This window comes from Xyrauchen texanus, chromosome 25, assembly GCF_025860055.1.
Source record: "Xyrauchen texanus isolate HMW12.3.18 chromosome 25, RBS_HiC_50CHRs, whole genome shotgun sequence".
Classification (NCBI taxonomy): domain Eukaryota; kingdom Metazoa; phylum Chordata; class Actinopteri; order Cypriniformes; family Catostomidae; genus Xyrauchen; species Xyrauchen texanus.
In genome coordinates, this window is record NC_068300.1 from 21,392,635 (window position 1) to 21,464,723 (window position 72,089).

The 72,089-nt window shown below is 36.9% G+C and overlaps 1 protein-coding gene across 1 annotated transcript; it reads right to left on the reverse strand.

Annotated features, from left to right (window-relative positions):
* Window positions 1-470: 470 nt before the first annotated feature.
* Window positions 471-35,538, reverse strand: ttll10 (tubulin tyrosine ligase-like family, member 10). Its single transcript, XM_052091864.1, has 12 exons — window positions 35,366-35,538; window positions 18,368-18,665; window positions 16,566-16,665; window positions 15,447-15,565; window positions 15,247-15,367; window positions 10,848-10,930; window positions 8,918-9,104; window positions 8,179-8,350; window positions 7,938-8,078; window positions 3,046-3,162; window positions 2,179-2,272; window positions 471-1,524 (listed from the first exon to the last, which is right to left on the reverse strand). The coding sequence occupies exons 2-12, from the start codon at window positions 18,639-18,641 to the stop codon at window positions 728-730; spliced, it is 2,205 nt and encodes a 734-aa protein (XP_051947824.1). The 5' UTR covers window positions 18,642-18,665; window positions 35,366-35,538; the 3' UTR covers window positions 471-727.
* Between the last annotated feature and the right edge of the window lie 36,551 nt (window positions 35,539-72,089).

The window sequence follows — 72,089 nt, forward strand, 5'->3', positions numbered from 1 at the left end:
AAGAGAAAAAATTTGAAGCAATTAAAGCGCCAAATAAATACATGCTAATTTGGATTCATATGTTGTTTTTTTCTGACTTTGTGAAAGAAAAGACACAAATTTTCCTGTTTTCTCATTGGAAATTGGTACATTTAAAAATATTACTGTCCTGGACACAAAAGCAAAGTTTGTGGGGGATAATAGCCATTTTCTTTTCAGGCATAAGCAATTAGGAAATAACACTTACTACCCAGGAACAAAAATTGTGTTACATAGTGAAGTTAATGAAATCAAGAATGTTATAATGTAATCAATAAAAGTACCTCATCTAAATACACACATTATAAAATGTACTTTAATCCAAGTAAAACAACAGCCTAGTGTTTGGATGGCATTTGTGTTTTGTTCCCTCTTTTTGCTTTCTGTCCACCTTAACTTGCTTTTACTGTTTTTGTAAAAGATTGTATTTAATCTTAACTATTGTATAGGATTGTTTTTTTTTGTTTGTTTTTTTTTTTGCAGATGGCACTTGGTTTGGTATTTTGTGATATTCTGACATTTTAAAGTGTGAATTAAGTGTCCAAATACACTTTGGGGGCACTATATTTTTTATTTTGAATCACTGCAAAATGTCATGGCAAGTTATGGCAATTTATTGAAATAATGATGAGGAACAGCATTAGTCATAAGCAGTAGCTCAGTCAGATTCAGGTTATTCTGAGCATAATCCCTCATAATAACTTTGAGTTCAGCATTGTGATCTAGAACTATTGCTTAGTTCTTTCTTGATGTCATCTGTCATCTTTTTCATTTTCTCAGGTTCTTTCTTTTCTGTCCACCCAGTCTGGAGGGAGTATAGCTTAGCCAGATGAATCTTGGACATCTTGAGGTGGCAGCTCATGTGCTCCCCTTTGTTTATCTGGTGGCCTTGAGTGCCAAGCCTTTGTGTGGATTTTGAGCCTTTGCTTACTGCTGGTGTAGACAAAGACCCGATAGCACTCATTACCGGTACTGATTGTGGAGGTGCGTTGAGTTTGGAGACCATTGCAGGTGGCTGCCAGGTGCAGTTTCTGAGCCGCAACACTACACGAGCCTGGACAGGCTTGGGGTGGTGTGGTCGAGGTTGATTTGTTTCATTTGATTTGGACGTCAGGTTCTTCTTGGTTATGGCTGCTGCTCCTAAATTATGCTTAGTTGGTGGGCCCGTATTGGCCAAAGTAACATCTGAGAAAACAAGTGTGGCTTGAGTTTCTGTGTTAGCACAAATTTGAGATTTGCTGCCACTATTAGGTAATTTCCCTGTTGAGGATGTTGTTGTTGTTGTTGTTGTTGCTGCTGCTGCTATGGCTTTGTCGGTTTTGTTGGTGTTATTGTGGGTGGAGTTACTCTTTAGTTGGAAGGTCGAGAGGGACCCTGCAGTTTTGTGCTTTTGGATGGTTATGGCCGTAGTCTCACCACTGTACAGCAAAACAAAGTCTCTTTGACTGTTCAGGGGCAGCAGCTTCAGTCCACAGCAAGACTTGTTAAAGATTTCCAAAGTTAGGTCTGAAAAAGCAAGGGTGCCACTTTTTTAAATCTACAGCTTAGTGTTGTCACACCTTATTTTATCATGTACCATGATCACAAACAATTAATTTCCATAGTGCTTACACATATACATGTTTCCTATAAACTAGGAAAAGGGTGTTTTACTTAAAGGTGCTTGAAACAATTTTTTTTTCATGGAAAGGTATGTCACAGTCAACTCTTTCTGCCTGCCAATAATGTTTTTGCATTTTCAAAGTATTGTTGTTGCAGAGAATTATTTAGGCTTAATGCAATTTCTATGCCATGTTGCTCATAGCAGTTGTCAGTTGAGGGCGCTGTTTTGCTGCTGTTTTTGAAAACCACTCCTGCTAGATATCGGTCTCAATAAAGCTCAATAAAATAAATGTATCTTTGGAATGCAGGGTTTTGGAAAGAATGGCATAGCTAATCTAACAGCTCAAATTAAGAATTCTAGAATGGCCAAAATTGCTTACAGCACCTTTAATTTAGAATTAAGTGAAATTTCAAAGTATAAAACACAAACCAAAATGCATTTGTTTGCACAGAAATTACATTAATGTGATTTTAAACTGACAGTACAGTATGTAAAGTATGTATTAGTTAAACATATTTAATGTATTCAGAGATATCTTTTTATTGAATAAATCTAACCAAGGGTCTCAGAGACTGTCCTAGGCACCACATCTTTCAGTACTTCACAGTTAGTATGCAGCGCTGGGTTACAGTTCATCTCTAGCAACCAGACCTGACCAAAACAAGTATATATCACATCACAATCAATCTACATCACAAGTTACAAAGAAACAATAAGTTTTATCAAGTGTTCTTTCCTCTATGACAAGTACAGAACAAACAGAATGCAATGAATTTACAAACTGTAGCAAACATTATCCAGTAGAGGGAACCCTTATCATACCATAAGTGCTCTATTCATTTTTGCCGAAAGGTAGTGTGTAAACATGCCAGAAATTCACATTGATTGTGAAATGCGTGAACATACCTGTGCAAAGCAATGAATTTAAGTGCTAATAGAAGACTTTAAAGGTGCTGATACTGCTGTATGTGATACATGCTATTCAATCCATGCTGTGCGATATTGTCACTGGTTGTTACGTGTGAATCTATAGTGATCCGGTAACCTGGAGACCAATATCTCTCTGGCCTGGGGAAAGTGTGTTTACGCTGACAAATGGGTTGCCAGGCAACTGCTTGGCAAGGATTTAATTTAGGATGCTCCATAGAGAGACAAATGGCCTCTGAACATCAGGTTTACAGAGAACCATTCCAGCATAAGAAAACTGTATCACAATTGTCTTGAAAAAACTAAGGAGATTACAGAGCAGATAAATTCTTTGATTGTAATACACATTTAATTCAGTGTATAGTTCTAATACTAATCTCCTGTGTCTGGCTCTGTAAACCCTGCCAGGTTATCACACACACACACACACACACACACACACACATGCACATATCAATAAAGGAGTAATCAATTATTTTTGTGTGCATGTGTCTCACCTTGAAATCCTCATCAATCAAGAAGTCACAGCCGATTAGGTCAAAGTAACCAAGTTTGCAGTCCAGCTTAGATTTGACAGACTGAAAGCACTGCATAATAATGTGCTGCATTCTTTTCTGCAACAGCACAATTTTAGGGCATAGTTTAATTTCTGAAAACCACAATCAAATATTAATTTACTGTTTAACATGTATTATTAGTCTGTCAAAATTACTATTTTGTGTCTAACAAACACACAACTGTACTCAAAATAAAGCAAGTTTGTAAGACTTTGCTATTCAGTCTTCATCTTTCTCCATTAATGTATGGGAAGAGCTTCCCTTTTACATTCCATACATATGAGACTATTGTTACTATGACAACAGTGCATCCTTTGCAAGTAATTTAAATAAATCTACATGCAGAAACTGCTAAATGACATGTAGATCCCACTAAGTCCTTTAGACAGATTAAGGTCACAGTTACTGTCGTAACCTCCATTCCCTGAGGGAGGGAACGAGACGTTGTGTCGAATGAAGTGACACAAGGGGTCTTCCTTGGGAGCTTCGCATACCTCTGAACTTGAGAAATGGCCAACGAGAAATTGGCAGACAGAATTTGCATGTCCTGCCCCCGGACATACGGGTATAAAGAGAAGCGGGTGTGCGTCTGTCAGTCAGATTTTTGCACTGAGTAGCCGAGAATAAGATATGGCCGTTTACAGTGGTAGGACTAGTGTAGTGGCAGAAGGGACACAACGTCTCTTTCCCTTGTTCCCATTCCAACGTTGTGTCGAATGAAGTGACACAAGGGGTCCCATTCAAAAGCGGCATGCACTAGACCGTGTTACGTGAACTGCTGACACAGGTGCAAGCAGGCTGCTGCGTGCTAGAAGCAACTGTATTGGCTGCATGTAACCCTCCCCATCGCCCCCAAAAAAGATGTCACCCCTGAGGGAGCAAGCATGGGGGCAAGCCCGGCAGCCGCAGCCTTTTCTCTCTCTATGTTTCTCGCATAGAGTGTGAAGTGGCTGGGGCTATCTTAGCACTATGAAATGCGTCGGGGAAGGTGGTCTTTCCCGATCCTATTCTTTCAGGGGGAAAAGACCCTGAGGAGGCCACATCCTGCCCAGACTAGGGGGCGGTAACATGTGGCAAATACACCACGTGAGTTGTGAAGCCGTACGTGGGAGCGGCACGGTGGTAAGTCCTGCCTGATGAGGGAGGAGCTCTACAAGCATGGCGACCGGGGGCAGTGGGACTATGAAAAAACACAGGATGAAACCGACTCAATCCTGAGATTGTAGAATCTCGCAAAGGTATTGGGTATTGCCCAGCCCGCTGCTCTGCAGATGTCTGCTAGGGAGGTGCCGTTGGCCAGTGCCCACGAGGATGCTACACTTCTCGTAGAGTGTGCTTAACCCACAAGGGGGCTGGCACGACCTGTGTCTGGTAAGCCAGCGAGATGGTGTCAGTGACCCAGTGAGCTAACCTCTGTTTGGAGACGGCATTCCCTTTCCGCCATCCACAAAGCAGACAAAGAGCTGCTCAGAATATCTAAAGCTCTATGTACGGTCCAAATAGATATGCAAAGCACGTATCGGACAAAGCAAAGAAAGAAGGTCCTTCCTCAGGGGGATTTTCCAGTGAGGTGCTGTCACAAGGAGCGTGAGATCCAAGAACCAGGTCCGGATGGGCCAATAAGGAGCCACCAAGGGGACCTGTTCCTCGTCCTCCCTGATCTTGCACAGCCCCAGTGAAGGCTCACTGGGGGAAATGTGTACTTGTGCAGCCCCCAGGGCCAGCTGTGTGCCAACACGTCTGTCCCGAGAGGGGATTCTGTCAGGGAGTACCAGAGCGGGCAGTGAGTGTTGTCCTGGGAGGCAAAGAGATCTACCTGTGCCATGCCGAATCAGCCCCAAATCAGCTGGACCACCTGGGGGTGGAGCCTCCACTCTCCACTGGGCAAAACCTGTCACGACAGTGCGTCCGCCATTGTGTTGCTGTTGCCAGGGATATGAGTGGCGTGCAGCGACCTGAGTCGCCGCTGACTCCAAAGCAGGAGATGTTGGGCGAGTTGTGACATATGACGAGAGCGCACACCGCCTCTGTGATTTATGTACGCTACAGTCGCGGTGTTGTCTGAACAGATCAAGACGTGCTTTACCTGAATCAGTGGAAGAAACCTCCGCAGGGCAAGGAATACATCCAGCAACTCTAGGCAGTTCCTGTCCAGGAGCCAGCGGCAGCGTGCCCGTTGCACACGGTGCCCCAACCCTGTTGAGAGATATCTGTGGTGACCATGACACATCTGGACACCTGTGGATACCGCAATCTGTGGGTACCAAGAAAGGTAATTGAGTATGTGAATGCCCCCTTCCCATAGCGGGGCAAGGGCTGCCTCTGTGACCTTGGTGACCACGCAAGGGGACAGGGACAGGCCGAAGGGGAGGACCTTGTACTGGTATGCCTGGCAGTTAAACGCAAACTGTAGAAAGGTTCGGTGTCGAGGCAAGATGGAGACATGGAAGTACGTGTCCTTCAGGTCTACTGCCGCGAACCAATCTAGCTGTCGAACACAGGTTAGAATCCATCTCTGCATGAGCATTTTGAATGGGAGTTTGTGTAAGGCCCTGTTAAACTTGCAAGTCCAAGATTGGTCACAACCCACAGCCTTTTTCTGGTACGATGAAGTAAGGGTTTTGAAACCCTTCTTCATCTTGGCTGGAGGGACGGGCTCTATTGTGTCCATGAGAAGCAGATTTGTGATATCTGCCCATAAAGTGCTGGCTTTTTCAGCACGTACGGAGGTGGCGCGAATACCGCTGAAACGAGGCAGGAACTGGGTGAACTGAATCACGTAGCCGAGTCGGATGGTCCTGGCCAATCAGCGCAATGGGTTGGACAGCGAAAGCCACGCGTCCAAACTCCATGCAAGGGGCACTAGAGGGATGTTCGGTTTTGATGTACCGGGTGGGGCTTTGCGGCGGGGGGGAGCAGGTAATAGCGCTTCGGGAGGCAGAAGAGCGCCCCGAGGCTTGAGTGCTGAGAAAAGACTCAAAGCACTTACCTTGCTCCACGCACCCGGCAGGGGGAGGGTTAGAGACTGAGGAAGAGGTCCTGGAAAGGCGTCTTCGGAACTCATCAGCGCTGGCCTGCCGGGGCTGAGCAGTCGTGGGTCTGGAGACAAGGTGACTGTGTCCGGGGAGCCGGGACTGTAGGATTTTGGAGCCAGGGTGCTGTGAGAACAGCCGCTGCTAGATGACCCAGGGAGTGAGGAAATTGCTCTTTTATTGAGAATGTGGGTACTGCAGCCCGAAGGCGGTGCGGCAAATGAAAATAACGAGGATTCTCCTCCCAGCCCTCCACCGGGGGGGTGGAGTGGTCTTGGTATCAGCCCGGAGCAAACGTCTGACTGCCTGGATCACCCGTCTCAGGAGCGCCTAGGAGCTTTCCTGTTCCTGGAAGGGGTCCTGGAGAAGGGGGGCGTGGAGAGCTGGGCCCGCTGGGGCTGAGAGCTGGGCCCACTTTGAGACAGAGCTGCCTATTGGTTGACCACAGGTGGACACCCGGCGGGCATGATTTGAGAGATCTGAAGTGGCATTCACCTTCAGGAAGGAGAGCCGCGACCGCAATGCTACCATGGTCATGTTCTCGCAGTGAGTGCATAAACCATCCACAAACACCGCCTCAGTGTGATCACTGCCCAGGCACACGAGGCAACGTCTGTGGCTGTCGGTTTTGGAGAGATATCGACCGCATCCAGGAACCACAGAGGTAGAAGGGCATCTTGAAAAAGACGCATCCTGAAAAGGCGTTCAATGTCTGTTTATTGCTCTTTTATGAGTGAAACTCAAAATCGTTTAGGAGGGGAAAACACTCTTTTAGGCAGTGAAAGCACCGTCGAAGTGCCCAGGGGTGTGGACTGCACAGCGTGCAGAGAGAGTGAACGCCAGCTGTAAATGCGCCATAGGATCCAATAGCAGTGCTTCTTGCCAGTAGAGGTGAGTGGAACAGTGGTGAACTGAGCTTGCTGTTGCACAACTGCTTGGCTCCGAAGAAATCTGACTGACAGACACACGCCCGCTTCCCTTTATACCCGTATGTGGGACATGCAAATTCTGTCTGCCAAATTCTCATTGGCCTTTTCTCAAGTTCAGAGGTACGTGAGGCTCCCAAGGAAGACCCCTTGTGTCACTTCATTCGACACAAGGTCGAGTGAGTGACAGAAGGCGGACAGATAAATTTAGTAATACATTTTATAATTTCCACTGAGTACACTGACTGAGCACTTTATTGGGAACTCTATGGTCCTAATAAAGTGGCCGGCATGGTCTTCTACTGTTATAGCCCATCTACCTCAAGGTTCGATATGTTGTGCATTCTGAGATACTATTCTGCTCACCACAATTGCTCAAAGCGGTTATCCGAATACTGGAGCCGGTACTCGAATCAGTGTGGCCATTCTCCACTGACTTCTCTCATCAATAAGGTGTTTCCATCTGCAGAATTGCCCGCTCACTGAATATTTTTTGTTTTTGGCACCATTTGGAGTAAACTCGAGAGACTGTTGTGCTTGAAAATCAGCTTGAGATCAGCAGTAACAGAAATACTCAAACCAGTCCATCTGGCACCAACAATCATGCCATGGTCGAAATCACTGAGATAAATTTTTCCCCACTCTGATGGTATATTTGAACTTTAACTGAAGCTCCTGACTCGTTTCTGCATGATTTTATGCATTGCACAGGTTTGGCTGGTTAAATAATTGCATGAAGAAGTAGGTGTACAGGTGTTCCTAATAAAGTGCTCAGTGAATGTATATCATATTAAAACTGCCCTAGGCCACCAACCTCCCTGGATTATGGAAATTCGCTATTCCTCTTTGAAGTTTGAAAAATTACACAACTCACTGCAAAAGGACCCAGAGCCCAGTCTTTGGGTAGACCCTTTGGCACCATATACATTTCATTAATATACGTATTGAGTTGCTCCATGGACCAAACTGTCTCCTCTTTTAGTAGACTGTAGAGAGGGTTCTTCTTCTGCATGTACTGAAACATACAAAGTAGAAGTCATACTATGTGATAGTATTTTACAGCCTATAAATAAACAATATAAACAATAAAGATATTAAAATGCATATTATCTTACTTGATTGGTCAAGTGGCCCGTGAGATTGTCGGAGTTGGGGTCATAAAGGTTACATGTCAATCGGACGTAACCATGGCGAAAAAACACCATGTATGGCGAGGTGCAAGCAATTAGAAAGTATGACCGCACATCAAATTTCCTGCCGGTTAGTAGCAATGGGTTCTCGATGTACCTTTAAATGATAAAAAAAAGAAAATAAAAAGTTAAGCATTCCAGTATTGGTTTTTACTTGCAATTAACCTGAATATTTACCCAAATGAGTGTTTAGGCTTGCTATACAGTATTTACATTTATGCATTTTGGCAGACGCTTTTATCCAAAGCAACTTACAGTGCACTTATTACAGGGACAGTGATAAGCAACCTGGAGTTAAGTGCCTTGCTCAAGGGCCCAACAGTGGCATCTTGGTGGTGCTGAGGCTTGAACCCCCAACCTTCTGGTCAGTAACCCTGAGCCTCAACCACTGAGCCACCACTGCCCCATGCTGTTTAAAAAACTAAAAAACTAATAGTATAAAAAATAATTATTAAATAAGTGTTCCCTGATTTGACATCACTGTCTGTCTGCAGAGAAGATGTACTGTAACTTTATCCATGGCACAGCATTTTGGAATTGTGACTGATTTTTGAATGACATATTTGTGGAAACTGGCCATGAATTGTGGCATAATTATACAAGACTGAATCACAAAATGATTACAGGCATGTTGCCTTCTGAAATTGTTGATTTTTTTACCCACTGTTGAACAACCCGGGCCTGTGGCATGCTGAAAGTTGACTTTCTGTCAGACTGCTGCTCTATTGTGTTTTGCAGTCTTTCTCTGAATCCTGTAATGTCTTCTGGTGTCCGTAGCAGGAAAATGCCACGACCCTGGTTAAGTCCTGTTGGCTTGCAGATCCACAAGCTGGTTTTATCATTGCATACTCCTAAAACCCACATTCACAAGTTCACATTTTCATATAATCCTTTAGTAAGATAAAGGTAGGCTAAAAGTTTTTGCAACCTAGTCTCACAGAATGAACAACATTTTTGCAAACTGACTTTTACATGCCAAATTCTTCATTTCGCTGCAGTTTCCAGGTGAAATAAACACAAGAGCAGGGTTGGGAGGATTACTTTTAAAATGTACTGTTTTCCACTACAGGTTACAGAATACATGCTGTAAAATGTAATTTGTAACACATTCAGTTAGATTACTCAAGGTTAGTAATGTAATCTAAATATTTTGGATTACTCCTGCACTGGTATATTTTTTCATTTGTATTGACTATAAAAATCTGCCAGTACAGTAATTTACAAAATACACATGTTAAAATATATTCTTAAATATCTTCAATATCCTAAATATCTTATGCAGTGTTGCTTCTAAAACAAAATAAATCATATTTAATGATGTTTAAATATTTTTACAGAAAAACAATACAAAAATTCTCATAAACATTAAGAATTTTGCCCTAATATCAAAGGTCTTACTAGAGAGAAAAAAACATTATGATCTAACGTGGATTTTCTTGATAAAACAATATGATCGTTCCTGCTTTTAGCATAAAACTATATGTTCACATGACAATTTACACAAGGTTTATTTCTATTTCTGCAGTACCAAACGTCTCTATATTCTTGTATGAATGTAACGCATCTTAAGAAAGTATTCACCGCTGTTTAAAAGCTTTTTGAATTGTATCATTTATATGGATAAAATTAAACAAAAGACAATAAAATGCAGTCATCTCTTCATCAATCAAAATACTTTTTAAATGTAACTGTATTCTGATTACCAACAATTTAAGTTGTAACTGTAGTGGAATACAGTTACAAATATTTTGTATTTTAAATATGTAATCCTGTTGTATGTATTCTGTTACTCCCCAACCCTGCACAAGAGGCGATACAGCCAGTACTTGAAGTGGGGCAGTATGCAATACCTGCACTTCTAAAATTTTGTACCGGCAGTTTTTCTTTCATACCACTACTCATCAGAATCTCTCGGTATGATGTAATGTCTTTATTTAATGTAAGTCAGTGATATAATGCAGCCCGCCACTTTTAACTGACCTTTTATCTGACCAAATGATAAAATTGTAGTAAACATCCGAACGCTAAACTCAGTGGTGAGTTTAACAACACTCAACATGTGCAACAGCATCGGTGCGCGTTAAGCGATCCTTGGTCCAGTGCCGGAGGAGCGCACGTGCTTAAGCTTGTCTGGACATAATTCATTTTCATTCTTCTCTAAAACATGTTTATGTGGCTGTTTATGACTTTATAAAACATATTAATTTTACTATTTTACTATTAAAACATATACTATTACTCACACATTACTATGATATGATATCGAAACACTTTTACTGTAACGTGTCATTTGAAAAACGATACATTTTAATGCTTGTATTTCAAAACCGCCTACACACTTATTCCAATGTAATTATCTTTTGTGTGGTAGCTCACCTAATAGAGTGCTAGACTTTGGACTTGGAGTAGGCCTACTGTGGCTCAAGCCCTTACAAATATTCACCTGAAAAACCTTGTCTAATTACTGTACTATTTATCACGCGTTTTTAGCTGCGATTATTTTCAATGTATGGAACTTTTAATTAAACATGATAAAACATAAAATGCACCACATTAATGTTTTTCATAGCCAGTCTGCTCACTTTTCCTCTTACCGTTAAAAAATGCCTCTCTCTCGTCTTTCATATCCATGCGGAAGGTGACAGGAAAATATTCCTCCATTTTCATCCTCCTGCAACTTGTAAACAAATTCCGGTAACACTTTATAATAACAGTACATAATTAATCATGAATAAACATCTGAATTAAGAGCTAATTCTGCATAAACTAATGATGAGTTAAGGAATGGACTAATTGGGAACTAATGAAGAGCTAACATTAACTACAACATGACTCATATGAATTCATGAATTCATCACTCAATTCACTCGTCATCCAGACCCTAGAAATAGGAAGGTTGTCTTTATGTTTATGGATTTTTGTTACATATATTTCTCAATATCTTTCATTTTTCAATACTAAACCATAATAATGAGCCTTTAAAGTATTAATTTTACAAGCGCGAAGTGAGCCGCAGTGACACCGGCAAAAGCGGTAATGATCCTGAATGTGTTGGAAAACCAACAAGGAGACCGTCTGAACATTTTGTTATTTTATAGAGAGAAATGCACATTATGCCGAGTTTACACAACACGATTTTAAGCCCGATTTTTGCTCGCCTGCAGTTTTGAGGAGATTGCCAACAAAAGCCCGAAATCGTAGGCAAATCAGAGCTTGCTCCCGTGAGAGACAAATTCAACGTATGAATTATCAAAAACGCAATTTGAGAGAAGAGCCGACACCTCACCGATGTCAGCGAGATATCTAGGATGTTAAATATCTTGACCTGTCTGCAATTCCAAATTGTGCAGTGTGCAATATGTTTTGACTGAATACAACTGCAGAGTTGACCCACAGCCAATGAGAGAGCAAGAAACAAAGCACAGGAAGTTTCAGTGGGAGGAATCCTGATTTACCTGCAACAAAACATCAACTAGCATGGCTGCGATATCAATAAAGTCTCATTGGACTGAAGAAATGGAGGAAAAATTTGTGGAACATTGGCAGTTTCATCTGAACTGTACCACAACTGGTGGAGAAAGAGAAGTGTTGGAGAGAAACTGCCAAATCTCTTGGACTGTCAGGTACGCAAATAGGATGATTTTTCAGTAGGAGGTACTTTTTCATATTGTTACCAATAAAATATATGAAAACATACACATCATATTCTGAAATGCATAACATATGATCATGCATTTGTTTTCGTATCACTTTTCGCGTATACTCTGTTGTGAAATGTAATTTGGAGTCCAGGCAGAGTCGTCTAGGATTCGTCAATAGTGAAATGTCTTGTAGTGTGTTCACCCCTGTCGCCGATTCGTCATGCAATTTGAAAACGCTACGACTTCCACGAGAAGACAGACAGTTGTGTAATATGAAAGGTACCACAATCCGATGTCTTTGAAAGTCGTGTAGCGTGTAGGAGGCATTAGGGTTGTGCTGACATATGATGATCTAGGGGATTGACGATTGCCAGAGTGATCGCCAATAGCTGATGCCTTTGACGATGTCAAGACGACATTTGGCTCGTTTTCCCATGTATTCAATTATTATTATTATTATTATTATTATTATTATCAGTCTATTATTATCAAATTAATATTATAAATAATTTGCCTATTGTCATACAGACATGGGCTTGAAGAAACACTTTATTATATTATTAAGAATTGATGACAGAAAAACCATCTATGCGCATGACACGTATGAACGTATTAGCATTAGCACTAAAATTATCATTTTTAGCATTTCCACATCAGGCGATAGAGAGAGACGAAACGCACCTTGTAAATAATTTAACAGTGTCTTGTATGTCTTAACAGGTATGTTTGAATTTCTTTTGAAAATATTTGTATAAGTTTTAAAAGAGATTTTGTTCATTTAATGCATCTTCATTTAAAGATTTTCAGTAAAAAAAAAAATTTCAAATAAGTAGATCTTAAAAAAATCTTAGTCTTTATTTCACTGGTGCATGTGTATTAAATTATTTGTCAATGCAGCATAATTTCATGACTTTACGTGGCGGGGCACATCATTATGAACTCATTATTAACTATGAACTATAATCAACAGATGACTTGTCAATGCAGCATAATGTCATGACTTTACTTGGTGGGGCTCAAAATTATTAACTACCAATGAACTATAATCATCAGATGACTTGTTAACGCAGCATCATGTCATGACTTTACGTGGTGGGGCACATCATTATTAACTCATTATTAAATATGAACTATAATCATCAAATGACTTGTCAGTGCAACATGATGTCATGACTTTATTTGGTGGGGCACAAAATGATTAACTCATTATTAACTACCAATGAACTATAATCAGCAGATGACTTGTTAATGCAGCATCATGGCATGACTTTACTTGGCAGGGCACATCATTATTAACTCATTAACTACCCATGAACTATAATCAATAGATGACTTGATAATGTATCATCATGTCATGACTTTACTTGGGGGGTGCATCATTATTAACTACCCTTGAACTATAATCAACAGATGACTTGTTAATGCAGAATCATGTCATGACTTTACTTGGTGGGGCACATCATTATTTACTACTCATGAATTATAATCAACAGATGACTTGTTAATGCAGAATCATGTCATGACTTTACTTGGTTGGGCACATCATTATAAACTTACTATTAACTACACATGTACTGTGTTTCATCCAAGTTAAATCACATATTGTTTTAGCATCATTTGGTTTGATTGTCATGATGTAAAATCTGAGATGCGGACATAGCCTGCATTTATGGGTAGGACCAAGGTGAGTATGAAGGGAAAGGAATGGAGAATCATACAGAATGGGTTGAGATCAATTAATATAATTAAGAATAATTATTGGTGGCAATCATTAAAGGAAAAGTTCACCAAAAACTGGAACTTCTCATATATTTTACTCACCCTCATATAATTCCAGATGTGTATGACTCCTGCAGAACACAAATATTTTTAGAAGAATATCCCAGCTCTTTAGGTCCATAAAATGGTGAATGGTGACCAAAACTTTTAAGCTCCATAAAGCACATAAATGCAGCAGAAAAGTGATCCATATGACCCCAGTGGTTAAATCCATGTCTTCTGAAGTTGTCCAATTGCTTTTCAGTGAGATCAGACCAAAATATAACTCCTTTTTCACAATAAATTTCCTTGGCCATCATGATTTCACACTTGATTACACTTGCATTGTATGGATCTACTGAGCTGAGATATTCTTCTAAAAATCTCTATTTGTGTTCTGCAGTCAAAAGAAAGTCATACACATCTGAAATGGCGTGAGGGTGAGTTTATGATGGGAGAACTATTCCTTTATGTGCAACATTTAATAAGGACGATCCAAGCAAATTATGCAGAATTATCCTGTGCCATCCAGTGATGTTTGCGGTGAAACTGAAGACATTTAAATGTATATATAGTACTGTGCAAAAGTCTTAGGCACATAGTACAAAAGCATTTGTCTTAAGATGGTTATTTATATCTTCAGCTTTAGTGTGTCAATGAGAAATATAAATGTTAGTCTCCGAAACATTACTTTTGCAAATAGAAAATATTAGAATAGAAGGACAGGGAGCCCTGCAACAGATGTCATGGCACCCACAAAGCCCCTTACTGAACATTGTGTCAGTCTGAGATTACATAAAGAGAAAAAAGCAATTGAGACAGCTTAGATAGATTGTTGCAAATTTTTGGAACATCCTATCTGCCAACAACCAAGAAAAACTGTGTCCAGGTGTACCTAGGAGAATTGGTGCTGTTTTAAAGGCAAAGGTGGTCACACCGAATACTGATTTTGCTTTTTTATGTTTACTTGACTTTGTATGACATTAAGTGATAAATGAAAACTATTTATGTCATTATTTTTGAAGACATCCTCACTATGCAACATTTTTCACAAGTGCCCAAAACTTTTGCACAGTACTGTATATGTATTTTTTTGATAATAACGTCCATAGTAAATTATGCACATTTAATTCAAGGTTGAAGTACTTCTCATTATTTCTTATAAAGACTGTTTGATTTAGTTTATTAATTGTTAATTAATGCATTAACTATCAAACATGTACCAACATGTAATTAAAGTGACCGTTATTAATGCATGAATTCATATGACGCATGTTGTAGTTAATGTAAGATCTTCATTAGTTCCTGATTAGTCAATTTCTTAACTCATTAATTTATGTGGAATTAACTTTTAATTCTGGTAATAATACATGATTTTACATGTACTGTTATTATAAAGTGTAACCCAAATTCAATAAAAAATGAGAAATTAAATAAGAAAAGATTAATATTTTAGTGGAATTTGTTTTGCATGAACAAAACTAAATCCAACTGTAATAATCTAATCATGCTATCAGATGTTTTTGTTTTTGTATGACCTTGCCGCTTTCATTATCAAAAAACAAACAAACAAAAAAACAGCCAGGTTTTTAACCTGGTTCTACATCCGTAATTGACTTTGCTGCTGACTCTCTCAAACTCCCGTAGGCTGTTTAGAAGGCCAATCTTAGTGGTCAGGACCTTGTTATTGGGTATCTGGTATAGCAACTGTCCACCTGTATTAAAATAAACAGACAAAGTGTAGAAAAGTATTTAATGGATAGTGTGAACTTTAAATAATGCTACATAAATCACCTGCTTTGAAGTTGTAGTAGGTAGCAGGTGATTTCTTTTCACACCACTTCAGCTTGAAGTCCAGCCTTGTCTTATCATATATGCGCTGCCAGCCTCGACTCTCACAATATGAAACAACTCTAAATATCAAATCAGATAAGATAGCTTTGTCATGTTTGGAAGGTTTTTACATTTTTTTGGATAATCGTTAAATGTCAAGGGGTTGTTGTCAGAACAGGCAAATCCCAAAATCACAATTTCGGTAACATTTAACAATAAAGTTCTGGAATGAAAAGAATTCCAGAGTAGACAAGTTGTCATGAACTAACAATGAATATATATTTTTCTCAGAGTTGTTCTCTCATCATTTACTCACCCTCATGCCATCCCAGATGTGTATGACTTTCTTTGTTTGCTGAACACAAATTAAAATGGTTGAAGAATATTTCAGCTCTGTAGATCCTCACAATGATCTTCAGTAGCGATATTATAGGTGTGGGTGAGAAACAGATTGATATTTATGTAATTTTTACTATCAATCTTTCACTTTCACATTCTTCTTTTGTTCAAATTCAAATTCTTTGTACATATCGCCCCCTTCTGGGCAGAAAGGAGAATTTATAGCAAAAAACTGTATCTGTTTCTCACCCACACTCTTCTGAAGACATGGATTAAAAAACTGGGGACTTATGGATTACTTTTATGATGCCTTTATGTGCTTTTTGGAGCTTCAACCCATTAACTTGCATTGTATGGACCTACAGAGCTGAGATATTCTTCTAAAAACATTTTGTGTTTAGTAGAAGAAAGAAAGTCATACACATCTGAGATGCATGAGGGGGTAATAAATGAGAGAATTTTAATTTTTGGGTGAACTGTTCCATTAAGTAGTTAACTTATACAATGTTTCATGTTTTTGTACTATTCTATTTCATTGAATTGATATCTAGTCAGGTTGTGGGCTAGGCCAGTGCAACACAGCAAATATATATTTTTTAAACATTTGCATACATTACATGCTTTTAAACAAAATGGAAAACCCACTTGTAAAATATCCTTTAATCATGAATAGGTCTATCTTAAATTACACCTAAACATCCCATCCCAAAAACCCTAGCCACAGGGTTCTTGTTTACTCACATAGAGGCCCCATTGCTCCCCCCAAAGAAGAAGAAGGGTCCAGTTCCCCGTGGATCTTCAGGACGCTTGTCTCTGTCCCTCTCAACAAATGAGACACTCACTAGTCATTTACACACAAAGAAAAACAAAATCATTGGTGAAATTAACTGTATTATCAAAAATATAGTATTTGAAGCACAGGACTACTGTGTGAATCACATAAAATGTAAAAATGTATATAATCCAGATAGATAATTATCTCATGAGAAAATAGGTATTCTTGTGTGAATAGTGAATTTTACAACAGCATGTGTTGTGGCAGGGCCAGTTCTGAGTTCTGTAGTGGGAGACACCTGATACAACAAGGTGATCAATTATTGTCACCTCCTCTGCCTGACCGTTGAGTACACACCCAGCCAGACTGAACCCTGTATCATGTTGTCTAGTTTGTTTGTTGGCACTGAGCCTCTTCACAGAACAATGAATAAATACAGCAAGGTCTCATGTGCTTTAACTGTCCAGACCATATTTTTAAGAAAAAAGCTAAACTAGAGCATGCTGGAGTACTACGTACAGTACAACATCCATTACTTTTTTCATACTGAGCTAATTATAATTTTTGTGCACTAATCATACCCCTAAACCTAAACTTCACAGACAGATTTTCATTAAAGGAATAGTCTCCCAATTTTTTTTAAACATTCTCTCTTCATTAACTCACCCTCATCCCAGATGTGTATGACTGACTTTCTTCTGCAGAACACAAAGATTGTTAGAAGAATATTTCAGCTCTGTAGGTCCTTTCAATGCATGTAAATGGTGAAAACTTTGAAGCTTTAAAAGGCACATAAAGGCAGCATTAAAGTAATCAGTAAGGTTTCTGGCACTATAATCTCTTGGCACAATAATGATTTCAAGCTCGATAACACTTCCTAGTGCTTGACGCATCAGCAGAGTGCTAGATGGTGCTAGGATGTGTAATCAAGCTTGAAATCATGATCGCCAAGGAAACTGCTGATGTCAAGACATATATTCAAAAAGAAGTAACATTTTGGTCTGTTCTCACCCAAAACCGATTGGATCGCTTCAGAAGACATGGATTAAATCACTGGAGTCGTATGGATTACTTTTATGTTGACTTTATGAGCTTTTTTAGTTTAAAAGTTTTGGTCACTATTCACTTGCATTGTATGGACCAACAGAGCTGAGACTTTTAAAAATCTGTGTTTGTGTTCAGCAAAAGAAAGAGAGTCATACATATCTGGGATGAGAGAATTAAAACATTTTGGGTGAATAATTTCTTTAAGACGTAATTTAGTATGTTAATTGCAAAGCTGTTATCCTTGTGGGAACTGTTTGTTTCAGGTTTTACTTAATTTGTGGAGACCAGCTCGTATGTTTACATAGCTATCTGACCAACTCTTACACATTACTCATAAATACCCGATTCTAATTGATCAATCACAGCATTTAGTGGATTGATATTTCTGATTGCACATAATGATTGCACATCTGGGGATAAAATTATATTTCACCGGTCATCTTTCATACTTCTGATATCATTCTGCGATCCAAGTTAATTAATTAATTTGAACTCAAATAAATATTTCATGTCAATTTATTTAAATGTAAATGAGATTCTGGAGTCTCTGCAGTCTTACTTTTCATATAATAACATTTTTCAACTCAGATCATTATTTCATGTCCATTTTTTTTGCAAGTAGCCATTTAGTCATTAGCGCAAAATAAACCCCGCCATGGTGATACAAGACCCCGGATGTCATCAAACTATAGTAAATCCTCCCATACATACACTTACACACCTGGCAGGGGTCCATCCGCATGTTTCACATGCCCTTTGTGCATCTTCTGAGTGTCTCGCCTTTGCCTCCTTGTCTCACTGTTTTCCACATTCTGCTGTTCATCTCCATTCACATGCAACAGCACAGCCTCAACGTCAGCATTCAATGGTCTGCCCCTCTTCTCTTCTGATTGGTCCTGGTCCTCCATCGTCTGTTGTGTGTTTCTCTGGACATGCTGTCTATCCTTTCTATGTGTGGCACCTGTCTCTTCTCCCTGCTGACTCTCTGATGACATCACTGTCACTCCCCTGGCCTAGACCTGTGAAGAAGGGATTTTTCCACAAGCACTGTTGTAATGAACTGCCCACCAGTGCCCGACTGACCTCTATAGACCCAGCAATCCGAAAAAAGCAACATCAGTTATGCATAGCTGCTTTTCAACTTTCCATTTATTGGGGTCAACAATAACAAATTAATAACAAATTAATTACTTGAGAAAATAACCTTGAATCTGTTGATTTGAGTTGTAATATAATCTTTGTACAAAAAGGTAGCACACCATTTCTCCAAAAATGCTACAATTTATTCTCACCACACTGAATGTAGCAAAGATTGCAACATGCACTTATAAGACCAATAAGATAATATTTATCTAAAGAAAATCATTTTGAAACATGTTTCAGTATGCATAAGCTATTATAAGCTACACTGAATTAAGTGAACAGTTTCTGTTAAACTTACAATGCTGTTTATGGAGATATTCTTCTGTTCCTCTAAGAGTTTCCCTTGATAACATCTAAAGTGTCCATACTTGTAGGTGATATGGCAGTCTAACATTGGTTACTCAGTCCATGCACTTAAGAGACTTTTGGAATATGCAAAGTACTAAACTAACCAGGCCAATGTAAACAACTACTTGTTACCTGGGAAATGGTTGTCTTAGCAACAGCTTCTAATGGTGGATAGAATCTCAGAACAAAAGAAGAATTACTACAGTAAATTATTCCCAGTGTTTCCAACCTACCCTGTGGGTTTAACATCATTCATTATTAATTATCTTACAGATTACCATTTTGGCAGTAATATAAGAATGGATTTTCAACCACAATGAATTGTGTGCATTGATGCTTTTTATCTCTTTTAAGCTATTGTGTGCAATTAAGTGTAAAATCATATTATCCTATGGGAAATTCTATCAAATGTTGCTTGAAACAAAACATCCCCGACCTCACTCATTCTCCCTCTCTAATATTATACTATGACATGATTAATCTTACTTTTAAAATGAAATTAATGTCCCACAAAAAGTCTCAGTAATTTGTTTTAATTGCTTAAATTGTATAGAATCTTACATTAAATTAAACAAGGGCAAACAATCTAAATTTGTTATAATCATATGATGATACTGGTTTGGGGTGGTGCATAAAAGATTGCGTTGTCATTAACATAACACAAAAGGTAAAACATCGAACAAAGGAAAAACCCTCAATAAAGGCTTCACAAATATCTACCCCAAACACACCTGTTTCTATGCAATTACCCACATAAGAAAGATATACGCTAAACAGTCCTTGATAGAACATGCTCTTGTTTACACTCTAATTGTCCGTAAACTATTGTGTTGTATGCTATGAGTCTTACAACAAAGGAGAGAGAGAGAGAGAGAGAGTGAGAGCGAGCACTTTTGTCATTATGTTATGACTAGTTTTTCAGCTTTTGAGTTATTTTTTGTCTTCACTAGTTTATTTGAAATGGTCCTGCAGTGTAACAAATACAATTTAAAAGTACAAATATTTCATCTCTCAATCAATATGAGGTCATAAAACCTGCATGTACAGTCGGCTTATTATTAGAGAAGTAGCAAAATGCTGTGTAAATTAGTTATAGATGAACTTCAGTATGTACTTAAATATCCACTTCAGCCAGCTCACTGTTTGTTCATTCTAAAGAATCTCGTCACTGTTTTACGGGGTGAAAAAATGCTCCAAATGATTCAGTCAATTTGAGAACCCGTTCAGATCATTTGGGGTTTTCATTGAAAATAACCAACTGAAAAGTGTGATTTATTTGCTAATCAGGCATCGCTAGTTCTGATTCTAAACAGAAAACAGGAAATATATTTAAAAAAAAAAAATTTTTTGCAAGTTAACACCGCTTCCTTATGAAATAGTGACTTCCCTGAAGTCTTCCCTTTACATACAGGGTTTGTTAATGTTAAGGCTATTATCTGGCTGACATCTGAGGATTTTGGCATAACTGTGTTTCAGTTGCTATTCGGTAATGTAGGATAAGTTGAGGCAGAGTTCTGGTGCTGCATGCGCCAAAGTGTCTGGCTGTTTTCTGGCTGATATCTGGGGATTCTGGCACAATTGTGGTCCAATTACGGCTGCATGCTGGGTGGACAGGATAAGTGTGCCTGAGCGTTGGTCTTTTTCTGGCTTGGATACGGCTTACATTCGGTAAGTGACTTTTAGGCCATGTTGGACTGTAATTCCATGTGGTATGTGGGCCAAATTCACAGGCAGAATGCAGCCAGATTCAGGCCAAAATATTTTTGCTATTTGGGTTACTGAGTAAAAAAAATAACCAACATTTACTTAATAACTCCCGATTAAATTCCACTCAACACCTGCACAGTTCCGAACAAAAAATGGGCTCGAGACCCGTGTTTTGCCCTAGCAATGCCCAATCACTTGAATGCAGATACATATTTTTCTTTGTAATGTATCTAGGGGTGCTAGTCATTTCCCACATATCCTAAATTTCAGGGTGGCTCACAGACAATGTATAAATGACTGCTCTTCATAACAACTGACTCTGGAAGACACACCCAGACACCAGTGGCAGTTAACTGTAATCCCACTCCTGACAATCGTTGGATATTTTTGCCTTAAACAGGCACCACACAATCCAGTTTCTGCTAGTTTTTTTATTGTTATAAAAGTTATAAAATTCTTCTAGATGTAAAATGGAATAAACAAAATGATGTAATTAAATAACAACAATAACAAGAACAACACTGACACTAGTCAGTAGTAGGCACTAGTAGTACAAATAACGATAAAACTGATTTAGTTATTTTTAATAATTAGTTCATACATATATTTACATGTTCCCAATGTAGTGGCCTCATGTCTTCAAATATGGCTTATGTACATGGCTGGTTTCAGCCACACCTTGCCAGTAGGCTGCAATCTGATAGACACTGTGTACAGAGTGGTGTGCAGGTGGACAAAGAAAACAGGTTTGTTTTACAGCCATGTAACTCACCTGGCTCACCATCTGGTAGAGCGTCTATGTGTTTGAGGGACAGAGCGAGAGACTGTGTAACAGGGAAGACCGTGAGCAAGGTAGCTACATTTTTGGGTACTACGCTTTCTCTCTCTACAACTCAGTCATAAATCAGGAAGTTCTGAACAATACATGGGCATAGAAAACCCAGGACTTACTGCCTATAAATCTCTTTGACAGTTTACTTGGTGACAAAACGAGAACTCTCAGACAATGTTTTTTTTTTTCTCCCACTCACAATAACTTTGTCACCCATTGGAGTGTGAAGGAGTGAAGGTGGGAGGAACAATGTATTTTCATACTTTAACAGTAGGTGAAAGAGAAACGTTATATTGTTGTCATGTCATGCCAACAATAACTTGTTTGTTAGTCATCGCAAAACTTAATTAATTTGGGTATTAGGGAGGGAAATGGGGGGTGACAGGGTTAAGGAGGAGCATTTATGAAAATGGAATGCATTTTTAGGCACATTTACATAAGCATTTACACAGAACTTTCAAGATTCAACTTTAGTCTCCTGAACCATCTAAAACACTTGATTTGAGAATGTGTGGGGAAATAATCATGGAGTTCCCTATCAGTCTGAGTACTACCTATTCACCCCAGAGGTATGTCACAGCCGTTTAAACACGTGTTCATCTCAACAGCCTGTTCCACTTCATTGGCAAACCTAGGTTAAACTCACCCTCTGTTGGCTGGAATCTAGTTTGACAACATCTGAGCATGCACAGACCAGTGCTGGAATTCTCCACAATGCTTCCGGCAATGTGGAATTCTCTTGTAATTTCACACGATGGTAGGCCATCCTGCTGTCTTCAGTTTAATGTACATGTCACTCTGACATTCAGAAACATGTATTTTGTTAGAATTTGTAAAATTTAGCAGGTTTTTCGGTTCGGTTTTCTTCCCATCTCAATGTGTTAGCATTTTCTTGTTTAAATATCTATTATGTGGGGTTTGAATTGCTTCTGAATGCAATTTTATAGAATTGCATTGAAGTGCCTAGTGTAAATGGTCTATTTCAGGCCAGTGCCTAGGGGGTAATGCTTTAGATCTGCTAAAGTCTGTATCTTTGTCAATACAAACACACATAAGAGAACAATGGCAATCTGATGTAGAACTATCTTTTACTGAAAATAAATGTAGCCTAAAACTGAAAAAGAGCATTATCTCTGTTTTTCCTTTTATCCTTTTTTATTATCCTCCCATTCAACAAGGACAAAATTGTCCTTCCTTATCCTGCACACATGAATTTGCACACTGGAGGCAGATACTTGTGCAGATAATAATCAGTGAACAAACTGATTGGATGATGTTCAGGATTGAGAATGATGTAAGGATTTATGCATAGGCAAGTTCAGTGACATTCACGTAATCTTGGTGACATTCACATAATCTCAATAATATTTCCTTTGTTAAAGGTTTAAAATGGGTTAATTAATGTCATTTATAAATGCATTATAAATCACTGAATAATAGAAGAGCAACTTTTATGCAATACCTGTAAAATAGGAGGCCTTTTCACCTTTTTATGCTATGAACTCAACATAAGTTACTTATTAAAATGTATCTTAATGTAAAGTTGACACATATGCAGCATTTATTAAATAGTTGCCAAAATTAGAAGCATATGTATGTGGTTTAATGGAAATCAAGCTTTATTGTATGATATATGCTGTGAGTGGGCAGGAAGACCTGAAAATTATTTTTGCAGAGGACTTCAGGGAACTAGGATAAGGTATGTTGAGACACCACTCTAAAAAGCACCATTCTTTTAACATCAGTATGACAAGGAACAACATAATCACACGGGAAGTTGGCATGTTGTTTCCGAGAGTACCAGTACCCTAGGACAGGCCACATTATGCCGACTCACTGACAAGTGTCATCTCCTATCAGACATTTTTGCATTGGCTTCAGCAAGTTTACCTTCCCTTTTGGGGTAACAGCAAAACGTGTTGCGTCAGCAGCATGGGAGACCCGGATTTGGATTCCGTGTTGAAACCAGGAAGTAATCATATTCGTATAATCAGTGACGAGCGCAATTTGGAGGTTGCATTTTTCCCTCTAAAATTACATTTTTACTCTACTGTTTGAGGTTGATAAAATATGCATTCCTCTTCTCTGTATTACAGCCTGTACAGCTAAAAACTTAAAAACTCGCTCCTCCATGGACATTAGACCCAAAATAGGGAGCTCCCACATGCCCAAACACCCAACAACACTTACCGCTTTGGCACTAGGGGCGGTGTTTCGAGTTTCAGTAAGCACAGACTGATTTTAGTTACAACCTTATTTCTGAAAAATTTGGAACAGTATGAAAAATCCTAATAAAAATAAAAAGGAGTGATTTGTAAGTCATGTTCACCCTTTGCTATATTGAAAGTACTTCAACTAAACATTATATGATGTTTTTCCTTGTGAATTTCATTGTTTTTTGAAAATATACAGTAATATCAAATAAGAGGACTGCAACATGCTCCAAAAAAGTAATTTAAGACTAATACCAATTTGATGAGTTGAAATAACAACGCGATTTAAAACAGGATATGTTAAACAGGTGAGGCAATCATGTCATAGCATATAGGGAGCCAACAGATGCTTCAGCAGATAATCCAGCACTTTGAGAATGATGCTCCCCAAAGACAAATTGAAAGGATTTTGGACATTTCACCCTCTATTTTGATGTTCAAATCTCAATGCTTAAAGGGCAAGATAAATTCCACTTTCTAAACTTAACAAACTTGTGTCTTCAGTGCCCAAATGCCTAATAAGTGTTATTAGAAGAAATGGTGATGTTTCACATTGGTAAACACTTGACTGTCCCAACTTTTTGGAGCATGTTGCAATCATCTGATTTGAAATTACTGGACAATTAAAAAAACAATGAAATTCACAAGAACAAAACATCATATAATGTGTAGTTGTAGTGCTTTCAATATAGCAAAGGGTGAATATAATTTACAAAGCACACCTTTCTGTTTTTATTGGCATTTTTCATACTGTTCCAACTTTTTCAGAATTGGGGTTATACAAAAAAGTCTGAATGTTTCAAAACAAAATGATCTGTAGCAAAATGACATATTCCTTTAATTTAATCTCACTACAAAATTCAGTTTTTGCTGCATTGTGACACAAATCATCAATTATGGCATTTGATGTTTTTTCTAATATGTATGATTACGTGTTTTTTTAAGCATTTATAACATTTGGCTAGTATTGCATGAAAGTCACCATTTTTATTCATGTTGTTATAACCGCATATCAACTACATTAGTTTACATGAACTAACCATGAACAATACTTTATGAATTATTTAATTGTATTAATTTATTAATCTTGGTCAATGTTAATTTTAGTATATACTAATACATTGTTGAAATCAAAAGTTGTATATGTTAACAATAATTAATGCACTATGAATTAACATGAACTTACAATTTCCAATTTTATATTTTATTTAATATTAATAAATGATGTAAAAATATATTGTCTATTGTTATTTCATGATACCTAAAGTGTTAATTGATGTTATTGAATGGAACCTTATTGTAAATGTTACTGATTATTAGTAATCCATGTATAAATGATGTATTAGTCATCAATGAATCCATTTATAAACCCTTAACAAATGGAACATTAATGTAAAGTATTATCACAATGTACCGATAAATAGTTACAAAAAAATTTAACTACAGATATACTTCTAAAATTAATTTGCACTTACATAAGACACTGAGAAAATAATAAAATGACAAAACAATGTCATTGCATTGGGGAAATAACATACAATAGATAGCCTGACAGGAAAGAAAAACCCCAACCCGACCACATTTTCTCCACAATGATTCTACTTCAAAGAGTCTATCACCTGAGCACTTGCCGACAACACAAATCCTGTCTAGTGTATCCCATCCTAAACTATGAATAATAATTATGGACTGCATCCAACAGAATCTCTCCCTGAAGCCACTTATTGTGAGTTTTCCAAAATATTTGCATTAACATCAAAATACTTGAAATTCGTTTGCATGCATGTTGCATTCTTTTGTATGCATCTTTAATATATAGTATCCTATAATATATTAGTATTAATATAATAGTACAGAAGTGCTAAATAAATGGCCATTGTGTTGATTTTGTATCATAACTTGAAAGAATCAAACGAGAGCCATTATTATCATTTTAGATTAGAATTTTAATAAATCATATATTCATTCACAGTAGAATGCAGTAGAGCAAATAAACAAAGGAGTACAAAGGTAAAGGGTGTGCATTTCTTTTACGTATAGTAGTCCTTGCACCTAAGTATGCTAGAGGCCTTATTAGCAGCGTGCTTTCTAGAGCAACACAATGAGCTTCTGGCAGAACAGGGCAAATTGAGGGAGTTAAAAAGGAGCTCTGTTCACATGTAACTGGATCTGCCCTGCTCTGAGGCCAGGCATTCCGGTCGACCCACCAAAGAGTCACATGAACACAATGACCAGGCCAGCAGCAAAGCCAGGACCAGATTTACTGACAGTTATTAACATACACCTTACCTGACTGCTGAAAACATGCCTGACTGACTCAGTATCATCTAAATAAATGCCTCAGACACACTCACTTGAAGTCTGAAGTGCTTTCATTTTTCCTTTAGCTTTCAACACATTACAATTGATATTCATCAGTTTTATTGCTCAATTCAACATATTTGCAAATCTACCACAGCACAGTTAGTTGGAAGGAAGCCAGTCAACATACTGTTACACAGTGAACACTGTGGGCCTTTTCCCATTTGGAATTGAGTTACTATGGCAACATTGGAGGATCATTCTGTAATCAGTAAGTGACAAAATCCTTTTATCATGCCTATTTCTGATCTAGCTTTCATAGTTGCTCTTGAATGTACTGTGTGTATTAATATGCATATGATCTCAACAGTCTCAGCTTCTACAGTGGCACCATTAAGTATTTGAACATTTTATCCAAACTTAAACAAATTTGAGAATGTCTTTACATGATATAACAAAATATCAAACAAGTGGCATTCATTTTAAAAATTATAAAAACACCTTTCAAAGCAAAACTTAACATTTTTATTGCTGATAAAACAATAGATACATTCAACATTGAGACAAAAGTGTTCTGACAATTTCTGGTTATCATACATTAGAGGTGTACTTTGCTAGGACACCTTTGTAAACTTGAAGGGAACTGACTTAATACATCCACACAAAAATACATCCACATTAAATTATTTGCAAAGAAAAATAAAATTATAAAAAATAAAAAAATTCAAATCTGAGAAAAGCATAATTTGTTACCAGATGCTACTTGGTTTATACTCTAGCATATAATGCAATACATATTTTTACATTGCAATTAGTGGCACATTTGTGGCTTAAGTCTCCAAATATTTTTGGGACCCCATGAAACATCTATATAAACTAAGCAATATAAAATAAAGGATACTTTTCTTGCAGGGTTAGTTCAGAAACTCTGACTCATGACACATGGAAGAGAATTTCAAAATATCATCAGTCTTCCAGTGTAGGGTTCACAGTTCCTTATAAAATAATATATGTATACATATATTTATATGGCCAATAAATAACATATGTTTCTATTTTTGTCCAATACTCTAAAGACAGCACTAGGCTATAGTACAGCACTAGAGTAAAAACTGTAAAAATTGTTGGAATTATAGCTCAGGTTTGCATTATAACGACTAAGTTTTGGTGCTTGATAAAATACTTGACTTGATATGAATATCATTTGCATGTGTGAATAGGAAAATTACATCCATGACAGATTTTTTCCTAGTTATTACATCCTTTTACCACATACAGACATTAAAGTCATTCATTCAAGAGGTTCATTTGGAATGCTGTGACAAGAAGACATTGGCGTGTGATAGACGGCATTACCAGACAGTATTAGACACAAATTATTAGATCTAACCATGCCTGGTAAGACGCCCATCAACAGGCCTGACTCTGTGACCACACACTTGCTCACCGATAATGAGGAAATTATGTAAACTGACAGAAAAGGAAAACATACAAAAATGTACAGATACTGTAAAGCACTCTGTTTGGCCTAAGCCATAAAACAGTTTTGTTCAGAACAAACATTTGCAGAGGTTTGAATTCACAGTAAATTGATTAGAGGGGGAAATGAGGGGAAAAGTGAACCTGTTTAGTTTGCAAAAGGCCTAAGGGACATACAACTAAATTACATGGTTTTGTACAGATGGGTAATAAAAACACACAAAAAAGGGGGATGGTGAATGACAAACATGTGTCCACTTTGTACATTTGAGTGACTGAGGAATAAAAAAGTACCCCAGACAAGCAATTATGGGTGTGGTTCAATATTTGCGTTTCAATTCACCCGCCTTAAACAAACATTCAGAGCTTCAGTGACTTTACGACCAATGCGTCGTCCATTCATTATGTTTTAACGTAATAAAAGGAAAGGTAGGACTTCCTGTTCCCTAACCACTGAGTAAAATATAAGGTTTACAATAGTGACAAAGGTCATAATGTTTCAAAATGAAATGCCGTTGTTGTAGCCTAATTTCAAGAGTACTCAATGTAACCAGTATTAGCAGCTGAATTTAGAAATACAAATACGCTTTTCAAAACTCAAACTGTGATGCAGAGGTGACAAAGTGCTATCAAAAACATTCTACTGCTGGATCACGTTTAACATGGATGGATGCCATATTTATTTTCTCTGGGGAAATATATAATCAAGGATAAAAGATGGAGAGGGGAAAAGGGAAGAGGAGCAGTTGAAGATGTCATTATGTCTGTTTTTATCAGGATCGTTACACTGAGCTCATGTGTCAGTTGCAGGATGTGCCACGCAGGTAAAACAAGCTCGTCCAATAACAGCTCATCTGCTATCACAAAAGCTTCACTGAGCATAAGTGGGGGAGGTGACGAGGAAACTTTCAGCAAGTCTGGTTTAACAGTCAACTGACTGGTATTCTTTAACTAAGGCTGGGTGGGGTTCAGACGTCTGAAACAAAAAATGCAACAAGGACATGTATGAAACAAAGCAAAGTGATAAGCTCTATAGCTCAAGTTATTTCTCAGATCAGTTCTAAAGCTTTTTGCCCAGATGGTCCTCTCGCTTCATACAATAATTCATAATTCCAAACATTGTAACTGTTGTTATTCTGTAAAACCTTTTTTTTTTAAATGTTATACAATCTTTTTTCCATCCCTCTAAAATGTCACAATTCTGACATTTCTGTCATTTAAATCGGTTTAATAAACAGTATTTAAATGTAAAGTGGTCGAGAAATTTGCAATGGTAACTGCAGGTTTTAACTTTGGTACCACTTTGATTTCACTTTAAAGTTCGAGGCATCAAACTTTTAATTGAGCATTTTTACAATATAAAGGGCAGTTCACACTGAAAGCACTTTTTCCATTGTTTATTCTTTTATGTAAACATGCGCTAGATGGAAATCTTTGACCATTGCACTGTGTCCAGTTGTTTTTTCAGAGTCTTGAGCAGGAGCTCAACGTTTTTTAGATGGCGTGTCAAAAAAAAGAACGTAAAAATTTACTGCTTTCGTATATACTGTATGTATTGCGCTGTGTCTAGCTTTTTTAGCACAAGAAAACATTCGTATGAACGGCCCCTAATTTAACTCTTAACAATTATACTCTCAAGCTTTGAAAACATATTTTTTTAGGTTAAACCCTAACCCTAACTCCACATGCAAATATTGGTTTCTCATTAATTAAAAACTAAGGACAAAGTATACAAAGGCGTATTCAATGCCAGTGTAGTTTATATTAAGACAACACCATACTGGAGACAGGTATAAGAAAATGCAGAGAGGGAGCCATTATCACTCAGTTTCTGTAGAAACATGGCCTATGCACATTTAGCAAATTGTCAAACAAACGCCTACCCTGATGTGACTCTCTCATCGTAAAGGTGGAAATAAAGACAAAACAAGTGCTGTCAAACACCATAGATGTGATAAGAATAGCTACCATGACAGCAGTACACTCTTTCGCTGTGGACTTCCCTCTCTTCTGTAGTTACCTCACTAATCGATGTGTAATCAAATGTATAATCATAATGTTGGACCAGCTGATAGGTCAGAATGTTCATTTCTAATGAGGGTGAATATGTTATTCTAATAAGGCTGTGAATTATATCTCACTAATCGTGAATGAACATGTAAAGTTCTCCTTGCAGTAATTAGGTCACCCAACAAACATCGTTACCAGACAGTGTTAGAAAACACATACACAATCCAGCACTGTCCGGTAAGATGGGTGCTAAGTGCCAGAGACAAGACCTTTAACGGGGTGAATATTTTGGGGCAAGCTGATCAAAAAAGGTCTGGATCTTCTGATGCGCTCCCTGAAGTTTGTGGACAGCCATCAGCATCATTACCAGGCAGTATTAGAGAGATAATTGAAATCCAATGCTGCCTCGTAAGATGGAGAAGACTACCCAAGTCATTCTTAAAACGTAGCAAGAACTTCAACCATCAAGAGCCATTCAGCATTATATGTTCCTGCTGTTATGTAGCTCAATTGGTAGAACATGGCACTAGCATTGCTAAGGTTGTGGGTTTGATTCCCAGGGATCCACATACTGATGAAATGTATACCCGGAATGCACTGTAAGTTGCTTTTGGATCAAATATAAATAAAACAAATGTAATCCTAATCAAAATTGTTGGAACATAATTTCCACAGTATCTTACACTACCAAACCCTTTTGTGTGCAAAGCCTGATGGTGATCAGTTTCTTTTGAGGATTAGACCACAGAAACTACAATTAGACTCAAATGGGTTTGATAACCATTCTGACTCAGTCAGTCAATGTCCCAAGGAAATACAAAGTGTATGCCAACAAAATAAACTGCTCCTAAAACAGGTAGAGCTAGTATAGCACAGGCAATAGATGGCTTTGTTCCTCTAAAAATGGCAGCTTAGCAAAGCAAGTGAGGCAGAGTGGGCCACTAAGGCAGTTAATAATTGCCCAAACCTGTTCGGACTGGTTTGATTTGACATCACGGCCGAGCTTGGAGGGCTGTTCTTTTTAACAATATAAGGTTGGGGAAAAATATACATTTGACAAAACGGTGCCCCCAACCCAATCCTTTGTTGCTGAATTCGACAAAGTCCTTAAGCGATTTGCCCATCCTCTAGAGAAGACTAAAGAGCACAGTGGGCAACACAAACCTAAAACCCTTTTTGTATCAGTAAGCATGCGAGAAACAGTACTAAAACAAGTGTGGGAAGGGATAACTGATGCTCATGATAGTTCATAGTCTGTTTTGCTGTGTGTAGTGATAACAGCGAGCTGGAATGTTGTTCTGGACTGACCTGCTATCGGATTCTGTATGGGGAAGGTCATTCTACTCACCTCTAGTTTACTTAGTAAAATCTATTCCTCACAAAGAGTGAAACTCTAATCGTACCTGAAAACTGTTCGCATTCTCTAATTAATTTTCTTTTAATATAATGGCCAAATATTCTAATAAAAGAGTAAAATCAACAAAATGAAAAATATGTTCAAGAATTGCTACCATAATTTGTCATTGTAGTTGCACTAAATCAAATAGCTTATTATAACCAATTTCAACATTTTAAAGAGAATAATGGAACGTGATTAAAAATAAAATCATGCTAGTTATTCAAAACACTTTACAAAGTGAAAAAGTGTCAGATGACTGTGGCTAAGAAGTACGATTAGAAATCTTGTGAGAGAATGAGAAAAGAATAAAAGAGGAGAGCATGGGGGGAGCAGACGAGAGAAAGGGAGAGAAAGATAGAAAAAAGAGAGCGCTACAGTGCGAGACCAAACGCAAATGAGAGAGTGCCTGTAACCTTACCGTTGTGAAAGGAACCCTGGTAAAGAACGTAACAAAAAAGCAAGTTAAGGGGAAAAAAGAATAAAATCTCAAATTTCCACCAAGTGCCTGATCAGTCTTCAGCTTCCTCTTGCTCAGTCAGGACTCATGCAATGATAACCCCAAGCAGACCTGCTCTCTCAGACTGCAGCCTCTATTTGGTTAATCATCAGCATTATAAACCAGTGCAGCAGGCCTTCTGAGAAAGAAAGAGAGGAAGAGAAGAAGAGAGCGAGATGAGGAAGAGAATGAGTATTAAAGAGAGCAGTCAGAAGAAGAGAACATGAAAAGTTAAGCACATACTTCATTCAGTTGTTCTGAGCGCTTGCATCTATCGTCACTGCTCTTTGTTGGGAATTTGTTGCCCCTGTTCTGGTATTACCCATCATTTCCCCCTAAACTTCCCTTTTCTCTCACGTTTTGGCTGCATTCAGGTGCGGGTTTTACCTTTCCTGACTGCCTCTGCAAGTTCTCTAGGTTTATAGTGAGGTGTGATCAGGTAACCCTGCCCTCTTTATTGGAATGTGACTCCATGCTGAAATGGACAACCTGAGGGGTAAACTAGGCTTGGCCTTAATCAATAGTTTGTGAAGAACAAAGACAAGGAAACCCTAAACCTTACTTAAAGACGGGCCTTGCTCTGTTGACTCTAAATGTATTTCAGGGATAAATGGATGTGTTGTTTCCTGTTGTGCTGCAATGAACATGTACAGAGAGAAATATAGAATGAATTCAATACATTCTCGTGTGGTTTAATGGGTCAAATCTTCCCTTAGATTATGCAACAATAGATTAATACTTTATAAAAAGTTGGTGTTGCTCAAATGTTCTAGTTTGCTCTCTTCAATGTTGACTTTGAAAATGGAAATGGATGAGGGTCATTTGCATATGGTAATATGTTGTATTTTCCCTTTTTTATCTAGAAATTCCAAAGAACGCATTGTGTACACAATAAAGCTGCAGGATAATTTTTTAAAAGGTATTATAGTATTATTCTGTAATATAATATCTAAATTAAATCTGAAAATTATCAGGTTACTATTGTACAATTCCTTATATATATATATATATATATATATATATATATATATATATATATATATATATATATATATATATATACTGTATATACCAGAGGTGCCCAAACTTTTTCCAGAAATTCAACTTGCTTGAGGGCAGTGGGCTAAAAGTAAACATGGCATATATCAAACTGTATTATTTTAAAGTTAAATATTAATACTAAGTCCTATACTTGCACAATGCATTTCAATATAATTTTTATGTTTGTTGTGCCTCACATTTGTGAATCACTTTGAATAAAATGTCTGCTAAAAATGTAAGCGTCTTTTAAAACATGGTTACTGTCTCTTTAAGAACAGCTCATCACACGGTAGTTCTGTGCAGTTTTGCAGAGTTGAACATTCAATGGCATTACATAATACTATCAAGTAGGATATTGTTTTGTGACAGAAGATATTAAAGATATTTCTTTTCATAGAACTAGGCCTCACATTGTACTGGATTTCACCCAGTATTACCCTTTATAGGGACTGCCAAATGTAATAGGATTATTTAATTAAACAATGCTATTACGGGGTTTAGTCAGAATAATTTGAAGAATTAATTTACTGCATTACTGTTTTTGTCTAGCTGGCAGGGCAGAAAAGGGATTTTTGAGAGTCCTGGTCTGTTCACTTATGTGCTTGTTGTAATGTTGTGCGTTGTTTGGAGTGAATGGAACCGTTGTTTATATTGAAATGCTCCCTCACCTGACTTTATCAAGCCCGCTTCACAGGTGCGCTTCAGTGGTCGCGTTCAAGCGTATGAAATGCTGCACAAATGTATTGTGCACGTTCAAGCCATATTTCATTTCGGATGACGGTACGAACTGTTCCGCGAGTCCACCTTATAAACTGTCATTTATTGACACTGCTTCTGTTCCCGCTCCGTTTTAAACCAATTAGGTTGTGCCTGGCGGTATTGAAGGCACACCTCCAATAATTATATTACTGATTACCTTTGGAGCTGGCCAATCGTAGTGAGGATTTTGGGGTGGCACCTGGGATGGCCAATGGATCGAACTTTCAGACAGCATTTATTTAAAGGTCATTGAAGTATTCATATACATAAAAATGTAAAAAAAAATAAATAAAAAATTTCACTAATAGGATAATCTCTACTTTCAAATAAATTATAGTTTTTGTAATGCAAAAAAAGAAATACATAAATATTGTTTTTTTCCCCCCAAGGCGGGCCACATCAAAGGTCATCACTGGACAACTTTGTCCTGCAGGCCCTTGTTTGGGCATCTCTGGTATATATATATATATATACTGTATTTATAATAATTCTAATAATAATATTGTAATAACATTTTCTAATAAAACTATATTGTATATATGAATGTATCAATCCTGCATGCATGTTTGTAGAATTAAATTACCTCTGAAATCTTCAAAAATGACAAACATTATGCACACCTGTTAATGGAAGTTGTCCTATGATCACACTAAGTATGCAGTGAATGCTGAATAAAATGTCTGTCCTTAAGTACACAAGTTCAATGTGCTGCACTTCCCTGACCTCTCACTTGCGCATGGTAATTAATATGCTATATCCCTCGCTGTACCACAAACACTACAGCAAAAGTGCCACGAGGCTTCATTACCCTACAAACGTGGAGATCTGTTACCTTTCCACATTGTCCCAGAGAGAGCTTAACTATCATAATGATCTGGCTAGGTTATAGAACTATGACAAATGACTCATTATGATTAGGGAAAGAAACAGACTCATTTTCCTCCTCCCCACCAATCAAAACCCTCCACCTCACTGTGCATCCATTGTCCAGCCTGGCCGACATTTTCTTTCCACTGTAGACAAGCTCTTTTAAAATGCATTTATCAGCAAATAATGAAGTGACTAAACAACATAAGCCAAATTTCCTTACTAAACAATATCAAGGCTCTCTCACGCCAGTGCAGTAGTTTGTAATAATCTGCAATATCAAAAAAATAACAATAAAAGACCAGACGGGAGCTTAGTCTGAATAAACAAATCGGCTCTTGTTTGTTTTTCACATCAAAGGCGAAAAAACCATAATCATTGTCTCATTTCCTCTGAAATCATGCCAAAAAGACACGTAAAGACAAGCCTCGCAACTCACAATCAAGTTCTCAACAAGAGAGCAATCGCAAATCTCAAAATGCTTAGCATCAATAGAAAATTTGCTTTCCTAAATATGTAACTAAAATTCTGTGACTTTAATATTCCCAGTATCAAAAGTTTTGCTTTTAAAACTATCAAGTTTAAAGCATTGCTATATTTCTGTTTTTTTTTTTTTTATATATATGCAAAATACACAACACCTTTCTTTATCAACATTACCTTGCTGTAGGCCTTTTTAAAGCCATTAGAAATAGGCAAGCGTCCTTCTAAAGGTGTATTTTCAGCAGAAAAAGAGAGGGAAGAGAAGCTAAGCCCCTTTCTTTATTCCCTTTGACATGTCTGGCGGTTTGCCTCTACCTGCCCAAACTGGTCCATCCAGTCAAGGAATGACGGTTTGTGTCTATTGTTTTTTCTTTTTCTTTCTGTTTAAATGGATTGAAATTCGATAAAGATTATAATATTGCCCCAACCATGTTCCCCTTCACATTCTACCTCACCTATGAACATGTTACTTTGTAACAGTCAAATACCACCGAGTGGCTAAAATTACAACTATTCCACAGTCTGTTAGCAAACAGGAACAAAACTAAGGGTGGGGACAACCACAGCAAACAAATATGACAGTCAACCAAACCATGACACAGAGAAAGACACAAATAACTAATTTCAGTTGAAAAAGTTACCCATTTCTTCATCGAAATGGTCCATGGTCAGAAACCAGATTTGAGAGACGCTGCGTCATGTCCTTCTCTCTTCTGTAGAATGACGCCCTTAAAATTCTTGCAACCGAAAGCCAGGATTGCAGACAGAAAAAGACAATCTTGAAGCTGGGGAAATGGATTCCCAATATGGCACTCTGGCGTAGAAGTAACAAGTACAAGTACAAACCAGATGAGCCTTTGTCATAATGAAGACGACGGTCTTTGCCGGAAGCTTGAGGTGATGTTTAACCACTTTGAGCAGAAAGGCAGAATTTGTAAAGAGCTTGCTTTACATGTAGCAGGCCCCCCTCCACCCCCACAGGTGTAATTTTCATGCCGCAGCCAATCTCCTTAGCCTCTAGCGCTTGCAGGTGTGTCACTTATTCTATGATAGGTCAGTCAGGAGAACCCTCTGCAACCACCTGCCTCCGCCCAACCTGCTTTGTGTATGTTTATGATGTCATCTCTCTGGCTTCGCGTGATTGCACCTTCTTTTCCTATTTCAACATAAGCCAACAAATTCCCCCATGCCTATTCTCAAACAGACATGTCAGTATCAGAGAAGGGGGTAGAAAGGTATATATAAGGTAGAAAGGTAGAAAATATATGTAAGCAAATAAGACCTGTTCAACCAGTGGTAATGACAAGGAGAAAATGCTCTTTTTATCTGCATATTCCCACACCCATCTGAACTGTAACCTCTGTCATATAAAACAAGAGACTAACAGTGAGTTAGATATTATGAGCAGAGGGGACACAGGTAAATGCAGCAGGTAAAGGGGGGTTGTGGTTGTGTGTCACTTGGCAGGAGTATAGTCAGGCCTTGAGGCATCTGTACTAATCCCTGTCTACTGCGGGCAGCCGGGTCTGGCTGCATACGGGACCCACTGTAATTGCTGGATTAGTTTAAACAATGCAGATCTACTTGATACTGATCCTAGGTCTGACGGATATCAACAAAAGTCGAGAGAAGAAATGTTAAATGGTAAAGGTTCTCTCAGTTGTTGTGAGATAAAAAAAAAGAAAAAAAAGAAATCACATTATATAACATTTTCTTGCAACACATCACAATAAGGTTGTATACAGTTTGAGCAATAGCTTACATTAACAAGAATTTATTTAGCATGATTCATGTTATTTTCTACATATACTAATTACTAACATTAAAATAATACATTAATAGGATAGTTCACCCAAAAATTATAAAAAAAATCTAATTTCAAACCCCGAATGACTTCTTGCTTCTGTGGAACACAAAAGAAGATGATGGGTAGAATGTTGGCCTCAGTCACCATTCACTTTCATTGTACTGAAAAAAGATGCAATGAAAGTGAATGGTGACTGAGACTAAAAATCGGCTTAACATCTCCTTTGTGTTGAATGCATTTAAAAATTTTTTAACTACAGCATTAACATACGTTAATGCATTATGAACTAACAATGTGCAATAGTATATTAATAAATTAAGATTTTGTATTTACAGGGCATGCTGTGAAAAACATTGTTCATTATTTTTCCCTGATACCTACTGAATTAACTAATGTTGACGTATACAACCTTATTGTAAAGTATTACTGATTTTCTTTTAAGGAAATTTGTTTTGGGATGTCAGACTGCTCGCTTTGATAGAGATTAATGGGGGGGGGGGGTAGGTTGCACTGCTTAAAGTTTTATGAATTTGAATCCTTTGGAGAGTACACTCGATCAGCTAATTTAGATCATTTTATTTGGAATAATGCAAATTAACATTGCTTTACATAAAAATAAATTATCGTTACCTACAAGATCAGTTCCATGACTATAAGCACAATTGTCTTTCAGGTAATTGTGAAGTATACTGAGAGCATTACAGTCATAGGAAATGTCAGAGGTACAAAGGAGCACATTTTAATGATGTTGTTAAGGGTTTTTAATGGGCAGGTGACTCCTTAGCCATCACTGATTGTGTGCGAGACTCATGTCAGAACAATGAGAGTTTTTTCCCATGATAACCCGATACTCAAAGGTGTGAGCCACAATGAACTGCCTTACTTTTGCCATCAAGGGCACATTAATCAACAGACCATGCTAAAACAATTTTTTCCAAGAGAAATACAGATTTTTAGTGTGTCTAATCATGAAATGCAGTGGGGTCCAAAACAGTTTGGGATTTTTGAAAAATGTAAAACAAACATTTGTAAGTAAAATAGGAATATTTAGGATTCTGCACAAATCTTAGATCAATAATCAAACAAACAAATCTGTGGCTTTTGACCATGCTATCTCTTTTGTACAAATGGTTAGATTTCCATGAAGCACACAAGATGCTCTTTGGAAGATTCTCAAATCATGATGGATAACATGAATCATCTTACCAAATTCTTATCATTATTATTATTTTAATTACATGCATCCCTCAAATTGTTATGCTAATAACATATTTTGTAATGAAGAAATTTTGTATAAAAAAATAAAAATCATAAAATAGAAGCATTTTTACTAGAGGTCTCAGACTTTTGGACCCCAATGTATTTGACAAAGGAAACAAAAATATAAACAGAGGTAGAATAAAAACAAACAAACAAAAAACAATGCAATATATGCTCTTTAAAACCGCAAACTTGAATTAACGTTCTTATAACTTTAATTAAACTAGTTATTTATATTTCATAAAAACCTATGGACAAGTTGGAGATATAATCACCATTGTTTATAAAATATGTTTTTAATTGCCAGACATTTGACGACATAAGCATCTGAAAACTGCATCTGAAAAACTGAAAAAGATATTAAACAAACCAAGAAGGGAGCATCTTCATGTTTTCATGCACACACCATAAGACCACGCAATATAGTATGCAAGATTGTACATTTTATTTTATATTTCACTTTTAATCATTTTAAATCACATTAACTTTTTAAAAAAGTACAAATTTCACATTTGATCAATTTATATGATGTCATTAAATTTTATTTTTAATAATTATACAAGCTTGTGTCACTGTTTAAAATTTCATTTACATTTTAACAAAATATTCACAAGGTTGGAGCCTAATAATGAAAATCGAATTACACATAACATTTATTTTAAAATTATTTTATAAAATAATAATTGAAGTGCTACTACATCAAAAATACTATGCAAAAAAAAAAAAAACACTTTTTCTGTTTAACAAACCCTTGCATAGATGGCGACACAAGCCTATTTGGTAACTTATTTCATATTTACAGTATTTTCTAAAGTTTAAATATTTCAAAATGTATGATTTTTCCTTTAAATATTTATGAATTTGATTACACTTACTACATTTTGTTACACATTTGTTTACACTGTTTGCACTTGTGCAATTTAAACTGAGTTTACAATAGTCGCGTTTCCAATATTAGACAAAATGAGGGCGTCCTAGTGCGTGCAAGGGCCAGTTGCGTTCTCATTGCCACTTACGGGGCTTCACCATACCTCCTAACAACAGCTAACAGCCAATGGCCTGCTTGTCTCCAGAGTCTGATACCTCAGCTTGAGCTTCCCTTTTACTTATGAGATGGGCAGGGTGTGTGGTGTTTGCACCAGGGTGGCATATTGAGTGCAGGTTTTAGGGCAACACTGCAGGGCTCTTGGCCCGATGGTATGAATGCAGATAGATTTTGGGCTCGCAGCTTGAGGTCAGAGGCTATTGGCCATTGGCTGCGTATTTAATAGCCTTAGCTCACACTGGTCTGATAGCAGAAAAGTATATATTTCTATTTTAAGAAGCACTAAATTGGCACTGTCTCTTTAAGAGAACCAGAAGCTCCATGAACAATTTTTCATAGTTGAATGAGCGCACATTAATGAGAGAGAAGTTACACAGTGGTTTTTCCCTCATCCGTGTTTGATAAGAATTAATGTTTATTTCTTACTTATTGATCACCAAGTGACTGGAAGTAATAGAAAGGATATTAAAAGAGACATGAAATGAAAATGGACTGTGTGGATTTCGTCTTTGGACACCCAATACACTGAACCAGCCAAAGGAAACTATAACCTGTCAGGATTCATAAGTCAGGACCCAAAAGCTGGATGAACTCAAAATCTGGTTTATTGAAGGGCAGAGAAAGCAAACTAGGTGACGTTATTTATAAAAAACTGCATCCACCGTGTGGGGAAAATGGGCAGACAAACAGACACACAAACACACAAAGAGCAGATGATCACTGGAACTCTGCAGAGGGCTCACGGTGAAGGGCATACTTCCACAAGAAAAGATACAGCGAGTCAGCTATGGCTCAAACTCGATATGGGACCACAAGATCCACGGGCTCTGGAGGAGGCAATCAGAGGCACACACATCTCTTATCCAGACCGTATACCTCCCAGTCCAGAAAATATTGATACCCCGGCCCAATCACATAACGTCCAACAACCTCCTAACCACGTAGGCTGGTGCATCATCAATGAGGCACGGAGGTGGGAGGTCGGGAACAGTGACAGTTTGAAGAGGAGATTGGCGGACGGCTTAATCTTAATCTTGGAGACATGCTGCCTGTCTGGCAGACATCTCGGCCTGGATGAAGGAACACCACCTTCAACTCAACCCAGCCAAGACCGAACTCCTTGTCTTTCCAGCCAACCCTGCTGTTGAACACAACATCACCGTGCAGCTGGGTCCAACTACAGTTTCACCTTCCAAAACGGTCAGAAATCTAGGGGTAACCACTGATGATGAGCTAAATTTCACAGATCACATTTCAAAAACTACAAGATCATGTAGATTTACACTCTACAATATCAGGAAGATAAGACCCTTCCTCTCTGTACATGCCACACAACTGCTCGTTCAGTCCCTTGTCCAGGAGACGATGGGAAGACTTAGCACAGACTGTACAGTCAAGACAAACTGTTTGACCCCCCATCCCACCCCCCTTGCTGGCCACCAGAACCATTGCCGAATGACGGCCAGAGTGTGCCTCTACCCTGAATGACAAGAAACCCTGGAAGAGTGCCACCACTGCAGGACTGCGGGTCAGACCAACATGGGAACAAAAAGTAGACCCGCTGGAACCCTCTCTGGGGCCATCACTCCCCGTAGCACCCGCCGCACCCTCGCCTTCACCTCCCAAGACACCGCAGCGATAATTTGCTGGGGGGTTGACAATAGTGTCTAATTAGCGCTGCAACACTTGCCTGATGTGCTCAATGTGTTCCTGGAGAGTTCTGGAGAAGATCAGAATGTCATCTAGGTACAAAAATATCAACGGTTAACCAACTCGCAGAGAACGTCATTGATCAGTGTTTGGAAGACGGCGGGAGGGTTAGTAAGGCCATATGACATAACCAAATATTCAATATGTCTTCGACTCATCCCCCTCCCTTATCCTCACCAAATGGTAGGCATTGCAGAGGTCCAAATTCATGAAGACAGTGCAACAACTCGAAGGCTGAGGGCATCAACAGCAGATGGTAACAGTTCTTAACCATGATATCATTCAGCCCCTGATAGTCGATGCAGGGGTGCAATCACACGTCCTTCTTCCTCATGAAAAAGAACCCTGCGCTGGGCAGGAGTGACGACGGGTGGATGAATTTGTCCATCACCTCCCACTCCGGTGCAGAGTAGAGCCGCCTGCGTGGCGAAAAATTATTAGGGAGTACTTTTCCTGAATTATGTGTATTGACTTTTTTTGTAAAAGTTCTTAAAATCAAATCTACAAGCTCTCCAGCTTTGTAAAAACTTTACCATCCAAGAGATGCGTCACGGTCTGTAGATACCTTAAACGAAGAATGTTTGTGAAAAAGAAAGTCTGTGAAAATCTTTAAACAAAATGTAAATGTAAATGTGCAATGTAAATGTAACTATCGTGGCTCAAGTAAAGCGATTGAGACTCCTCAATCCACGACACCTCAGGACTCATTGCAGCCAAATAAGCTAAACTTCCTTCAGTGTGCATGTTCATGACACAGCATGCAGTATATATGAGACTGAATCCAGCTTATTATTAGCCAGTTTATTATTCAGTAAAAGGATTGTTGTGCTTAAATTCTCTGTCGCCACAATACAACTCAATCTCTGGCTAGTAAAATCTGAATATTTACTAATGATAGATATATTTTAGTTGCATACCACAAAATTGTGTTACATATATAAGTAATTTACTCACAATGTAGAGGGCTGTTCATATCTTTTTAAGATGTAATGAATGAAACTTTTGAACTTTTACCTGTAATTCATTAAAAAAAAAGAATCTAAACGGATCAACATAAAGGTAACTACTTGTTAGTCATTCACCCTTACATGAGCTCCCCTCTGATGAGGACTGACACAAAGTTTTACTTGATTAGCAGAGCAGAGAAGTGTTGTACTTAATGGAGGACAAAGGACCATATCCATTAAGTGGCCCCTGTGCTTAGTTCTTCTCTCCCCCGGCTGTCCAGTTGGCAAGGCCCCCCGTGTGACTGCAAGGAAATTGTCCAGTCTAAAAGGTTTGCTTTGTTTAGCATTCTTTCATTTGCATTCCAAATTAGGTTTAAGAGTGAACCAGCCAGGCACAACCAAAACTCATTTGGGTAGAGATACATATCAGCCATGGCTGTCACGCAAGGCTAGTGGAGGGGACAGACATCAGCTCCCTTCCCAAAAGATCTATTCCTCAGACTGCAGACACAGTCCCTCAACAAGACAACAATCACAGCAATATGTTTATATGCATTAACTTTCATTCTTTTTCTAGTACATGTCAATCAATCACTTGATAGATGCAATGGCAAACAGGAAAATGTATGTGTTGGCAGAAGCTTGCACACTTATTTACTTAAGCATGTTCTGCACTGGCTGGACAGCAGATGAATATAAACAATGTAAATGTTTATTGACATGCTGTTTTTCATATTGTTTTGCATTTAGGACCCAGGATGCCAATTGGGATGAGTCACCTCTTGTTTAAGAAAATCAACTTATTCTACAAAATCCATGCAATCTCTTAATATAGCTTGGATAACACAAATCAAGATTACTCTGCATAATAATCAGACTGTGACAGCACACATTTATGGGGCAGCATACAATACATATTGTCACATTAATGGTGCATTAGCAACAAGACTAGCTTCAAGACTTCTAAAGCCTCATCTATCTTGATCTCATATATTAGTGTGACAGACATCATATTCTCAATGTTTTTAAAGGTCTCTGTTATCACAATCAAAATGGTTCCAAATGAAATTCAGAGAATATGTAATTGAATTAGTGCATTTTCATTAAAGTAAAGTAAAGTAAAGTACAATATAATAAGATGCCAGAGCTGTAGCTCCAAGGTCAAGTTTCCTGTCCTCTCTATGAAGGAAAAAGGCTAAAACTAAAACTAAAAGGAGTAGTTCACCCAAAAATTCTGCCATCATTAAGTCACCATTCACTTTCATTTTATAGGAAAAAAGACCAGCATCAAATTTCTTCCAAATCTTTCCTTGTGTTCCATAGAAGATAGAAAGTCACATTGGAACAGCATAAGGTTAAGTAAATAATTACATAATTTTCATTTTTGTGTAAACTATCCCTACAGCAACCCTTGTGAACTGCACACATAATGTTGATATGAAGAAGTTTAATACAGCACTCTTAGAATGTTTTTTACAAACTGCATGAACTTCAACACCTGTTGTATGCTTTTTTCTCTCTCTCTTTGTGTCTCTCACTCCATTTGTTTTGTTTTTCGGTTCAGTTGACTCCTGGGTAATTACAGAGTTGTGTGTAGTCTTGGCAGGAAATGAGGGCTTAGTACAGATGGGTCAATGCAAAGGCGCTTGTTAACTAGAGCTGGGACATCTATTTTTACTTCTTAAATTTGACATAGTAAGTTATAAGTGAGCTGCTACAATAAAACACACCATCATTTGTTAATGTACATCCCATTATCTCACAATTACCTCAAATCACATCAAAGATCAGAATTTTTTAATTTCTTAAATGTTCACGTGTAAAATGTCAGAGATCTTACGTTTGAGTGTATAATGTTCATATCCTTCTTGGATTTTTAAAAGCTTCTATACCTGTGGCAAATTCACCAGGGGATGAAGGTATGAAGGGGGACATAAACGAATAAGCAACCACAGCCTTGCTCTGACTTGCCACGTATTATCCTCATTGGGTAATTGGTCTCCAGGGGTAGTGGATGTAGAGTTTTTCTAGGTTTCTCCAAGGGGAAGTTGCCATTGGAGATGGGAAAGGAGTCAGACCTGCCAATTAATGATGCACCTTTTCTCCACAACATGCTAGCTAACAAATGACACTGGCCAATGCATGGCCCTGATTTACAAACTCACGCTACCAAATACTTCAGAATCTAAAGCATTAGAATTTTATCAATACATTGTAAAATATTTCAAACCAATAAAATGTGAAACTTAAGTTTAATTGCGGTCTTACATTTTGAGGAAAAATCAAAGTGGTGGCAAAGTTAAAACATGAAGTGAAAAGTAACTTTATCGTCAACTTTGAATGTACATGGGTTATTGACAATTAAGGTTGTCCAAGATGAAAAAAATCAGAAATATTTTAAAAACCTAGGTTAAAACACATGTATAAACGTAATTACTAATTTCAGTGATGTTCAAACATATTTTTCAAGGTAATATTTTTTTTTTATATATCATTAATTTTTGAGTCACTGATATCAAGTTTTCTTAGAGTTACTTAATTTGACCATTTCATAAAAATTGACATGGAATGTCATATATTTTTTGAAAGCTTCACACATATTCATGAGGGTTTTAAGCGATCCTCTCTGTAATATGGATTTCTCGTCACAACAAAATGGTTTCCTGCATGGTAGTTACACCACCTTTCTTTGATTTCGTTGACAAAAGTTCATAAAAAAATGTTCAAATCAAATTGTTACACTGCCAATTAAAAAAATAATAATTATAATAAAAGATTATTCCAAACTACTTATACCCACATTTTCTTTTCATGATTTTCATCTTTTATACTGTTAGCTTTATACTTATTTATACTGTCTTAGAATGGTTACACCACTGAGATGTTTTTGACTTTAACCCACAGAGAGAGGGTTATATATATATTATTGTGACAAGTTCACTGAAAAAAAATATGTATCGGTGAAGTAAATATAGCAGAAAAGATCAAGCATTTTCTAATTATGAACTTGAAAATTTTAAGTAAATTATATTCAAACGTGTAAATATTAATGCTCTACCTTTTAAGTAACTATTCTTATTATTGTTTTTTATTTTAGATTTATATATTTATTTTTTTATTATGCATGTCATTATGTATTAATCCAAAAGTGGAAAACATTGCAATATGTTTTTGCTAATTTGAGTAAATATCCCTGATAAATAAAATAAAGGAATTGTACTTAATATTTGAAGCTGTGTTCCAAGCATGCACTGGGATTAAATAATGTTGAGCTTGCATGGATTCACTGTTTGCAAGTTTAGCTACACTGTTTTATAGTTTTGTTCAGTATTAAGGTAATTTACTACTCAAAAATGACCCATTCATGATCAAAACAATTATCTGCAGGATGGGGAGGGTTACTTTTAAAATGTATTGCACTACAAATTACAGAAAACATGCTGTAAAATGTCATTTGTAACATATTCTGTTAGATTAATCATGGTCAGTAATGTAATCTAAATACTTTGGATTACTTTTTCAGCACTGGTAGATTTTTCACCTTTTTGACTATAAAAACTCTGCCAGTACAGTAAGACAAAATACACATGTTAAAAATACATCTTATGCAGTGTTGTTTCAAAAATAAGATAAATTAAATTGATCTAGATTTAAAGATCTTTAGAGATTGTTACAGAAAAACAATATACAATTTATCATCAAGAATAAGCTTTTTGCTCTAATATCAAAGATCTTGGAGAAAAAAAAATATTATCTATTGTGGATTTTCTTGAAAAAATTATGTGATCGTTCCGGATAACAGGTGCATGTAAAATGGCTAGAAAGAGCATCTTAGCTTAGAATACAGCTAAAAGTTTACAAGAGAATTTACACAAGGTTTATTTATATTTTTGCAGCCCCAAACGTACTTCAAAAAGTGTTGAGGTCTGTGTGTAGGTCTAGATCTAGTTTCTTTCACAAGTAATGCAGTGTGATGTTGTCCATATACTACATTGCATGAATTAAGTGGGAGGCTTCCGTATGTTATGTAGTATAAGATCAAACATATATTTTTGTAAGGAAAATTCAATACGTGACATGTTCTAATAAGATGTTTATTAAAATTTGTATACATTTATTGAAGTACATGTATAACATAAGTAAAAGTTACTGAATTTACTAAATGTTTAAGTTAAATTTACTCACTTTAATCAATATTGTGTTATAAAGCAAAACTGTGAAAACATTTTTTTTTGTGTGTTGTATGGACATAATGATGAAAGCATTTTTTACAGTGATAGTGTTTGTTCAACCAGAACTATGTAAAGCTGAAAATTAATTGACAACAATTAGAAAAGGCCTGAAGAATTTGTCTTGAGATTTAAAAGTACAAGACCACAACAAACAGTTTGATTATAATAGCTGCATGTCAGTCATTTTTATCTCATGTATTTCAATGGACCCCAAACTACTATTCAGCCCACAAAACCATTAAACTGTCTGGATGTACTGGTAAATACACCACATCATATTGTGCCTTAGCAAGTGACTTTAGCCATGGCCTGATAAAGAATGATTCTATTTAGATTCAAAGCAAACCTTTTCCATATTGCTTTATTGACTCAGCTCGCACATTCAACAAAAAGTCTCTCTTCCCCGGTATGATCCTCAACAGACCATCAAACACACCTGTGCCTGGCCTGTTTTATGTCAACTAGCATAATGAGGGAACAACAAGAGCGAAGGAGTTTGTTTGGAAAACGAGACTGACTGTTGTCCAACAGGTCTCTTCTCTCATTGTTTCTACTAAAAGCCAGCTCTGCTCACGCCGCTTTTAGGCACAAACTGTATTGTTAAGCTATGTATGCTTTTGAGGAGATGATGCTATGAGCAGCCATTACAACATCTCCTACTGTTACACACCTGCTGGCACAATCATTTTGTATTGAGTGTTTACTCTTCATTATATTATAGATAAGTTTGTGGACAACATCAGAGTCCTATGATTCAGCATACGTGGAATATAATAATAGGGGATAAATAGATTTTCAGGGTTCATGTAAAGTTTATGTCAATGTCATTTTAAATGTTCTTTCATGCTTTGTCTCATTACAGTATGAAAGGAGCTTGTGAAATCTGTGTGGGCACAGATGGAGGTGCAACAGAAGGGCTGATAATGATGCAAGATCTGTTTGTGAGACTCTCTGCCCACAGGGAGCTCTGATCATGGGGAGACAGACTCATTCACAGGCCCCAATGGACGGGTTACCATGGCTGATGTTGGATGTACAGGGCATAGTCTTGTGTTATCAAGCCAAGCCAGAGAACCGAATCACAGAACTATAAAAGTTGTTGAACACAATGTTAATATTCAATGGAATTTGCTTTAGGAGTACAAGACCTTTTGTTCCATACATAAGAGAATATAATTATCAGATATCTGGGACAGTTTCCAAATCAAAGTGATAAATATTTACATTTCATTACTCTTCACAGGCAATTACAGCTTTTCAGAAAAATGGAAAAATCAAGTATACAGATCTGTCATCATCCACCATCCCTCATGTCACTGAGACTCATATGATGTTTTTCCTATGGAACACTCAAGGAGTTATCCAAATGTCACAGTTGCTCTCTTACATACAATTAAAATGCATAATAATAATTGGCTGTCAAGTTGCACATTGGCTTTATTAATCTACACAAATTACATGTTAGGATGGTATTTGAACCCAAATCTTCTTGCATGCTATAAAAACTATACCATGAGACAAAACTACTTAAAACTACTAAATATTTGTCATGTCTTATCTCACCTAGGCCACCAAGCAAACAAACAAATAAAAAATACAGAAAGAAATACAGACATAATAGACAGAAAGACAGAGAGAAAAAAGAATGACTGACAGAAAGAAGGAAAGAAAGACTGAAAGACAGACAGATGGACAGAGAAATGGAAAAGATGGACGGACAGATAGAAAGAAAGACACACACAGCTAGACAGGCGGACAGACAGATGGAAAGAAAGAAAAATACAGACAGACAGAAATACAGAAAAAAGACAGACAGATGGAAAAAAAGACAGAAACAGTATGACATCACAAAAGATGATTCCTTTAATCAGGTTCTCAGTGACAGTGGTAGGAAATCCCAAGAGGTGATGCTGCTTTCCTCTGGTTGATATCAGTGAGAAACAACTCCTGACATATGGATTCTCATTATAGACAGATGTTACCATAAGATTTCACCAGAGATTATTTAGAAGAGTAGGCCCACTTCTATTAAAACGAATGGGAGAAATTGGATTGCCCAACGGTCAAAGGATGTAGAAAGGATGTCCTGCTTTACAGATAAATAGTCAATAACCTTTTAGATGCAGACATCTGTCAATCAACTCTAAAACATGCATTAGCTACACATACCGGAAAATACGCATAATATGAGATGAATCACAATTTATAATTCCGGTATTGTCAGATTTAATTGCTGATTTGAAATATGTTCTTTGATCAACCTATTTTGGAGATTTTGATCTTTCTCAATTCAAATAGACATGAGCTGCACTGGCATGACTGGAAATAGCCTCCTGAGAGCATTCCAAAAATGGCCGCCAATGGACTGACTTGATAGAAACACTTTGATTTCACTCAGTTAAATTATGTCACTGAAATAAGCCTCATCCAAACCTGTAGACTAAGTACAGTAAGATGAAATGACTGTTTTAAAGAATCTGATTAACAAGCCACTGACAGAACATCTAGAGTCATGAAGATAAACAGGTTCTATGCTCAACATCACAGGTCAGTGTCTTTGTGAGACACTGATTAAAGTGTCCTAAAGAATTGCATATCAATACTAGATAAAAATGACCTGTGAGTCATTTTATGTGAAGGAAATTTAAACAGCTCAACCAGCCATCTTTATAACTTGCTATTAATATACTGTAGTTCAAAAGAGCATGGGAAGTTATGGCTCCAATTAAAAGTGATTTACTGTACAGACACTAGTGGGCATTATCATTCATGGGCATTATCTAACAGAAACTTTGCCAATATAGAAGAAAATGGGTGAGCAGCTAATTAGTATGAATGTCTCTGAACTTGTACTAAATCCACAAAGAAATATTATCAGCAATTGAAATATGCACATGAAAGATTTGTGGTGCATGCTACAAAAGCAGCGCTCTGAATTCACAGTAAGGTGCATATTGTTTTGATTTGTTGCAGTTGCTGACTGGTGTAATAATTGGCCAAAAAGAAATTTACAATTAAAATGATAACACAAACAATAGCAATATGCTAGTATATTCATTAACACAAACAAAAAGTAGCAAAAATTCAAAGTGCTTCTCATGCTGTTCTCAGGTATATTTTCAAAATGGTAAATTTCATCTATGTCAGCCCACTCCACATCATATAAACAGTTAATGGTGAGGAATCAAAGTCCAATGCTTAAGCACCATTTGACACCATTCTCCAAATACAGTCTCTACGGCAGAGCTATTCCTCAGTACCGCACTATCAGTGGGCCGGGTACTTTTATTGCTACACAAATACAGCCCAGCAGGCCAGTCTGTCAATAAAACAAGTCTCTACAACCACAAGCAAAAGAGAGAGAAACTCAAGCTTTATCAAAACATTACAAATTTAGACATAAAACCTGATCCATAAAAGGTCAGTGTTCAAAAATATAAGGGAGCAATCCAATCCTCAAGCCATGCAGTATGATCCCAACAAGCCTCAGTGGAGTTATTGGTTTATTAATACCATGGGTTGACTGTACAGTTAATGGCATAGTAATATAGAACTGGTACACAACTGGGACAAAGAGTATGCAGACAATGCAAGTGGCATGACCAACCGCTTCTATGACATCAAGGATCTCACAGATTCTCTGATCCCTTTCTACATGACAAAGATCAGAGCAAAGTGCAAATATCACATTATGAAGTATCTAAACCAGATCTAATAATAGTGGTATGGCCATGGTAGTGCTAAGACTGCAGAGTCTATGGTATTACAAACAAAAACATGCAAAGATTTCTGAAATTCAAAGTCAGATGTAGCTGACTGATGGTACAATGAAAGAAAAGATACAAAGGCCATTTGGGATTAATGCCATTAACACATACACTCACTGAGAACTTTATTATGAGCACCTGTACACCTATTCAGGTGATTATCTAATCAGCCAATCATGCGGCAGCATTGCACTGCTTAAAACATGCAGATACGGGTAAAGAGCTTCAGTTAATGTTCACATCAACCATCAGTATGGGGAAAGAAAATGTTATCTCAGTGATTTCTGTAACTGCCGATCTCCTGGGATTTACACGCAAAACATTCTCTACAGTTTACTCAGAATGGTGCCAAAAACAACAACAAAAAAACATCCAGTGAGTGGCCGTTCTTGATCAATGGCTTGTTGATGAGAAACAAAATGTATATAAAAAAATTACATAATTGGATAAAAAAAAGAAAACTCAAATACAAATTTAAAAAACATGTAGTGGTGGTGGCGTAGTGGGCTAAAGCACATAACTGTTAATCAGAAAGTCGCTGGTTCAATCCCCACAGCCACCACCATTGTGTCCTTGAGCAAGGCACTTAACTCCAGGTTGCTTCGGGGGATTGTCCCTGTCATAAGGGCTCTGTAAGTCGCTTTGGATAAAAGCGTCTGCCAAATGCATACATGTAAATTTGTAAATGCAAAAATTCATGGCTCTGACACTAACTGAAATAAAAATATTTTGTATAAGATTTAGTTAAAAGTTTTGTTGTGGTATGTTTTTAAACCTTTAAACCCGCCATATCCGAAATATGAAGATGCCACTAGACAGCAATAATAGATGGCCAAAAACCTCATTGCATCAGCAACAGAGTGGGAATCACTACAAGAAAGTCAAAGCAGGTAGGCTAGATAAAAGTTTTTCAGTTGTTCTGTTTTACCCTGTCAATCTATGATTTGTGTAACATTTAATTTGAAACTGGTAAAGAGTTTAGTTTGAAGTTCAGCAGGGCTCGATATTAACGCTTGTCCAGGACAATTGGATTTTGAAGTGGCACTTAAAAGAGAAAAGTAGCCTGAATGTCAATAACGAAAAATAAACTGCTATATTTGTGATATAGCCAGTGTTAGGGAGTAACAAAATACATGTAACGGGATTACGTATTTAAAATACAAAATATATGTAACTGTATTCCACTACAGTTACAATTTAAATCATTGGTATTTAGAATGAAGTTACATTCAAAAAGTATTTTGATTACTGAAGAGATTACTTTGCATTTTACTGTCATTTGTTTCATTTAATATTTAGTCCTTTCAGATTTTTAATACATTAAAAGATTATTACATATAAATTATGCGATCCATAGTGCATTTGAACAGCGGTGAAACGCTTTCTTATGATGTGTTACATTCATACGAGCAGACAGAGAAGTAAGTTTGAAGTAATTTTGGAACAGAAGAAATAGAAATAATCTTTGTGTAAATTGTCAGCTTTACGCTTTACACTAAGCTAAAATGCTATTTGTAGCCATTTTACATGCACATGTTACCAGGCACGAACAGATATTTTGTCTTACTGTACTGACAGAATTTTTATAGTCAAAACAAGTGAAAAAAATCTACCAGTGCTGAAGAAGTAATCCAAAGTATTTTGAATACAGTTACAGACCTTGAGTAATCTAACAGAATACATTACAAATGACATTTTACAGCATGTTTTCCGTAATCTTTAGTGGAATACATTTCAAAAGTAACCCTCCCCACCCTGGATATAGCCAATGCTTTATTACAAAGTTCTAATTCTTATATTGATGTGAAAAATAATATAGAGCATGTAATTAGCTTCCGATCTAATAATAGCTGTGCGCTTTCACTTACAGGTGGCTTTGTGCGTTTACAGGTCTGAAATACATTTCAAAATGCCCGTCTTAGTGAGGTTGTCATGTAAACTCAGTGATTGAGTTTTATCTTCTGTTAATGCATGATCTTCTGTAAAGCTGCTTTGAAACAATGTGTGTTGTGACAGGCGCTATACAAATAAACATTATGACTTGTTTAGTAGTCTTGAATACTTATTTGAGTACAATTCTTACATAACAAAGTTAGTGTTATTATTTGTTGTGATAAGCTCAAGAATTGTCAAACTGCACTAACAACTACTCAAATTTTGGTATTGTGACAATGTATAGGCCTATATATTTTGCATGGTAGAACTTTCAGCAATAACATGCAGATCTCATTCCATAGAAGTGTGAGCACCCCTGATGTAGATAATGGAATGAGATGGAGGCTTTTCTTTATTTGACTACCATACGTAACATAATATAACTACCATATGACAATAGCCTCCTCCTCTACCTAGTGCAGTTTACATTTCAGTTGATTGAATATCTGTACTTTCAGAAGGGCAGTTTCTAAGAAAGTGGGGGTCCTAAGCGAAATCCTACTTGGAGGCCACCAGCAATAATAGTATTTACAAATTGGACATTGGGGAGTCCAGCAATATGACCTACATTACACAAATGCCTGCTTTCCCCATTCTCCAAAATCCCTTAATATAAATACTATAACAAAAACTAAATGTACTGAAAAACTAAACTAAAACTGTTAAAAGGAAAGCAGTTGCTCTACAACAACACAGTAAAACATTTTAATCAAGGATATCATCTTGTGCACCACAGATGGCAAATCATTTAGTGTATTTAATCATCTCAGATTCACATTCGTGGCAGTTTAGATAAAGGTTGCTTGTATGTTCATAGTCCTTGTAAAACAAAATCTGTGAAACCAATGTTCAAAAAGCAACAATAATAAAGATTCAAAAGCCACTGGCAGCAATAATGACAGGAATCAAACAGGCTAAAGAGGAAGCACTAGATTAACAAATTCAATAGGTTTTAAGAACTTCCTTAATCTTAACCCCAGGTGACCTACCTCAAGAGCGGCCCTTGAAGCATGATGCCTTTCTAGGCTGGATCATTAGCAGTTAAAAATGTGCTGCATATATATGTACATCAAAATCCTTGCACAAAGACCAAAATGGCTTAATCTTCCTTTCTTTTTCTTTTTTTTTTACACCTGTACTCCCCGTCAGCTAACCTCTCTATCTGTGTGAGACGACGTACTGCATATGCGGGCAGTTAAGCTGGGGGAAATCATGTCAGGCGTCTAGGATGACTGGTTTGAATAATGTACTAGTGTTATCATCGGTGGTTATGCAAGAACAGTTTGGTGGAAACCTTTGCCTGGTACAGTGCTGGGCCACAGCAGCACACAGCCAAGGACTCCTGCTCTAAAAAATTCCTAATTGCCCTGGCTGAGGGAGTATCTGTCAGGCTCACCCAGGGTGTACCACTTATGTTATCTCACAAGCTCCAAACGCTTGCTTTTTACTTACTTCCTATTTTTAGTTTTTAACTAATCCTTCTCTTAGTCTGAGATCATCACCTGAAAGGGGAGGTACTATATACAGGGACACAAAAAGGAAGCAGTCTCTTAAATCTGTGCATCCCAACCTTTTTTGCCTTAAGTACCCTCACAACACTCTTTGAGTCAATGCACAACATCATGCAGATATGGTTCAGGAGCTTCAGTTTGAACATCGGACCTTGTGACGGATGCACTACAACAGCAGAAGACTATGTCTGGAACTTAATTTGGACCCTAGTGTTCCTAATAAAGTACTCAGTGAGTGTGTGTATACAGTATATATATATATATATATACACAATGATCAGCCACAACATTAAGTCCACCTGCCTAATATTGTGCAGGTCCCCCTCGTGCCACCAAAACAGCACACACCCGCATCTTAGAATGCCATTCTTCTCACCACACTAGAGTATTTATGTAACTGCTGATCTCCTGGGATTTTCATACACAACAGTCCGTAGAATTTATTCCGATTGGTGGCAAAAACAAAAAGCATCCAGTGAGAGGCAGTTCTGTGGATGGAAATGCATTGTTGATGAGAAATGAGATTAATGGATTTTGAAAATGCTGAAATTTCAGAATCAGGAATTTGTCTTGGTGACAGGAGATTCCAGTGTACAACAATACAAAAACAGCAGCAAGACATAGATAATTAAAAACAAAAAAGAATAAATAATTATACATATACGTACATACACTCACCTTCATACATACCCAGATACACACATGTAGAGCAGATCTATTACAAATCCATTATATAAAGAACAAAAAGTATATTACAGTATATTATGTACAGTGCAATGTATGTAATGGCAGAGAAGTTGGATATGTTGGATAATATAAATAGACTTAACTGTGTATTCCACATTATTATTGCTCAATGGGGCAATTTAACTGTTCATGAGATGGATAGCCTGAGGGAATAAACTGTTCCTGTGCCTGACGGTTCTGGTCCTCAGAGCTCTGAAGCGTCGGCCAGAAGGCAACAGTTCAAAAATGTAGTGGACAGGGTGAGTGGGGTCCAGAGTGACTTTACCAGCCTTCTTCCTCACTCTGGAAGTGTATAGTTCTTGAAGGGGGTGCAGGGGGCAACCAATAATCCTCTCAGCAGTCCAAACTATCCTCTGTAGTCTTCTGATGTCTGATTTCGTAGCTGCACCAAACCAGACAGTTACTGAAGTGCAGAGGACAAACTCAATGACTGCTGTGTAGAACTGTATAAGCAGTGCCTGTGGCAGTACATATTTGACAACATATATACTTATTTTCCTGTCAAAATGCATTTATTTCAATCTTAGGAAAGAAAACAAAACCATATGTAACAATATAATGCTTTATTAACATTTTCCAAACAAAGCCTTCCACAGTATAAAGATAGAAATGCATCACCTATTCAAGTAACATTAAATTTTTCCCAAAGTCTAATTAGAAGGTTGACTTATTGATAGAATTAGACCCTATTGGTTGAGTATTCATTCATAATTTCATTCATTTACTATTTCTATATTCATAATTTTACATATAAAATATGAATCTAATACCATTATTTATGCATTTGCAACTGCTGTGTAAATGCATTCATTCCTGCTCTGTGAAAATACATGTAATTGCCACTTCAGATGCATCTTCTGTGCACCTTTGCTGTGTAAAGATGGCTTTAGTCAGCATATGTTTAGTATTCATTACAATGGGCATTAAATCTCTTAATCTCTCATCCTCCACAATATTAATCTACCAGACCAGAGGACATTTCTCCAAAAAGTAAGATCTTTTCCCCATGTGCACTTGCAAATTGTAGTCTGGCTTTTTTATGGTGGGTTTGGAGCAGTGGCTTCTTCCTTGCTGAGCAGCCTTTCATGTTATGTTGATATAGGACTCGTTTTACTGTGGATATAGATACTTGTCTACCTGTTTCCTCCAGCATCTTCACAAGATCCTTTGCTGTTGTTCAAGGATTTATTTCGTACTTTTCGCACCAAACTATGTTCATCTCTAGGAGACAGAATGCATTTCCTTTCTGAGTGGTATGATGGCTGCATGGTCCCATGGTGTTTATACTTGCATACAATTTTTTGTACAGATGAACAAGGTACCGTCAGGCATTTGAAAACTGCTCCCAAGGATGAACCAGACTTATAGAGGTCCACAATTTTTGGATTTGCCCATGATGGCACTGAGTTTGAAGGTAGGCCTTAAAATACAACTACATGTGCACCTCCAATTCAGTACACCTCCAATCAGAATCTAATTAGCTATTTGTCTAAAGGCTTGACATCATTTTCTATAATTTTCCAAGCTGCTTAAAGACACTGTTAACTTAGTGTATGTAAACTTCTGATCCACTGGAATTGTGATATAGTCAATTAAAAGTGAAACAATTTGTCTGTAAACAATTGTTGGAAAAATCGTGTCATGCACAAAGTATGTCCTAAACAACTTGCAAAAACTATAGTTTCCTAATATGAAATCTGTGGAGTGGTTACATTTTTTTTTCTTCAACCTAAGCATATGTAAGCTTCTGACTTCAACTGTACACATCGGTACAAGAAAAGCAAAATCAAACAGAATTAAAGAATGAAATACATGCAATGACTTTGAACACCTCTGTGTCAAAGGGGCTAAACTCAGTTATGGTAAGGTGAGGAAGACAGGTATCAAATGCTCAGATGAAAGAGGCACTGCAGATTTAGAGCCTTTTTGTTTCCACGTGTTCAAAGGAAGCAGCTGCTGACTGCACAGGCCTAAGGTCCTATTCATCTGTAGGGCGAGACAGACGCAGTATCCTGAGGCACAAAAACACACACATAACACACAAATACACACTTCAAAGTCTATGCAGACACAGCCTGCTGCTGTGTGGTAGACACCGCTCCATAACTCTGTTATTAGTTTCATGCACAAGAAGCCCTGAGCTTGCCCAAAGTCTGTATCAAATGGGCATTTATCAGGCCGATGTCTTAGTATCATTATTAGTCTGGAAAACACAGTTTGATTTATAATACTACTTTTCCATAATATAGATTGTGCCAACTTTAATAACACATTAAATGATAACCCAATCTTTTTTTTAAAGCAGTCAATCACTATTCTTTTTTTTTTTTGTTTGTTTGTTTGGTTTTTAAAGTAAGACATTTTGAGAAATCAATGACAAAGTAAACATTGGGGTCATATGTCAACAGGTGACATCCAAGACTCATGCCCAGAGGCAGTCACCCATCCCACAACAGCATGTAAATCAGGTGTATTTTCTCTTTTGCTTGTTCAAATTCAAATATGCTGTTGGACGTGTGTGTGTGTGTGTGTGTGTGTGTGTGTGTGTGTGTGTGTGTGTGTGTGTGTGTGTGTGTGTGTGTGTGTGTGAGCGTGTATTTATCACTTTGTGGGGACCAAATGTCCCCATAAGGATAGTAAAACCCGAAATTTTTGACCTTGTGGGGACATTTTGTCGGTCCCCATGAGGAAAACAGCTTATAAATCATACTAAATTATGTTTTTTGAAAATGTAAAAATGCAGAATGTTTTCTGTGAGGGTTAGGTTTAGGGGTAGGGTTAGGTTTAGGGGATAGAATATAAAGTTTGTACAGTATAAAAACCATTATGTCTATGGAAAGTCCCCATAAAACATGGAAACACAACGTGTGTGTGTGTGTGTGTGTGTGTGTGTGTGTGTGTGTGTGTGTGTGTGTGTGTGTGTGTGTGTTCCTGTTGCACCAGCCCCAACGAAGCTTTAGTTGATATTTGCATCACAGCCAAATGACTATTGTGTGACCATTTATTTGAAAGAAAAATATAAATCTTACCAATTACCTACATAACATTTTACCTTAGTATAGTCAAAGACGAACACATCCTATGAGGTAAATATTAGAAAATTAGATGGCTGGTGTTAAATATCTAGTTAAAGTTGCACTTCATAATTATTTGTTTATGTTGTGCTGAACGACATGGCAGTCATTTTGGACTAACAATTTAATACTGACAGCAGTGTGGATGCCACTTTGCGCTAAAGCAAATGTTTTCAGTTACAATGCCATTGTAGAAACGCATTATTCGCCGTCAGCCTTGATTAATTTATTCTGTGCGGTAAAGTGTCCAATAATAGGGGGGTTACTGAGATCAAGTAAGTAGTATTAGGCTGCTTATGTAATATCAACATGTTGGTGAACCCCTAAATGTAGAAAAGTGATATCTGAATGGAGTCTTCTCAGTCTCATGTGAGAGTACATCATTTTCAACATGTTTTTCAAAAGCATTTTAAATTCCTTTTTGTGTAAAACATTTTAAAGAGGAAAAAGTTACTGAGTGCATCTTTAAGGGTCTTTTGTCAGCCTATTTTATTTTCAAATAACATTAGTGAAATTCAGTACCTACTAAAAATACACACTAGTACATACAGTAAACTGAAGGTTTGATAGGAAATGAGGTAAAAAAGTGAAAGGCTTCGGCAAACTTTACCAGTAGTATAGTTACACTGGAATGAAAGCTTATGCTTTTATTTTCTTATTCAAAAACATTTGCATAGGCTGTCTGAGTGCATGGTTCTCTGTGTCTGGCTCATGCTTTTCTGGCTCCCTGTGCACAACCAAACCAACATGCAAAGCGAGCTCCAACAGAACAGAGCACCAACCCCCTGCACAGATAATCAAGGTCATATACTTGTACCACTTGCTCATGGCAGTTTGGCTTTCTTACCACTACACTAACACTACACTGATTGCAAGATGGTATATAATTAAATATTCAAACATAAAATAAATATGGTAGGTTACAGGCGTGTTAAACACCAATTGTTGTCTAAAAAAGGATCTATTAAGTTATAGTCCAGTGGAAAAGTCTTGTGTTTTGTGTGCAAGAGGGACCAGGTTCTAATCCTGATCCTATCTATCTATCTCAGTCAGCTAGTCAGCCAGTCTTCGCGTTACTGTAATAATTTACTGTACTTAAAATAAACTAATATTTAGATTTCTTACAAATGTAATTAGTCTGAAAGAAAAACATAATACTGGTTTACATTCTGCAACATTAGAACCATGGAATGTTGCAAAAAATAACATATAATTGTACAACAAATACAATGTCTGGCACTGTCAAATCAACATTGTGCAGTTGAACATCTACAAATAACTGCGTGAGTGTGTGTTTATGCACAATGCACAGAGATTTGGAAGTATGTGTAGGTGTGTGTATAATATCTGCAAATATTAACCCTATAAAGCTGTACCTATCATATTTCATACACAATTTTCTAAAGCCTCTATCATAAACATGATAATACTTTGTAACAAATAATGTTATCTCTTTAAGAGAGAGATAGAGATCTTGTGACACTCTTTACTCCAGAGAAGTTTCACAGCTGCATTATTTTACTCCAGGTCACATTTGATCTGAACATGAAAAAGCTTTTTTAACAAATTAATTTCGTCAATGTTGAGGATAACCCAAAGGCAAATTGACCAAATGTAATATTAAGATTATTTTTTCACTCTTCAACAGGTCAAAAATGACCCGAACATAAGAGAAGGGTTAATAATCAACAGGGCTTGAGATTAACTTCGGCAGTGGCGGGTAACTCCGTCACCCTTACTAGCCACTTTGGCGGGTGGCCACTGCCGAAGCAAAGTTAATTGTATTAATTTCACATCCAGAGTTTTATAAACAGTAAATATGCTTCTCATATCTGACACGCGCATCTCAGCGGGGAGAATGAGGTTTTCGCGCGAACCGCCGCAGCGCACATCAGTGTGCTCAAGAGAACAAGAGCAGAACGAAACTTGCGTGATTCAGTCAGGCTTCGTTATGGTGGAGAACACACAAATTATGTTTAGGCTCTTTGTTTTTCATAACAAATACTATTTTTTATAGATTTTATAGGAAGTCTATCTGTATTCACCTAACCACAGTAATGTAGAGTCATCCATGGTCTTACCTGTGGCAACGGCTTTATGCCACTGTTAAAAAATGGAAGAACAATTGTAAACTTTCATAAAGGCAAGTTCATTTTAGAATGGTTAAAGGGATTAAAAGGGGTTAAAATCTGGACTCCCATAGACCAATAGACAAATTATTGACGAAGTCTTCCTCCTGTTCTGTCATGTTTGCCTTTAGATATTCTAAGAGATTATTTAAATCATTAGGCTTGACTCCTGCTGAACTAAAATTATACTTGTTCAAATAAAATGTTCAAAACAAATGCATGCAGTCAGTCTCCAGTTAGTTTCATAACTTTTTGCGGGACAGGGGATTTTGGCCAGTGAAAATACTGAGTGGCTATTGACTTTGAAATACCACTAGCCACAGTGGCCAGTTAGCCAAAAAGTTAATGTTACACCCTGATTATCAATAGATCCATTTCTCCTAATAAGCTGCTTTCAACATCCATTTGCTCATAAATCTGAGCGTACATGTGCCTGTGCCTCAGTGTGAATGGGCATTATGTTTCTGGTAGGCTATCAGCCTTATTTTGCAACACGGAAGTAAGAAGTGGGTGCATTTCCGGCAAGTGTAACAAAGTTTTTCATTTTCGGCAGATATCATTAGCTGCAATATAAATAAATGTAAGAATAATAAAACTAGAATTAAGTGGTTTGGGTTTAAAAACGATCACACAACCACAGGATGTACAGAAAGAAACATGCTAATGCAACATCCTTTTATAACGACAGCATTTACAGTAAAAAAGTTATTAGATCATTCAACTGTTGCTGTGCGTTGTATTGAAGAGACGATAATGAAATCTGCTTCTTACTTTACCGAGAGCATGACGACGCAGCATTTTCATGTCTTCATGTAAACCTCCATTCATATGCACTTGCATAACCTCCGATGATGCCTTTATTTATGTATTTCCAAAGGCGATATTTCATAAGCCATGCTAAATGTGAGATCTGTGTGTCTATTTACTACTTTACATTGTATAGAAAGAGAGAAATGCTCTCTTATAAGAAAGGAGAGAGTGTGTTTATAATTTTGCCAAGATGAAACGAGATGCAGTTTTGGTGCAATAAATGTCGAAGCCATAAAAGTGCACGCTGAGTCGAGCTGCCTTTAACAGCAGCTTTCTGCTCTCTTTCTTCCTTTTTCTGTCTTCGTTGTTTAAAGTTTGTTGTAGCCATGACAGACAGAGTTGAGGACTGTCCATTTCGGTGCCTGATCTCTAATTTAGCGATAGTTCCCATGGCCTAGCAGTCGTCTGCCTGTGCAACAGTTTGTGACGAAACGATGACAAAATGCGAAAAACGTTAAAACTATAGATGTTCTGAACCAATGGGTTAAAGAAAATAATAAATCATGATAATAATATGATGACATCTATTGCCAGCCTGCAAAATAAAGCAGCATATTTAAGTGTTTTTGTGTCGCTAAAATAGCTGGATTACTGTATATAAGAGTTCCACATTCAAGGCTGATAATGGCCACGCCCTAGTTACATTAAAAAAAGTGGATATCAACTTGCACTGCCGATATGTTCAATATAGGGCCTGGGAATTTCCAACAGACAACAATGGAAGTGGAAGGCAAAACTAACCACATGTTGCGCTGAGCTTCTGCTTGATTCCCCGAATGACTCCTAATCTGCTGGCTCATTTCAGAGTGATTATTAGTGGACTGAGTTAACGAGGCCCATCAGCATCAGCACAACAGGACAGATGGTCCATAGGAGGACATCTCAATTATAGTATACACAAAGGTATACCCCAGATTACCACAAAATGCATATGATGTAGAACAGGTGTTTGTGCAGTCAAGGGAACGTTCTACCTGATGTGAATGGTATTAAGCTGTGGTCCCACGTTACTTAAGGGAAGAGATGCATCAGCAGTACAGATAAGTTGGTCCTCAACCGCTTTTTCTCACACACAAATTCATATTTCTTGTACATTCAACACCATGACATAAGTGGCACCCACACAATAGAGTGACATATCAGGGGAGACCAGTGAAAGATAAAAAAGCATCTGGAGTCAAACCCATAAGGGCTATAAGACAGTGAGAGTCATTGCATCAGTCTGTTTTGCACCATGGAAACAAGGCCTCTCTAGTTCTAGCTCTAAGAAGCAATGCACATGCACACACAAACAAGAGTGCTCACACAGAACCAGCTCCCCTTTAATGATGCAGTTTTTCATTACTATACTAAATCACTTAACCATATTAAGATTCAACTCTTAAGTACCCAAATTAGATTTCACAAATATGATTATATATCTACTTTTATTTTGATGCTGTTGTTTTGTTTTAGCTGATAAATTACCGTAATGCACTGAATGCAGCTGGGGCTATGTTTTCTCAGGTTTGAAGTTGGCAGAATGTTACAGTTACTTTAGTATATCAGTCAGTCACAAATACAAAAATGGATTGTAGACTGAGCCAATGGGTTCAGTGTCCCTGGGCCTCTCTGGTTAAGGTCACATCGCAGCCAAATGTGACCCAACTCTGATTTTCTGTTCAAATTAGATTTTAATTGTAGCCCATATCAGACACTAGTCTGAACAGCCGATGCTTGAACTGAAATAACTTATTAAAATTGTTATTAGCAGTTTTTATTTTACCAGACTAGGACAATTAAAGGTGCACTCATTAATTTTTTCTTTAAAAATGTTTAATTACTAAAGACATAAATTGTAATTTTGCGATATATGTAAATCATGACCACTCACATTAAAACGAAGACTCCAGTCATATCAGAAACCTTATAAAAGTTGTTTTATTCTACATGGAGAGGGTCCGCACATGGGGGATGCCATGTAAGAATCAAATGACCAGCTGAATACTACTCACTTAATCTCAGTAATCATCCTGTTATTTGACACTTTCACTCAAATCTATGATTAAAGTAATCATGGCTGACTGAATACTACATTTCTACAAAGGCATCTGAAACTGAAACTATTGATTTTAAATGGTGCTGCATCCAAGCTGCTTGGTGTCAGTGCCCCTTTAATTACTATCCAATAAAATATCCTTAAGTGGTGAAAGACCAGATGCATAAAGTAATTTGCAGTTGAATGGTGGAACTGAATTACCATTGAAGCTCAAGAATGTAATATTACGAGCGAGATATTTTAAAGGACAGACGTATATACAGTTCAGAAAGCATTCAGATCTCTTCATTTCCCCCCACATTTTGTTGTTGCAGCCATGCTAAAATGCTTAAATTATTTATTTTTGTTCACATCAAATATGCATTTTCAGCTGTGAGACCTTATATAGATAGGTGTGTGCCTTTCAGAATCATGTCCAATCAATTGAATTTGGCACAGGTGGACTCCAATCAAAGTGTAGAAACATCTCAAAGATGATCCAGAGAAATGAGATGCACCTGAGCTAAATTTCAAGTGGAATAGCAAAGGGTCTGAATACTTATGTCAATGTGATATTTCAGTTTTTTCTTTTTAATACATTTGGGGTATGGAGTGTAGATTCATGTGAAAAATATAATAATCTAAAGCATTTTAGCATAAGGCTGCAACATAACAAAATGTGTAAAACATTAAGGGGTTTTTGAATGCATGTGTGTATATGTGTATATATATATATATATATATATATATATATATATATATATATACACACACACACACTACCGGTCAAAGTTTTGAAACACTTCACTGAAATGTTTCTCATGTTCTTAAAAATCTTTTGATCTGAAGGCGTATGCTTAAATGTTTGAAATTAGTTTTGTAGACAAAACAAATTGTTCCAACATATTAATTTATTTAATTATAAAACAAAAATGTAATATAAAAAAGTTTTTGAAATGGATGATTTGGACCAAATAATAAAGAAAAGCAGCCAATAAGTGCCCAACATAGATGGGAACTTCTTCAATACTGTTTAAAAAGCATCCCAGCATGATACCTCAAAAAGTTGGTTGAGAAAATGTCAAGAGTACATGTCTGCAAATTCTAGGCAAATATTTTGAAGATGCTAAAATATAACACAGTTTTCATTTATTTTGGATTTTGTTTAGTCACAACATAATTCCCATAGTTCCATTTATGTTATTTCATAATTTTGATGACATTACTATTCTAAAATGTAGAGGAAAAAAATATATATATATATATGTGTGTGTGTGTGTGTGTGTGTGTGTGTGTGTGTGTGTGTGTGTGTGTGTGTAAGGTAAGAGTTCTTATCTGTAATTATTTCAGATTTCCATTGACTTGCTTGCATTCACATTTTGATACAGTTTGAGAAATGTGTTTTCTGCACAAGTGACTTGAGCAAAGAACCATGTTGCATAGGATAAATCTACCTCTACATTTTTAAATGGGCATATGTGTAATTCAAACGAACTGCTGAACCCAACTGTTGAAGCCTATAATTTTCTTTTCTTTAACCACCGAATGCATTAACTAGAAGATATGACTTGAAATTAAAGGTTTTAAACCATAACAGGCATATTACGCGGTAAATCAAGCACACAAGTGATACATGTTGAGTTAGATTGATGTAAAAAATCACATTAAATCCAACCAACCTGGCCGTTCACATTGAAGGTTAAAAAAAGAGACATGTATCCAATTTATTTCCACTTATGTTGGCTATGTTTACACTGCAGCTGAATGTGGCCCACATTTTGAGAATTTTTTTTGTTATTGGATGACAGTGCAGCCACAAGCTGTTTGAATCTATCACTTTCAAATCTGATCTGGGCACCTTTAATATGTGGAAATAAATTGGATGCATATCCGATTTCTTCCGATGTACCATCAGTGTAAACAGCCAGGTCAGATGTAATGTTTGTTTGTTTGTTTGTTTGTTTGTTTGTTTGTTTGTTTGTTTGTGTTTTCCATATCAATCAAATTTAGGATTAGCGAAGTTGTCATCATGGCAACGAAGTTGTAAAATTGGATATAACTTTCCACAGAAAAGGTAAGATATTTTATCACACTAAAATCATGAAAAACTGCATATTGTTTATGTCTTGTGGCTGAGTATTTTATGGTTTACGGATTGGCCCCATTCCCTTCCATTGTAAGTACCTCACCGAAACACAGAAGTTGGGTCAAGTCGAAATTCATTGTGGTAATAAATATTATGCCAAAAATGCTGTAGATTGAGATGAACTTGTATTGAAATCACAATATTCCTTTTATAAATCAACAATAAAATAAATGAGAAATGATATCTGGCCCCTCAGGACAAACATTGTAAATTCAACTTTATTTCTTGTATTTGTGAATATCTTAATATCTTACAATTGCAATTACATATTTGCAATCTAATTACACGTTTGTCCCTCCTTTGAGTCTGGCGATAAAAAGCCTTGCGGGACCATAATCTGTGCTTTACATCAACATGAATCACAAGCTAAGCACATTTAAAAACAATCCATTTTGAAACAATACTCTTAATGACTTACGACCAGTCAAACCACTTTGATTTTTTATCTCTGGTCTCTTTTATCACAATATACCGCTGTAGGATGAGTGTTTATTTATTTATTTAGGATAACTTTAATGCTAAAAATTAGTGTGTGTTATTCAAACATTTGAATTTTCGGGCCCACATATATATTTGTATTTTTAACCACATTTTCTTGTTTTTGTTTCACATAAACTTACATAACTGAGGGCTGGTACAGGCATGAGATTGCATCCTGATTTACTTCATTGTACATGGACTCTTTTCAGATGGTGATTCAGAGAGGCGACGTCACAGCGAGTCTTATATTGTCTCATTATTCAACAACAGCGCCTCCCCCTGGACACCAACGATATAACACATGTATCAAATTTCATCCAATCAGATTCATCAAGGAAGCTCCAGTTTTGGCAATGTAGTTAACGCCAATTCCAAGTCCACAAAATATACAGTAGGGTACAACGGGGTAAAAGTCTCCTTTGATTTGATTTTCTCCCAAACTACTTAATAGCATCAAAAACTACACATCACTTTCCCAAACACCTGTTTGTCACTATGCACAACAAAAATGCAATGATCCAGAAGATATTTGCGTGTGGTGTCTAAAGGCTGATTCTGAGGCAATTTAATCTAATTGTTTATATATTATTTTAAATGTTCCAAATATATGTAGCTAATGAGAATCCCTGAAAACATCACATACATTTTCAGACAAAACACTTATTTAAAAATTTCAGTTTAGTTCAAGGTAATTTAACCAAAAGTATTTTAATAGCTGTCCAATAAGTGAAAGGCTAGTATTTGGGCTAAAATGTTTTTGCCCTATAACTATTGCCCAGATATCGACAACATATCACTATAACCTCTGTAGAAGCCTTTTACCCCAAGTGAATTTATTATTTATTTTCACACAAATTAAGTGAGAAATAATAAGAAATAATTTTTTCCATCTTGATACATATTATGACCAGGAAAAAGCTAATTTTCTTTAAGGTGTCCCTTTAGTCACGTTTTACCCTATATATAGGCATATATATTATATAACTTAATAAGATTAAACGGTGCAGATGGGTGTAAAAAAAAATGCATAGGCCTACTGTAGTATTTGTGGTTCTGTAAAAACTTTTAATAGCTAGCAAATGTATAATTATCAGTTCCCGTTGCTTTATTACAATTAACCGGTTTCTAAACACAAAACGAAGATTTCTCGATGCGAGGACCTTTATGTTTTTCAAGGAGACATAAAGGTGGCATTTTCCTATTTGCAAAAATACTCAATCCTCGACAGAGGGCGCCCTTTCTGTTTACAGCATAAAGAACGATCTGTTCATGACACTTGTGTGGATGATGAATTTAAAGACGTTTACATGTCTGGCCTTATGACACATTCTAATTTGATTCAAAGTAAAATATTGACATGGCAGCAGGTGAGTGGATGTAAGCGATATTCAGGTAATTCAAGTAGCACTAGATTGTCAAGGTCTTAACAGTGATGAGTCGAAAGACACCTGAGCTCAAACCGGTTCATCTTGTTTTAGTATGCCTGACATCATCAATGTAGCATCAACCACACTCAGAGCTCTAATGAAAACTGCATATTATTTACTGCATCTGTAAATATTGTTCTAGTGCTGGTGGTAAAGTCACTGCTTGAAAAGATAAACAATTTGGATCCCATGATCAGAGATGAATATTTAAAGCCAAACCGATTTTGTCCAAGAGCAATTACTCTGTGGTCTCAAGTGCTTTTCCTAAATTCTTCCTGACAACCAACAACCTCCCTACCCTGCACCAATTAGACAAATATGACCTCACTGTTCACATAATAGCAGACACAGCTATTAGACCTCCTCCGCATTTCTTAGAAGGAGCAGTTCTCGTGGTCAGTAGCTCTATACCTTGAATAAAGAATTAATTTATTCTATTAGAAGCAGATTTTACAAGCTTCCCATCCAAGTGGTCATTGCCCAACTGTAACCCATTATCTTTGTGCAGCAACATTAACATGGGTTGTGAACAATGTCTGTGTATGTGCATAGCCCACCTCCACTGCAGGTTCCTAATGAGGGAAGAGTTGTTACTCCCTATACTGCCAATTGTTGTTTTTTTTTTTGTTTTTTTTTTAATCCAAGGCAGTATCAGAAATAAGCCAGTGACGAGACCATTCAAGCTTCAAACAATCACATAAAGGCAGCATAAAAGTCATCAATATGACTCCAGTGGTTAAATCTATGTCTTCAAAAGCGATATAATAGGTGTGGGTGAGAAACAGATCAATATTTAAGTCCTTTTTGACTATAAAACTCAAATCACATTCTGAAGGTAAAAGTGGATATTTATGGTAAAAATGGATTGAAATATGTATCTGTTTCGCACACAAAGTGATCACATCGCTTTGAAAGACATATGTTAAACCACTGGAGTCATGTGGATTACTTTTATGCTGCCTTTATGTGATTTTTGGAGCTTGGAAGTTCTAGTCACCATTTATTTGCATTGTTTCAACATACAGAAAATGGATTCCTCCAAAAATCTTCGCTTGAGTTCATAAAAAGAAAGAAAGTCATATGCATCTCGGAAGGCATGATATTGAGTAAATGATGAGAGAATTTCCATTTTTGCGTGAACTATTCCTTTAATATTGTCACGTTCTCACTTTATAGAACTTCAGAAGTGTCATGGGAACATTTTATGAATGGTCATGTTTTTTTAATATATTATTGGTGTGGTTCTACTGTATAATTGAATCTATGCACACATTGTGAAAGTCAGACTTGTGGTCAAAAAGTTGGACCATTCCTCCAAAGAATACAAATAAACTGCACTGCTGTTTTGATAAAAAAACAAAAAGACTAAGATAAAGATAAATATATTTATGAAAGGGGTAATTATACTGTAATAGGGAACAAAATAACAGCATATGACAATTACACCATTTGTATTATTTATTTGTTTTTGTTTTTTGACAGTTTTACAGTTCATTTAGAAGACACTTTTATTCAAAGCAACGTACAAAAGAAGAACATAGTAAGCCAATTTTCATACAAAACTGAACAATATCCAATATCACACTGCCAAGTTCTTAGACTTACTGGAGTAGCTACATTTACGTGCATAACACAAACTCTTTTGGATTTTAAATTTGACCTACACTGTAAAAAGAAATTCTGTTAAATTTACAGTAAAAAAAAATTCATAAACTTGATATTAACCATCTGAAACTGTAAAAATCAGCTTTTTTCTTTATAAAGTATTTGTTAATCACTGTAGTAAATACAGAAGGGCACATGATGACTTGAAGTTCACCAATAGTGACTCTTCCAGGAGCAATGACCAATGAACATGTAGAGACAGTGCTCACTCACACAAACACTAAACACCATCATGTGAAACTTAAATAATGCAGTAAAGTGTACACCCCCGTGTAGGTAACTGGTATTAAAAATAGGATGAAACATAACTATTCACATAAAATGTAATGAAATGTAATGGGTCACGTAGGGAATTCTGGAAATCCCTGATTATGTTTTTTTACTGTAATTTTAACAATAATGTACTGTAAAAAGTACTGTAAAGTACATATAATCTCTTGTTAAACATAATGTAAAATTTTACCATTAATTAAACAGGAAAATCTTATTTTTACATCTAAAATGTTTAATTTTTTTAAGAATGTTATTGTAAAAATGACTTTATTGTCTTTTAATATACATATATAAAAAAAATACTGTATATTTTACAGTTAATATTTGTTAATCAATTAACATTTTATTTCTGTAGCATTTTTACAGTCTTTTACTGTTCAAATTACAGACATTTTTACAGTGTATAAAGAACACTCTCACTTTGTTGTCTTCCATCTGAGCCAGAAATGAACATTTTAAATAACTTCCTCCTTTCAAACCGACAATCTGGAAGCAGGATGGGCAGGGTGTTGCTTGCAGTTGGTCTTTTAACTTTGTCCAAGACCAGTTTTGTGGTATTATTCTAACGTAGATTAATAGTTTTTAAAACGGTAGTTACTGTGAATGGGGAAATCTCATCAGATGTAGAAGTGTCGGTTTGGAAAGAATCATTTGTCTGATAATTTTTCATGTTTAAAATGAAAAACTACTCTGTGGATTTTTGTAAACAAATATCATGAAATGCAATTTATGCATTTATATATGTATTGCCTTATTTATTTATTTGTATAAAAACCTAGCTTGTTTGAGTGTTTGTTTTATTTTATTGTTTTATTCTACACAACCATAAACCATCATTTGAAATAACCAAGTAATAAGTAATAAAGTTTGTGGCTTTATTGGAAACAAGATGCACTAGGTATAGGCCAAAGTGCATATGTTAAAACGTGACAACTTCCAGTTAAGAATGCCATAATTTTTTACTTTGACTCTAACATGTTTTTATGAAGGGGTTTAGATGACACTTAATATATATATATATATATATATATATATATATATATATATATATATATATATATACTATATATCGAGTGTTTGTTTGTTTCATGTTGTAAGAATAATGTGTTTTGTTTTTCAGATAAAGTGCCACTTACTGTAATCCAGCTAATCAATAAAGTCAAGCTAGGCTATAAAAAGTCACACCAACATTCAGTGAGTGAGGCACTTTATGTAAATGCTTCTTACCATTGTTCCTTTCTGTCCTCTGCTGTCAGGGTATCAAGGGCATCTTAACAGAAATCTTATCCATAATTATGTGGAGTTTCCTTGTAAGTGGGGGTGGGTTAACAGCCGTTGGTTCCATTGTTCCTGATAAGAATCATGCAAGAAACTTGAAGTTTCAGTATGGACAAAAGTAGCATATACAGTGGCCCCAAAAACGTATTGCAATATAAAACAAAATATCAAGTGGCATTTATTTATAAATAGATAGCACATGCACACCTTTTTTGAAGGAAGATAAAACATGCACACATTTTAAGCGGCACATTTAACAAACGGTTTGTTAAAAAGTTTTATTGTAAAATAAAAATAATATGTTGACACTTTCAAATACAGTAAAATTCAGGTGGCAACTGTCCCCTGCAGGTTGAGTTATGCACTCTCACACATCTGAGACTTGGAAGCTGCCAAGGTACAGTAAACATACTCAAGGCGTACTATTCGCATGCATAACAGTCAACACTTTGACTTTCCCAACAGTGCATGATAAACAATGGTGCTTCTGCTATCTCTAAATAAACATCCTGTGTTCTCTGTGTGGTCATCCTATAGCATTTTTTATATTCTATATGATCACATTTCTCGATCAGTGCACCACAAGACAATGTAGGACCTTTTTAGAAGACAGAAGAACTTTATTTAAATCCCTTAATATAAGTGATTATAATCCTTTTCTGTCAAAGAAGGATTTTTATCAGTAGAAGTAGTTTGGAGGGAGAGAGAGTGGAACACAAAGGAGAGTGGACATGTTAGGAGGGAGAGAGAGTGGACATGTTAGGAGGGAGAGAGAGTGGACATGTGAGGCAGAATGTTAGGAATTGACAGCCACAGTCACCATTTACTTTTAGTGTATGGAAAAAATATGCAGTGAAAGTGAATGGGGACTGAGGCTGTCCTTAACTCTCCATTGAGTTTATTGAGGTGGTTTCAATTCTGTGAACATTGAATAAGAACATAATGCAAATAACTCTGATAAGGAATAGGATTTTCTTGTGTAATAAAAGTTTATGAAATTTATTACAAATGTAAAGTTTTTGCTATGTTCAGAAGTGCCTTTATTTAGTCACATTAGTGTTTCACAGGTAAGTGGACAAGCATTAATGTGATCATGCGAGACCTTCAGAGCAGTATCGGCCATACTTTTTCAGATTCCTGTGGAATGAGATGCAGAATGACATGAAATTGGAGCACTTGATATTGACTATTGGAAGAGTTTGGATTAGGCAATATTAAATGAACAGATTACTATCAATTTGGCTCACTCTAGGTACTTCGATGCTGTTGTCTGTTTACATCCTGAACAGGCTGATTCTATCTTAAAGAGATAGTTTACCCAAAAATGAAAATGCTGTCATTATTTACTAATACTCATTATTTAAACCCATTTGACTTTCTATCATCCATGGAACAAAAAAAGAGATGTTAGGCAGAATGTTAGCCTCAGTCACCATTCACTTTTATTGTATGAAAAAAATATCCCTTCAAAATGAGTGACTGTGGCTAACATTCTGCCTAAAATCTCCTTTGTGCTCCACAGAAGAAAGTAATTGGGATAACATGATTGTGAGTAAATTATTCTTCAAAAATGAACAATCCCTTTAAAAGATGAATAGCTAAACAGTACTTCATGTCTAGCACATATTCAGAGTAGCAGCATACAGGTCCTTCTCAAAAAATTAGCATATTGTGATAAAGTTCATTATTTTCCATAATGTAATGATAAAAATTAAACTTTCATATATTTTAGATTCATTGCACACCAACTGAAATATTTCAGGTCTTTTATTGTTTTAATAATGATGATTTTGGCATACAGCTCATGAAAACCCAAAATTCCCATCTCAAAAAATTTGCATATTTCATCCGACCAATAAAAGAAGTGTTTTTAATACAAAAAAGTCAACCTTCAAATAATTATGTTCAGTTATGCACTCAATACTTGGTCGGGAATCCTTTTGCAGAAATGACTGCTTCAATGCGGCGTGGCATGGAGGCAATCAGCCTGTGGCACTGCTGAGGTGTTATGGAGGCCCAGGATGCTTCGATAGCAGCCTTAAGCTCATCCAGAGTGTTGGGTCTTGCGTCTCTCAACTTTCTCTTCACAATATCCCACAGATTCTCTATGGGGTTCAGGTCAGGAGAGTTGGCAGGCCAATTGAGCACAGTAATACCATGGTCAGTAAAACATTTACCAGTGGTTTTGGCACTGTGAGCAGGTGCCAGGTCGTGCTGAAAAATGAAATCTTCATCTCCATAAAGCTTTTCAGCAGATGGAAGCATGAAGTGCTCCAAAATCTCCTGATAGCTAGCTGCATTGACCCTGCCCTTGATAAAACACAGTGGACCAACACCAGCAGCTGACATGGCACCCCAGACCATCATTCCTTCTCCCCAGTCTTCCTCCAGACTCTGGCACCTTGATTTCGAATGACATGCAAAATTTGCTTTCATCCGAAAAAGTACTTTGGACCACTGAGCAACAGTCCAGCGCTGCTTCTCTGTAGCCCAGGTCAGGCGCTTCTGCCGCTGTTTCTGGTTCAAAAGTGGCTTGACCTGGGGAATGCGGCACCTGTAGCCCATTTCCTGCACACGCCTGTGCACGGTGGCTCTGGATGTTTCTACTCCAGACTCAGTCCACTGCTTCCGCGAGGTCCCCCAAGGTCTGGAATCGGTCCTTCTCCACAATCTTCCTCAGGGTCCGGTCACCTCTTCTCGTTGTGCAGCATTTTTTGCCACACTTTTTCCTTCCCACAGACTTCCCACTGAGGTGCCTTGATACAGCACTCTGGGAACAGCCTATTTGTTCAGAAATTTCTTTCTGTGTCTTACCCTCTTGCTTGAGGGTGTCAATGATGGCCTTCTGGACAGCAGTCAGGTCGGCAGTCTTACCCATGATTGCGGTTTTGAGTAATGAAACAGGCTGGGAGTTTTTAAAAGCCTCAGGAATCTTTTGCAGGTGTTTAGAGTTAATTAGTTGATTCAGATGATTAGGTTAATAGCTCGTTTAGAGACCCTTTTCATGATATGCTAATTTTTTGAGATAGGAATTTTGGGTTTTCATGAGCTGTATGCCAAAATCATCAGTATTAAAACAATAAAAGACCTGAAATATTTCAGTTG

What these genes read in the sequence shown, in the direction of transcription:
- ttll10 (XM_052091864.1), bottom strand. Translation starts at nt 18,641, where the DNA reads ATGTCATCAGAGAGTCAGCAGGGAGAAGAGACAGGTGCCACACATAGA. An exon ending in GGGCTCTGGGTCCTTTTGCA is followed by an intron (nt 3,163 to 7,937) that starts GTGAGTTGTGTA and finishes GTGCTGTTGCAG; the next exon opens with AAAAGAATGCAGCACATTAT. An exon ending in GACAGTCTCTGAGACCCTTG is followed by an intron (nt 1,525 to 2,178) that starts GTTAGATTTATT and finishes TTGCTTTTTCAG; the next exon opens with ACCTAACTTTGGAAATCTTT.